Source organism: Cygnus atratus, chromosome 2 (assembly GCF_013377495.2).
Source record: "Cygnus atratus isolate AKBS03 ecotype Queensland, Australia chromosome 2, CAtr_DNAZoo_HiC_assembly, whole genome shotgun sequence".
In the NCBI taxonomy this organism is placed as follows: domain Eukaryota; kingdom Metazoa; phylum Chordata; class Aves; order Anseriformes; family Anatidae; genus Cygnus; species Cygnus atratus.
Window position 1 is genome coordinate 148,570,544 of NC_066363.1, and position 60,084 is coordinate 148,630,627.

At 46.6% G+C, this 60,084-nt stretch overlaps 2 protein-coding genes and 2 long non-coding RNA genes across 6 annotated transcripts; 1 reads left to right on the top strand and 3 right to left on the bottom strand.

Annotated features, from left to right (window-relative positions):
- Nucleotides 1–20,665: 20,665 nt before the first annotated feature.
- LOC118252680 (uncharacterized) lies at nucleotides 20,666–22,210 on the bottom strand. Its single transcript, XR_004780210.1, has 2 exons — nucleotides 22,072–22,210; nucleotides 20,666–21,289 (listed from the first exon to the last, which is right to left on the bottom strand). It is a non-coding gene; the product is annotated as an uncharacterized LOC118252680 (long non-coding RNA).
- Nucleotides 22,211–22,956: 746 nt separating this feature from the next.
- Nucleotides 22,957–27,946, bottom strand: KLHL38 (kelch like family member 38). The gene is made up of 3 exons (XM_035556201.1): nucleotides 26,597–27,946; nucleotides 25,054–25,159; nucleotides 22,957–23,358 (listed from the first exon to the last, which is right to left on the bottom strand). Exons 1-3 carry the CDS (start codon nucleotides 27,944–27,946, stop codon nucleotides 23,072–23,074), a joined length of 1,743 nt encoding a protein of 580 aa, XP_035412094.1. The 3' UTR covers nucleotides 22,957–23,071.
- A 708-nt stretch (nucleotides 27,947–28,654) lies between these two features.
- LOC118252678 (uncharacterized) lies at nucleotides 28,655–45,302 on the top strand. 3 transcript variants are annotated; one of them, XR_004780208.2, is made up of 6 exons: nucleotides 28,655–28,731; nucleotides 35,865–36,044; nucleotides 36,666–36,799; nucleotides 42,170–42,294; nucleotides 43,062–43,209; nucleotides 44,943–45,302. It is a non-coding gene; the product is annotated as an uncharacterized LOC118252678 (long non-coding RNA). The 3 variants fall into 3 exon arrangements; XR_004780209.2 differs by lacking the exons at nucleotides 36,666–36,799; nucleotides 42,170–42,294 and adding an exon at nucleotides 43,585–43,800; XR_004780207.2 differs by lacking the exons at nucleotides 36,666–36,799; nucleotides 42,170–42,294.
- On the bottom strand, nucleotides 35,751–57,402 carry ANXA13 (annexin A13). The gene is made up of 12 exons (XM_035556200.1): nucleotides 57,388–57,402; nucleotides 55,714–55,788; nucleotides 45,375–45,453; nucleotides 44,060–44,154; nucleotides 42,151–42,321; nucleotides 41,566–41,599; nucleotides 41,399–41,478; nucleotides 40,530–40,598; nucleotides 40,210–40,311; nucleotides 37,980–38,055; nucleotides 37,050–37,162; nucleotides 35,751–35,870 (listed from the first exon to the last, which is right to left on the bottom strand). Exons 1-12 carry the CDS (start codon nucleotides 57,400–57,402, stop codon nucleotides 35,751–35,753), a joined length of 1,029 nt encoding a protein of 342 aa, XP_035412093.1.
- Nucleotides 57,403–60,084: the final 2,682 nt, after the last annotated feature.

The following is a 60,084-nucleotide window of genomic DNA, read 5'->3' on the forward strand; positions in this document are numbered from 1 at the left end:
CATAGAGAACCCACAAAATTTTCTCGGGATGCTCGCCTCCACGTCTGCAGCAGGCTCCGGCCTGGGTCACTCTGTATTTCGCTTACCTAAACATGACCCCGACAGCATCAGTGGGGTGCAAGGAGCATCACTGCCTGACGGGGAGCGTGGTACCAAGCTGCCTGGGGCCGGCAGGCTCTGGTGGGTGGCCAGCGACTGACACAGCCATGGGAGCAGACTGCAAAGGGCAGCGGGACAATTTGCCATATAAAAGCTCCCGTGAGTAGGGGAGCGTTGTTATTAGAGATTTCCGATTCTGACTGTTGGTAGGATGCACAACTTTTCCTAAACACAGCCTGTCCAGCTGCATTCCTGAAGCACACATTCTTTGCCTGTGTAGCTCGACCAGAGAGTGGCCAGGAATAGCGCTGTGGCTTCGCATGGGACCTCTCCCAAACACATCTCTAACTGAACAGGGCCACTTGGCCCGTGTGCTTGAACTTGGACCAGGCAAGAAGAAGAATCGTAATTACCATTTTTTGGGTCATTTTTTACCCATCGCTATCTATTCTTTATCCTTCACATCTAAGACTTACGCTTTCAATCTTTCAGCCTCGTTTTCTGTTTCTTGAGCATCTGACGGGTGCTGTGCATGTACTGCTGCTCTCTGTGGTGCTGTGCACTGATGCTGGTGAGGAGGGACAGCAGAGCAGCCTTCTTGGGTTCGTATAGTTAAGGTCTGCTGCTGTGCAGTAGGAGGTACTGATTCCTGTCTCTGAAGCCACATAGCTGGGATTCAGCTGGCTACTTGCAGCCACGAAGAATGCTTGGCTGGGAGGGCGACTGCCTGCTTTCTGATTTTTATCGTAAGTCTTGTGATAGCTGGCTTGCTTTTTGACAGCCCCAGTTTCTGGAGCATAGTTTTGGGGTGAGAAGCTCAGCGTTTGGTTTAAACCAGAATGCACATTTGCAGCCCTGACAGTTTCAGGGAGATGCTGCAAGGTTCGTCCTGTGTGTTCACCCATGACTCAAAATGCAAAAGGCAAATGCAAAACACTCAGTGCTTTGGACAAGAAGCCAATTATATATATATATATATATGCATATATATATATATATATGTATGTTTATTTAAGACTAAACTCTGTTTTTTGAGTACTTGGCACTGGCAGTCCCGTGGGGAGATGTCCTTGTGCCAGGCCTTTTTGTTATGGAGAGGCTGCCCATGATTTTGAGATCCAGGACTGCAGGGATCTAAGTGCCCTGGCACAGGTGACAAGTTCTCCACTTTGCTCCCAGGAGGTGCTGAGCAGGGCAGAGTGCGGTGCTGGGCTGACCGGCCACCACTCCTGCCCAGCACCTTTCAGAGGGAGGAGACACGAGATCGGTTTGGCTCCTTTCCCTTGCCCTGCCTATCAATGCCCACAGGCAATTTTAATGCCAGTGCTCTTCATCTAAATCCATACAAGTAAGACATTTTTATAACCTTTTCCGTTTTTGATGACCAGCTGTGTGAAAGAGAAATGCTGTTTTCTGATCAGCCCTACTGCTGAAGACCACGGAGCCTCTGAGCTTGTCCCTTCCAGCAGATAACACGAAGACATCTCTTCAGGGCTTTGGCTTCACCCCATCAGGCTTGCTGTAGCTCCAGCAGAGGCAAAGAGTTTGTAGCTCAGCAACCACAGTTTTTAATTCTCCTTCTGTGCTTCTCTTTGCTGTGTGCAGACGTAATCACAGCGGTCAGTCCTTCCCTTCAGCTTCCCCCTTGCTGCCTTGTGATGTTTACATGGCGTGTAGTGTTCTGCAAGCTTCAGATAAACAGAAATAAAAATCAGTGTTGGTTGGCTTTATAGGAATAACCCCCGGAGTCAGCAGCCACTCACTGGTTGTAACCTTTAACTTTCTCACCAAGAAGTGACTTTATAGAGGAAACAAACAGTATCGACTTTGGGTTCCCACGTGTCACACTGTTTTCACATGAAAGCAGGAACAAACTGAAGGCAGCACGGGAATGAAGCAATAAAGCATCTGGGCTTTCTTGGCCAGGAATGGAATAAAGCGTGCCTGATTTTTCCAGGAAGCAAGAGGATTTGCAGAGAAAGTGCCAAGGAGTCACAGCAGCATCTTTGTTATTACAAGGATGGGATTTTCAGCACACACTGTGCCGAAATGATGATGGGCAGCTACTACACTTGTAGGCTCTCATAGTCTTTCTCCAGGTAGTGGGAGCCCAGCCCCTAGAAGATGCTGTAAGAAGGGAAGCAGCTCAGAGGCGGCACAAGAGCGATACTCTCCAAGGTGTTTTCCATCAGCCCAGAGCTGGTAGCTACAAGGACGAGGGACCGCGCTGGTACCTGCAACAGGACAAATGAAATCAGGAGTTGGAGTCCATTTTTCTTTGGTTGTAGTTTCCTCTTTTTCCAGTTTTAGCTGGAAAAGAGGCAGTCTTCTTCTTGTAAAACAGAAGGAAGATCTAAGCAAAATAAAACCTATCGTTATAAATATCTATTGAGTGGCTTCATCCATATTTTAAACTATATTTAAAACTGTGCAGTAAAAAATGCAACTTGCTCTGAGGGTTTTCCCATCCAAAAGGCAAGCCACCTCTCTTAATCAGGGTTAAAAACGTAACAACGCAACCTTGTGCTGAGTTGCTCATCTCAACACTTGGCAATGGGCTGAAGCATGTTTTGGAGAGTATCGCTGGGTCCTTTCCCAAAGATAGAGGCACAAGCTGTACCAATCCCTTGAAGTCACAAAAAGGCCCCTTTAGACTTTGGCAGGGATCCAGGTGCTTGGAGCTGATGGAAAAATAACGAATCCCTGCCATAGTAAAACCGAGATACGGGGCTGCGTAACTCAGCAGACTCAGCAGGATCATAATTCAGAAGCCCAAGCAGGCCACCTGCATGGCTGGGACATATATATATATATATATATATATATATATTTATGTATATATTTGGCAAGAGCTCGTGTGGATTAAGAGTCTTTGAGCTCTGCAAAAACAGTTAGGTGCTCTACTCAGCCACCACACATCCATCCTAAAGGGAAAAAACAGTTACCTGTCATCCCACTTTGGCATGTGGTAAGATATGTGAGCTGTTGTGTTAGGTCTATAGGCCAGTTCAGGAGAAAATTCTGCCCCCTGATCCAAAATGCATCACCGGGCCCAAGACAGACCCTTTCTTTGGCTTTTTGGCAGCTGAGCTGAGCTTAACAAGTCCGCGTGCACGATGAGAGCTGCAGCAACACGGTGGCTCCACGCTCTTCATGTGCACCGGCTGCAGGGTGATGCAACCTGCCTTAAACTCCTTAAACTCGGTCAAATTGCCTTGCCTTTCGCTGGGGGCAGAAGTGTGCTCAGGGAGGGCCACCTTGGCTCCGCTCGCAGGCAGGAAATTGTTAAACTTCAGCCATGCACTGGAAGGAATCTGTCGGTGAGCCTGTCCCAGCCTGGTCTTTGGATTGCAGATCGCCAGCAGCAGGACTTGCCTTTTTTTTCACAGCTAAACTCTCCAATGTGATTTCCCACCCATATCGCATCAAGAAAGTGAGTCTCCCTAAGTTTGCATTTAATTTTAAGGTTCTTCTACTCTAACACACCGCAGGTTTTTCCCAGCCTAGGTGGGACAGAGCAGCAGTATCTGAGCGTGCAAACCAGACTCTGCTGCTGCCAGAACGGCTAACGTGGCCTCTGCGGCTGCTGCTGGTGACTCTCCCACTGATATTAGCGGAGAAGGTTTTGTTCTTAAATTTGCAGCCCGTGTCCCTAAGGAATACCCTAACTTGAAGCACCGCGGTGGTTCGAACAAAGTTTCTTGCTTGGTAGTCTCCTTCCTCCAGCCCTCTTGTCAGGAGGCAGATCTGGTGGCCAAGCACGGAGCACTTCCCAGCAGATACTGTGCTATTTATTGTTGAACGCTGCGCAGGGTGTGCTGGCTTTTCAAGTGTGGCCACTGTAAGTGCACCAGCTGGAGCACGGGGGAGGGAGATGCTTCTAGGTCCAAGCTGAGCCATCAGCTATTCCATCGAATGTGAAACTGGTGCAAGAGCTCATTCATACTTCTGCTGAATGTCCAGCGAGCGCTGCGGCAAAATTAATTCCAGATAACGCAACCAAGGTTAACTTCATGGAGAAAAACTTGGAAATTTTTTTGGAAGGGGGTGTGTGTGTAAGTCCATTTAGCCATGCCCATTATGGGAAGGATGTTAGCTCTGCTGGGGGAGGATAATGACACACGGAGCCTGACTGAGGTCTTGTTGTGTGTCCATGGAAAATAATTTTTGTTTAAGGTAGTGTGCATAGCACAGGAAACCTTGAACAGGTGACAGCTGACTGAACAGACAAGTTTTTAGGTCTCTAAGCTGTAAAAACGCATGAGAAGGTAATTGCTTACCTTAAACTACCTGAGCCCAGCCTTTTCCTCCAGTTTCCAGGTGCTCACCTTGTACAAAGCAGCTATCGCTGACTATAGAAGCAGGCTGTGTGATCATACCTGGGTATAACTCTTCCAGTTAAATTAGGGCATTGTAACAGTGTACACAATATACAATCCTGGAAGCCAGAAAGTAAATTTATAACTTTTCCCATAAAACTGATTTCACAATATTTTTGGAACAGGCCTTCCTGCTGTCTTTTGAAGAAAATATTTGAGCTGGAGGGAGAAAGAGAAGGTAAATTCAACTTAAAATCTTCAGGCCCAAGATCAGCCCCCAATCTTTACTATCACCAGAGTCGGAAGCCACTTTATCTTCTGGTGTGGTTTCACTGTAGCTGCAAGCTTGTGGGAATAGCTGAAACCATGAGAACAGTTGATCCCATTTATCCCATTTCCACCCTTCCTGATGCTGGGGTTTGTGTGGGATTACACTCAGACATGTTTCTCAAGAAAAGTCAACTGGGGATATACCACTCAACTCCCTTATCTTGACGGATCTTCAAAGCCATCCCCTCCCCAGATCCCCAGCCTTATCTGGATATAAACAGAGATGCTCAGTGCATCTCCGGGACATCCTTCCTACATGTTCAGGCCGAACAATAATCAGCTGTTTCGGCAGCGGAGGTTGGTGTAAAAATGGATTTGCTGAAAGATTTGTAGGCTATGGAGAGGGGACAGAATGGAAAGAGCAGATGGAAGCGATTCTCAGAGAGGAGGGAGATGGGGGGTCAGTCATGCTCCCTGTTGATCCTCCTGTACTGGGGTGCATGGGGTCTGCAGGGGACGTTGCTAAAGACTTTAGGGTTTAGATGATGTCAGTTGTACCACAGATTGTGTGCCACTGAGTGCTGTCAGAAAGACTACGGTTCCCTCTAGAAAGAGGAACCCATTTTCTCTCCCCAGGGGCTGAGCTACGGAGAGCAGAGCATTACAGTGCTGATCTGACTAAGCTGACATAATAGGCTTCAAATAAATAAGTCGTAGGCAGGCAGTAATTGCAGGAACATGGGCTTAGTGGTGAAAACACAGATCGCCACAGGTATGCCCCGGGGGCAGAGGGCATTGTCCCTTCCTTTCCTCCTCGCCATGTAGAAGTCCGTTTTATAATTTACAGTTACAGCTTGACTGGCACTGCAGACCTGAACCAACAGATGAAGTGAAACCTGATAGCCCCTCCCTGTTATTTAGAATAATATTCCAGAAATATCCCCCTGTTCCCCAGGCATGGAAAGCACAAAGGGCAGAAGAGGACATGGCCTCCCAAATGCAATGACTCCACCTCTTTTTCCCCCAGCTGTAGCTTGGTCTTGTTCTGACTGTCCATACAATGTACAAATGTTTCTATCTTTAACTGAAGAAAGGAAAAAGAAAAAAGGGGCATCCTCTATTGGCAGGCAAGAGGGCTGTCTGCAATGTTTCCAGCAGGAAAAGGTTAAAATCAACTTTATGGCATTTTTGTTGCTCTGCTTTTCTGTCCTTTTCTATGGTTTGTCTTCACGGCCACAGAAGGTGTTCTGTGGTTCACCAGCACTAAGGACTCTCCTTATATACATTTTTCCATCTCCAGGGGGGTTTTGGTCTTTACCCATGAAATGTCTCAAAGAGTTGGCAGCATAAATGCATTAACTACAGGTTCTATAATGTTTAACACATACGTGAAAAAGTCAGCTCTGGAATTATGCCCCTTTACATCTAAACCTGTTTTTCTGACTAACTGGATATATGCACATGGATATCTCACATGGATTTAATTTACTTTGTCCTATACAGTCCAGCAGCAGCAGCCAGTCTGATAGCATTTTTTTTTCTTTTGTACCCCCTAGGAAATGCAACATGGAGCTGCTGTACAGCGTCATGGCTGGGACAAACTAACCTCATGTAAAGGACATTCAAAACAGCATAAAATGAGGCTGCACTTAAAAGCTGGTGCAACATTATTCCTGCAGTTAAACTGACACAGTGTCACTGAGACCATCGATCTGGTTTGCTGGACTACCAGAGAAGGATAAAAACTCCAACTGGCAGAAACCAGAATTTCAACCCATGATTTATTTCTCGGAGTAAATTCCAAGACTAAAGCCCAGTTCTGAGTACAGGAGCCCACCCAGTAAGTGGTTGATTCCCTCTGCTGGGAAGCGATAAAAGATGTCACTTTTACCAGTGAACCAGATGGACATCTCTTCTCAGAAAACTTAATTGTGAACATCAGAGGCATCGTGATATGTAGTGTTCATCTCCCTGGCATGTTGGACAAAAACAACCAATCCATAATAATAAGGTAATTGGCTGTAATTTATCATGTTAAGCAATCTGGCCCCAAAAGTCATCAGACAATGCATGGGAGAAGTTAGCCCCTAGCACATGCAGTCACAGCTTGTGTTAGTGCTGCAGGTGGTACCAGAACTGCCCCTGGCTCAGGCAGACTACAACATTATCCCAAGCACACAAATGTCGTGGATCCACTGAGACCAGGATTTGGGGCGTGGAGGAATCCTGCTGGTCTCCCCTTTAGTGCTCCGGCCAACTTTCTCTTTCCCCCAGATAAAATGCCCTGCAGATCTAATGGCAGAATTTGGCTCTCAGAGCTAGAAATCTTCTACTGTAGCACAAGCAGTATCCCAAAATAGAAAGAAAAATGAGAAACCAGAAATGTTTTCTTCTTTCAAAAGTTTCTGCAGGAAGCTAACACCGAGAAACCGCCGAAATGGCTCACTCCCAATTACCTCTCCTGATCTCAAATGCTCAAAAGATCTCTCGTCCTGAGGTCCAGAGGGACCTTGATCTTATGCCTGTGGCTCTATATCACTAGAAACCACCTTAAGGTAACCGAGCTCAGGATCCGGTCTTTCTGTATGAATCAGTTTTAGGGAAGCTGACAGCTACAAATCCCCGTGTTTTTGTTCTGATGAAAACAGCCTGAAGATCTAAATTTAACAGTTGATTTCACAATACTCGTTTTGGACTGTAAGTAAAACCACCCTTGAAAAATAGCATATAATAGGAAGAAATATATTCTCTGGATGCTTGAAAAGCAAACCAAAAAAGCAAACAGGACAAATTTATCCTCATTCACAGCTTAAATTGCTTCTGATGGAATAGCTTTCTGCTCTCTGCTCGGGATCTCGGGATGAATACTGTGAATAAAAACGTCAGTTATAGAAGAGATTCATAATTCCTGACCCCATTTCAGAGGGAGACACAGCACATATCTGCACAGTGTTCTGGTCAAGGGAAACAATGCCTGCAGATCAAATCTGAGATGGGAATGTGTTTTTTTTTTTTTTTCCACATTAACAAGACAGAATATTTAGCAATTTTTTTTTGAAGAGAAGACTCTTCTTCATGCACAGAGTTATTCTGATGAATTTCCCCATGTGGACAAGTAATCACTATCACTTACCCCACAGTCACATTACTACACTTTAACAGTGTGAGGAGACCATAAAGTGGATGTAAATATAATTTATACTTCGAGAATGGCGTATATCACCCCCATATTATGAGGCAATTTATTGTAAATGAGAGTGGGGCCTCTCCAGTGAAAATCTGCTCTGAAGAGTGACGAATGGCATCTTACATTTGCTGCTTCCTGACTGTATTTGAAGCAAGGTCTGCTTTCACATACGCCAACGTGGACAGAGAATGCCCTGCCTCCTGCTCCTCCTCGTGCCTTATCAGCAGCTCACCAGGCGCCACAGACACAGACGTGCAAGTTTGTTGGAGAGAATAAGATGCGCATGTGTCCTTGGAAGCACGATTTTTATTTGGGAACATCTAGGAAAAGGCTGGAATTTAGCCTGAGCCTTGGGTGCCAGCAGAGTTTGTCAGCCCAGTATTTGGGAAAAAAGTCGTCGTGCTTATAAACTGAACACAGCAGAGAAGAGACACCAAGAGAAATTGCACAGAGGCTTTTTGCAATACAGTGTGCCACGTCACAGCCCCCCAGAATAAGAGATGTGCACCCACTGTGGCTCAGGACCTGCCTTTGGCCACATCCTGATGATCCAGGGGGTGACAGAGGTGTCCCTTCTTCCTGTGCATGTTTACAACTGCATGGACACCTCAGAGGAGCTGGCTGGGAAATGGCTGTCCAGGGTATAGGTACGGCCCAGGCCACTCTCCTGGGCCTGGTCTCAACCTCCCCCATCGTGGGGTCCTCAGGGTGCCATCCAGACCCCCAGGGAGACCCTTCCCAGGTTGGTAGGACACTTAAGCCTGCAGGGAGACCAAGGCATCCTCCTCTTGCACATCCTTCAAGGAGGTCATCTCCAAACCCGCCTGTCCACTCTGGTGGTGGGTGACACCTGTGGCCCACCACCTCTATGCACATCTTCTCTCCTAGGAGAGCTCCTCCTGTGTCCCCCAGAACTGCTGCTGGCAGGAGGGCTGGCTCTGCAGCGCTTGGTGTGGCCGTGGCAGGCAGCTGGGAGCAGTCGGACGAGCGGCACTAATGGCAGAAGAATGCGACGTGCCCCCGGGCCTACGAGGCGGCCTGCGAGCAGGCTCAGCCCTGCACGGCTGGGGCATTGCTCCCTCTGCCACGTGATGGGTGAGCAGGCGGTGTGGCATGCTGCTGCTCTTCACCTGCTGTCAGGGCTTGTCTTGAGAGGTGGTGTGCCAGTGCAGAGCATGATGTGTCCTCAGGTGTCCCGCTGGAAAGTCCATCAGGCTCTGCCTGGGTTATCAGCTCCGCTCCTTGACCACCCCTAGCTCCTTGGGAGAGGAAGGGCTTGCTAAACTTCACCAGGAGGAGCTGAAATGGGGCTGGGAGTTTGCCCTGTGGTCATGTCTGTGCGGCAGTCCCACCCCATGTAGCTGTGCTCCCTCCTGCCTCCTTACATCCCACTTCTGCCTCAGGTAGAAGCCTGCTCGGCAGGTCCCAAATGGTAATGAAATCACCTCTTTGCATATTGGCCCTCAGCCTCACCAGTCACCTGGACCTCTGGGAAATTTGGGGCTTGACTCTGCTTTGCCATATTCACACTTACCTAAGACAAGAAGACCTTTCTCGCTTGGGTCCTGGTTCTTTCCAGGGGACAAATACTCCCCGCTACAATAGACTTGGCATCTGCCTTGGAAAACCTGTGGGCTCTGGTCTGAGCTTCAGCCACTGGTAGCCCCAAGCTGCCTCTGTAAGACCTGGGAATCTTGAGAAATTTGCCTACTCCTTGTGCTAAAACTAGAGTTAAATTCTTCAGAACAGTTCGAGGTGAGGCTGTTAATGAAAATTAAAAAACATCACATGTCATGAGAGATCTCTCATGGTACTAGAAGTGCTTTTGTTGACAAAAGCCAGCTCATCTGATGGAGTTAGTCCGTTTAACCTCAGTTTAGCATCAACGAGGCTTTGTTGATTTGCACATGCAGAGGATTTGGCCTCAGCACCCAGTCCATATCATTTTATAGCAGATAATGAATGCAGAATGTCATGCTTGCTTTCCCTGCTCTTCTCTGAAGCTGCAATGCTACTGACCTGAAAACATTTTCCCACTATTAAACTTTCAATCAGGACACGAGTCCTTTTTAAGATGATGAACAACACACGCTGCCTTCTCTCTGTGTGGGAACAGCTTTACTGTACCAAGAGGAGGTGTGATCTTGACTTTATGTCGCTAGAAGGAAGGCGGGATAGTGATTTCTTGTGGCACTGACTCATACATGGTACGTTTGCACTCCTTTTCACATCTTCCTCCTGATCCTGTTTTAGGCTGCATTTCCATTACTCCTCCACCCTGGGGGAGGAATCCTCAGCCAACATAGCTCTAACCCGGAAACCACAGAGGATGAAAAGACCTTTCATAGCAGTAATGATGCCACGTTCCTCTCCTCTGCAGCTGCATTTTGAAAACAAAAGACTAGGAGGCAAAGTCGCCACCCACAAGCAGAACTTGCAGCTCTGCAGCCATCGGGGACTGGTGCAAATGGGCCTAATGCAGATGCCAGAGAACATAATTCCTATTGACGCAAGGGAACAACAAGAACCAAAGCTATAACCTAATCTAGGGTGAGAACAATGTCCATTTTTTGTATATTTAGCAAGGATAGGCTCGGGCCATGCACTGAGAATTTAGCTTTGCCCTAAAATCTTCGCATATTTGCAATCAGTTGTTTGGGTCAATCTATTGTAAAGGCTGGGGAATGTCTGCAAAATATGTGGTGGATGCACTTTGACCTGGTTGCACCTTGATAGACACCCGTGCCTAGGTACATATTCCACCTGTATTAAATATTCCACCTCCTCGTCAAAAAGATATAAAGACTCGTGGAAACACATGCAGTAGCTAGGTGTTATTTCAAACAAAGTGTAAAAGAACAGGTAGAAGTCGACGGACTGATGACTTCTTTTTATGACAGTGTTTTGCTAGGCCAGATTTACCTGTGCGCCTCAGGGCTAAGTGCTCCTTGGGTCTTGCTTTTCCAGCACAGATAGCACTTTTGAACTGGCAAAGGGTGGGTGATTGACATCAGACAGAAGGCCTGATTTCATCAAGGCTTTGGTATGCCGCTTGCTGGAAAATCTATTCTGATAAGTGCCATCCAGTGTTATTAAACATGGCACTGAAAGATAAACTAAGTCCCTGCCAAGGAACTGCCGTTGTGGACTTGTTTGCTCTCTGCTCGTACAGACAGGCCTGATGTTAGTCATTGATGGGAAAAGGTCAGTGGGACTAGGAAGGGCCTGGCTGCATCTGGCCTTAGCTGCTGAAAGCCCCAGCTGCATAGCAGCAGTGTAACTAAGTAAGCCTGGTATGTAAAAATCCCTCTCTTCCTTCTCTTGGACAGACTCAAGAGCACAAACTGGAAGTAAAATATGACCCAGAGCTGTGTGGTATTTCATGTGCACTTGATGTCTCAGTGCCCGTGTGAGGGGCGGGATGGTGCAGAATCAAGTTGGTGTCCACAAGATGCCTCGGAGCTCCTGACACCCCTTTCCTTTACCTAAAGCTGTCTGAAATGTCTATGGAAAACCTCTCTTAGCATTCCTAGGGACTGTGTTTCAGACCTTGTGCTATTTGTTTTCTTCTTCACCTGCTAGGAGTTCACTCCCATAGCTGCCTAGTGCTTGATAATCTCCTCTGGACTGCAGTGCTCTGCTTGGGTTTCTGTCACTGCCTCTGCGTGACTTGTCCTCTGCTGGCCAGGAGCTTGCAGGGTCATGTGGGACACCCGCGCTGGGATGGAAACACAGGGATGGGTCATTTCTTCTGAGTCGAGCAGGCTCACAGCTGCACCACCCAAAAATAAGGGCATCATTTCAAACAGCATTGGCACTCCCGAATGTGTTTGTCTTCTCCAATGTGCTGGGTAGGGAAGAGATATTTTCCCCCCGGCATGGAAAGGAAACAGGAGAACTGAGACACCAACGCCCACATCTACAAAGGTATTTAAGCACTCGCTGGGATCTGGGCACCATGGCCAAATGGTTTGTTGATAGTCACACAGTCTGGGACAGCAGGTGCCTAAACCCATGTTTCCAAAGTCCTAAGCTCCAGCCCTTATCGCAGGATTGGGTTTCTCCAAAACTCCTTGCAGGACCAATCCTAGGAAAGGGCTGATGTTGCTGGTGCCAGTTCCTCTGGTTACTTTTCCCGGTGCCCCATGTCCCCAGGCACTGACCCACCTCATGCCGCGCGGGCTCCTTGGAAGGGGAGCGCTGAGCGCCCCGTGGTGCCCCGCTCCGCTTGTCCCTTGTGGGTGCCGTGGGGAACCACCTGTTGCTGTAAATCTGGTGGCGTTTCCTCATCTCCTCCGCATCCCCTTTCAACTGCTGTAACTACATCTGCGTGACCCGTTCTCTCCTGCTATGCAGAAACTTGGGCAGTCACACGGGGACATGTGGGGTCGCTTGTACTCTCCTGACCTCATAAATATAGCATGGTCAGTTTATTCCCAGAAAGTATGGTTTACATATGGTTTTCCTTTCGTTATTTTGGATGTAGCAACCCGTCAGCTAGAAGGGCTCTGCTTGCTCCCTTAAGCAACAGCAAGTCAGTACCTGACCTGTTTAGAAAAACATAAAGGAAACAACAGGGATCTGGAGAAATCTTCTGATGCAAGATGCTCGCTGAACTGCATGTGACCCTGTGAAGAGACACATTAGCTTAAAATATTACTACATGTTATTTAGTGAAGATAAAAGAATATTAGAGAAAATATACAAGGTTTGAGGTCAAAGATCCCGGGGTAGTCCATTTCCCATTGAAATCGAATGGCCAAAATGAAGAGGTCAGCAAAAGTTTGCTTGGATTTGGACTGAGAGAAAACAAGGGAAGCTCTTTGCTCACTCCAGGGAGTGCTGTTATCAAGAAGATCTCAGCATAACAGACCGAGGCCAGGATTTTCATACGGAGTTAATTGGTTTGCTTGCCTCTCTTGAAACACGCTGAGCAGAGCTGCTTTTGGGAAGGTGTGAGAAGCCACGGAGCACCCCAGAGATCCACGCTGCTCCTGGAAATCTTAACCAGCACCCTGAGTCTGATTTGCTGCATTTCACCCATCTGCTGTCACATCAAACTCCGGGAGATAAATGATGAATTTTTGACGTGGGCAAACGTGGACGAAGTGAATGCTGTTGAACCTTTTCAGTGCCCTCTGGGGCATCCCCACTCAGTGTCCCTTTTTGCGCCAAGACAGGCACGTAGAGCCCAAAGTACGGAGATGCCTCATGCTGGTTTTAAGATTTCAGGATGCGCTGAGCTTACCAAGGCAGGTGGTGAGACCTTGGGAGCGGTGCTTGGAAGACAAGGTTGAAGGACTCCTGCAGTTCACAAATGCTACTTTGGAACTGGAGAGTCAAGTACTGCCAGTTCCTAGAATCAGCTTAAAGTTAATAGAGCGATGGCAGGTGCCCAAACATCCTCGCAATCCACCATTTGCAGGCAGATTTCATCACAGAACAGACAAAATAAAATGGTTTTTAAAAACAACACATCCTGCAGGTCTCTGCCCTTGCCACTGACGATATGAAATGAAAACTACCAAAAAAGAAAGGGGGGAGAGATGAATTCTTATAAATAATGTAATTGGATAACCTTGAAAGTGTCAAGAATGTGTGAGACTTTGATGCATTTTTATCCTTTTAAAATAAAACAGATGCTGAGGGGAGGTTATAGGAAGGCGTCTCAGGAAGGCTGGTGCAAAACATTGAAAGAACTGATTTTTTTTTTTTTTCAAGAAAAAAGCAAAGATCTGGTCCTGTGTACGTGGATGTAGTAGTGTATGCTATGGAAATATGGTGTTTTGGCATGACCTGCAATTGCAGACTTGGAAATGAAACAGGTTTATGGAGTGCTCCATACACGTTACTCTGTATTTTTAAAAAAGGTTTCAGATGACCTCAAAGGGAAGGTTTTCATATCCAGGTATCTGGTGGGAGACTTTTGGTTTCCTTGAGAGACTGCCTCCAGGCAGGAAAGCCCCTGCTTAAGTAACACTGTTCCTACTGCCGAGGCATGGTCCCCCTGCAGATGCTGCACGTGTTCGTGTCCTTTCCATACGGCCCGTTCTTCTCCTGGAGGGTCTGTAACTCCATGCTCAATCCATTCCTGATTTCTGTGGAAAGCAGTGTACTAAAATGCATTGTAATGAAAGGAGGTGGGGTCTAACTTCAGCCCTGCTATTTAGAAAAGCTTTTTTTTTAACATTGGTGGTCTTTAAAGGAGCATTACATTTTTTTTTTTTTTATTTTTGACAGTCTCACTCAAAATCAGACCTCTATTCATTTTATGACTCTTTGCCTTTATCCAGCAGATTATCAGTTCGTTTTAGTTCATCATTATGCTCGTGTAAGAGCACAGCACTCTTTCTGCAGGTGTGATTACTTCCTAAACAGCAAATAGCTGCAGTGGGACTGTACAGCAGATGCCTTTGGCAGTTTACAAGAGATGGCATTTTTCAGGCTCTATGGATTCCTTTGCAATGCCTCTGTGGGGTTGGTAGCATCCTTATTTTAATCTCATGGCAACAGAGACACGAAAGAAGTAACGTATTTTGTCCATGATCACTCAGCAAGTCCCATTCCTTCTCACTTGACTGATGATGCCACCTAACTCTGCTGCTGATGTACACTGACAAATTAAATCTCACATCCACTAGTAGTGATAATAGGAGTAAAATATAAAATAGATTAAGAAATGGATGTCAGGGGAGTCCCACTGGTGTACCAGACACTGGGATTAATGTTTGTCTCCAAAGGGATGCTTTGTACTGTCCTGAAAGCATAATCTAATCCCGTGGGTGGATAAAAAGCAAGAAAGTGAGAATAATGCTCTCGAGTTTCTGGCTCCTTTGTCTCCATCCCTGTCTTGGGCAAACCTCCTCCGCTCTGTGAGCAGTTAACTGAGTACAGATCTCAGTATTCTCCTCCCTATGGTTTATTATGAATTTATTAAGAAGAAAAATCCAATCCCTTCAGCGATGAAAATTACCCTCATTTGCCTATAAATAGGCTTAACCTCTTAAACTGTTTCAGATGCTGCTGATTCACCAATCTGATCTAGATCTTCAGATGTTCTCTGCTCCTACGGCTCCAGGGCAAGTGACTCACGCTGTCTGCAAGTGCATATCCCGCTGAGCCTGGCAGCGTGATTCTGCTGGCCGTGTCTGCAGATTTCTGGTGAAACCTGGGCGAGGGATTTTCTCCTGATCGAGGTGAGCTCGCCAACATCCTGCAGCCCCAAGTGCTCTGTTGTATTTACATGAAAATGCACGTATTCGCACTAGTCCAGCCACAGATCAGCAGAGGAAAAACGTGTCCTAGAACCAAGGAAATATGATAAAGGCAAAACCCTATGGATTCGTGTAATCACTTCCCCAGCTGCGTTTCCCTTCCCTGCCTGACAAGCCTAGGAACATCTATCTGCACTACCTGTCACCTTACCTTTGAATTTGCCTTGGAAATATGAAAGGGAAATGTCAAAGTTATTTCCGGACAACCTAAATGGCTTTTATAGTTTGTTCCTGGAAATCAGAGAGCCCTGGGCTGGCTGAGCGTTCCTCACTCACTGTAAGATGTGTTTTTAAAAGCAGAAAAGATTTACATTCCCATTTTTTTTTCCCAGTTCCAGGAATTGTCCCAACCCTTTCTTGGGGAGGGGGAAAATCTAGATGTCGAAAAGCAGCAAAAAATCTCTTATCCTAGGTGTGTTTTAGGGTAGCCGTGTCCTTCCAGCTGTGGGTCACCTGGGGAGAGAGGAGGTTGGTGTTAGCTGATGTCTGGCTGCCCCACATGCTGTGCTTCCCTGCGCTCCTGGCTCTTGTCTGATCCCGTTTTTGTGCTCATCTGTGGGAAGAGCTCTAGCTCAGGGAGCCACTGGGAAGAGCTGAGTTTTGGCTTCAGTGTACTTTGGTTATCCAGGTTAAGGTGTAAGGTGTTGCTCTTGCCTAATGCATGAGCTGGATGCTCTCAAACTCCAGCTGATGATGCTCTGAGGATCAACTGTGTCCTCTGCTCTGAGTCTATTGCAAGATCTTTGGGGTAAGAACCAGTGTATTTTACGTTGCCATCACAAAAAAAATGGACTCTCAGCTTGAATTAACTGTGATTAACTGTACACGTCATGTTTCCGGCCTTTAAAAACATAAGATCAAGCTTGGAAGGGCGAACACGCTTTTGGCTTCTCTGTCAGTTGCATTTCACTCTGCAAGCACCCCTTCTTTCACTGGGCGTTTTTCTCCTGAGAAAACTTCCAGAGCCCTGTATGACTGGAGAAGCAACAGACAACAGACTCCTTTTACTGGCATTTGTTTGAAGTTACAATGAGCAAAAAGACAACTCTTGTAGGCCCTAAACAGGGCATCTCAGCTAGAAGCCTTCAGCTAGCATCTCTCAAGCCCAAGGATTGCTATATTACAAAAAGGACGAATGCTCCTTTAAAAATATAGTGTCTTGAAGAACATTTGTACGGCCTCTCTGTTTTCGTAGAATCGTTTAGGTTGGACAAGACCTTCAAGATCATCAAGTCCAACCATCCACCTGACCTACCGAGCCCCAGCACTAAACCATGTCCTGGTTCAAGGCTTGAGCTGGTGCCCAGTTAAGCTGCTGGGATTCTTCTCCTTAGGATGCCCTGCCCACGTGTGTACTCCTTGCACGAGCATGTGTTTGTTCATGCTGTGGGTGGGGAAATGTGGGATCCCATTAATGGTTAATCCAGCTGCAAGATCCTCTGAAGGGATGACCCAAGGTCTGAAGCGTGGCCTGAAGCCCACAGCTGGAGGCCCCATAGACACAGCCTGGGTGACAAAGAGACCTTCCAGCCTTTTGCCCAGGATGAACCCCGGGGAAAACACCTGGCAATGGCAGCAGCAGGAGTTGTCCTCTGCCATCGGCATCCTACCTGTGAACCTGAGCGCGCAGCAGCGGCGTCTCCTCCAGCGGCTCAGCACTTTGCGTGTCTCTGCCAGGTGGCAGTGGGCAATGGCCACTCATGCCCTGACCCCCTGGGCTGGCTTCCCGTGTCACAATTGCTAATGCTCCTCGTGCCAAAGGCAGAATTTTCCTGACAGGGCCACGCTCTGCAGTGTTGAGGCTGTCTCTAAGAGTAAGAGCCCTACCCGGGGAACAGATAAACAGAACAATGTTTGAGCCTCTGGTACTCTTTAATGTCATTTGGGGGGAAATATATGTGTCATAACAACATAAAGCAGGCGTATTTCCTTTGCTTTCGATCCACCTAGTGCCAGGGTCCACGTCATTTCAGCATCAAAACAGATCCAGCAAGTGCATGGTGACTTTGACTCACCCCGGAGCTGCCCATTTTGCCCCCTTGGTACATATTTGCCTCTTGCCTTCCAGCCGCTTTCCTCGCCCCTGTCAGCTGATGTCACATCTGCTGTGGTTAACATCTTCATTTTCATTGGAAACCCCTGGGAACCGGGCCCTTATTTCCACATACCATGCACATCAAAACGGTTTAATCAACCCTATTGATTCCAGAGCTGGCTGTTAAGCTGGATAAAACCGCGCGCTTTCCCAGCACCGAGGGTTCATGGCCAAGCTGCACATTGCAGAAGCCTCCACACAGTTTGCTCGCCGCTCCTCTGCACTGGACATGTTCCCCTGCTGTCCCCCTGCTCCTGCAGTAAGGTATCAGGACTCAGCACGAAGGCTCAGGTTGGTTTCAGCTGTTTTTCCGGACCAGGAGCATCCCATCAGCTTGAAAACACCTTTAAAAGGAGTTGAGTCCTCAGTGTTGTTCCCTGCTGTCCTGGGCGGTCGTTGCCACCTCAGGGCACCTGCAGAGCACATCTGCTACGAATTTTGGCCTAAGAAGGTGCCCAAGAGCAGGGAGAAACCTCAGCAAGGAGCCAAGACCTGGACAAAATTGGTCCTTAAGGCTGTGGTTGAGCTGAGGAAAGCAACGTGCCTCTGCTTTGACCCAGTGTGTCTGCTTTAGGGAGGTGTGGTGGAACATGGCTTATTCATCAGGTCCGAGAAATAAGCTGAAGAAGACTAGATATGGGAAGATGGGATATAAGAGGATGGGTTACAGATATCTTCCTGAACAGGTGAAGAAGTGGAGCAGATTCTGCCCCCTTTCCCCACCTCCAGCAGTACTTTACCCCATCGCTCGCCCCCGGCAGCTGTGGGGATGCCTTGCATTGGCAAGCACCACGAGGTATGCACCTCGAGGCCCAGGACCGCTCGAGACGTGCTGCTCCTTCCTTTTCTTGGAAACGGGTCTTGCAACACGAAAGCAGTGCAGGCAAACAAAGAGGCACCCAGCAAAGTGACAAGCGGCAGCTGGAGCACGTGAGTGCCTCGCGGAGTGACAGGGCAGTCGGGCTCCTCGCTGCTCTGCTGCTGTTTTGGAAATCTCAACAAACAGATGAGGCCGGATCAATCTCAGTGCCCTGGCACCAGCCCTGAGCAGTCCTGCTGACTTCGGTGGCAACCTGAGATACCTGTTCCCCCCAATGCACCATGCTTCGTTTGCACCCTGGGCAAGCTAGCCCGAGATAGCTGCTGAAAACATCATTAGTTGCCCGCTAATTAGCGGGTCTCAGCTCCTTTGCTGGTGCAAGCTTGCACCTAGGAATTTGTGCTCATTTGTGCCATGGAGAATAAAGCTGTTTAATTTCTGTGGGGAGCTTTCAAGCAGCTGGAAAAAAAAAAAAGTATGGATGTTTATATTTTGAAACAGGGATTGTTTTTGCCACTGTCAATTATTAATGGCTCTCAGGTCAGGCTAAGGAACAATGCCAGGGATAAGTTACCCTGTAGGCTGCTCAGATATGCTCTACCCAATTGTTTCCTTCTCGGCTACAGGACTCACCTCGCAGTGAACTCCTCGACGGTTGGAAAAAAGGACTGGCGAGGGGCTGAACTCGGTGTGCCCGTTTATTTATGCAGCAACAGCTTTCCTACTTTGTCAGGTGTGTTTAATCAAAAAGAAGCAGGAAATGCATTATAATTATAAACATTTATTAGTGCGCAAGAAAAAGGCTGCCCTTGGAAAGGATCGTGTTGTTTGAGAAATGGTTACAGTGAGAAAACACAGGCTTAACCTACGAGGCTCTTGGCTAAGATCAAAGCAGAGCTGCCTACCGCCGCAAGCTGTCTGTGCGGCGGGGTTCAGCGTTGAGAGCGCAGCAAGGGAAGTGGAAGAAAGCAAATGCTATCATCTCCTTTCTTCCTTTATTTTTTTTTTCCTGAAACTTTTCCCCTAGTCTAAAAAATGACTCAAAGGCTAAATATTTGCTATAAAAATTAATAGAATTAGCGAAGAATCCAGCTGAGAACACAATAATTAGGGCCTGGTCCAAAGCCTGTGGAGAAATTCATTGTTTTCAGCAGGATCTGGCCCGGGGCCCCAGTGAGCCAAAGCAGAGATGAAGTTAAGGCACAGTGCTGGGAGAGCCTGCATCTCCCGCAGTCTTTCCATGCGACCTTGCCCAAACTTGCACACGTTGCTCAGTCCTGAGGCCGGAGAATGACTGAACCCAAGCTTGCAATCTGGCAAAAAGCAAATATCCTGCTGGGCTGCGAGGCCGGGCGGGCGGTAGGTAGGATGCAGGAGGGCTTCACTGTTCTGCTCAGCACCGCCAGGCTGAGCCAGGGCGCTGCGCTTAAATTAAAAGAAGCAAAACAAAACAAAACAAAAAGACAAGCTGGAAATTGTCCAGGGGAGAGCAACAGAAATGATCAGAGGTCTACAAAGATGACTTACGAGGAAGGATTGAAAGGGCTGGGTTTGTTTAGTCTACAGAACTTGAAACGCTAATAAACTTTAAAGATGTAAAAAAGTATATGATACTACAAAGGGTAATCAATTGCCCACCATCTGGGTGGGGATAGCTGAATGTACAGCAAAGAAGATTCAGGATAGCTACTATTAAAAGCTAAGAGGTTAATAAAACTCTCCAATATGTTAGGGAGGGAGCAGAGACTCTGTCATGGGAGATTTTCAATGCGTTAGATATGTACCTGCCACGAGGGACTGGGAACTCGCTGTCCCAGAGAGCAGCCCGCTTTCAACCTCTTCACCCTACAGTTTCCATGATCTGGAGACTGTCTTGGGACACCCGGGCATGAGACCTTAGAGGTGCTGAGCCTTCGCAGCCCTGCCTGATTTGGAAAAAGGCAACAGCTGTTCAGCCCTTCCGAAAGCTGACCCCCAAATCAAGGATCCTTTCTGAAAACCTTTTTTATTTTATCAAATAGCTGCTTCCACATGGGGACGTGGTCATATTTATGAAGCACCTTGCTTGTCTCCCGTGGTGGTTTCCCATCTAAGTGAGCACTCAAATGTTGAAATGTTAGGACAATGAGACCTCTGGAAAAGCATGTGGTGGCTCAGAGTGTGTTCAGGGTACTGGTGGCCCTGCAGACCCTGTTCAGGGAAGTCCCCTTCTGACTTCTGAAGGAGCCCTTCTGAAGGAAGGGTTGCCATGTCTGACCTGTTAGAAGAGCTTTCACCCATTGCACCACTGGGCACAGCAACTGCAAGGGTACGAGGTATCGCTCTAGGTGGACCAGGAGGTGGCCAGAACCTGACCAGAGAGGTTCACCCTTCCCTTCTCCCCATGGTGCTGGCCCCGAGGCTGGATGGCCCTGCCCTGCAGCTGCTGGTGCTGCTGCCCCTCTGGCTCCAGGGGGCTGAGACCCAGCGAGCCAGCGGCTGCCTGCCCTCGCCTAGATGCCTGCCTCCGTAACGCTCAGCGTGGTGCTCTCCTTTCAACCCTTCCCACAAAGGCCTCGGTCAGAGTTTGCACCAAAGCCAATCAAGCACAGGACAGAAGGCTATCAGAAACCACGCTTTTTATTTACTGCCCAGGGAACACAAATTCATTGAGTTACGGATGTGAGGAGAGGACCCTGTGAAGGGAAGGAGCAGGGTTTACAGCTGGAGCAGAGCTGGCCACAGCCCTTCGCAGCACAGGGGACGTGGGGGTGACGGGAGGCTCCCTGAGGGCTGGGGGAACGACGCTGTGCTCAACGCTGCTGCGACTGCGCCTCCTCATTGCACTCCTGTTTCCTGCCCAGCTTCAGCTGTGCAAGGCACTGTTTTGCCCCTGCATGTACACCGAGAAAATTGGTGGTTATACGATACGGGAATTAAACAAAAATGGCCTGCTTCCAAGCGAAAGCCAACGGCTGTGGCAATGGTTTGCAAACATGGGGTTATGACCCCAAGTCGGCTTTTTTTTCTTGGTTCTGGGTACAGTCACGAGCCTGGCAGGAATCCGTGTCAGCTAAAATGTGTGGCAGCGACTGGCGTCTCCCGGAGTCTTGGAGCTGAGTGGGGTCACAACAGGAAGGGCTTTGGGAAGGCGGTACTGAGGGGTTAGGAATAAACATCTCCCCTGGGCAGGCTTTCCATAATTGGCCATGACAAGGCTTCTTTCTCCAGGGAGCTGGAGCTGGCCTGTGAGGAAGCAGAATGAATCATTGCTCTGGTCCAATTTGGCAAGTGCTGTGATTTAGCCCTGCTTTTCACGGGAGGAGATGATGATATAGACTGAAAGGCAGGAGAACCCTAGCCAAAGACTTCCGAGCTGGGGGATGAGTTTGGGTTCCCACTCATTTTTTGCAGGTTTACTCAGATCCTTAGAAGGAAACCCTGGCAAAAACTGCTGGTACAAAAACAATTCCCTCTATCAACAATGTAGAGGGAACAATGGGGACTCCTCAATGCAAAGCTCGTACAAACAATTATAACCATTTTATTTTGCATTGTTAAAACAGCAGTGGATATCCAAGTCCTCCTTCCAGCCCCCTGCTTCGTTAACTATTTCTGTTAACCTCCTGCTCCTGGATACAGATTTACAGGAGGCGATCACAGTGGCTGGAGTTGGTGTCCTGCAACATGGTGATGACCACATGGTTGTGCAGCCTCCTGTGAAGAGGAGGGTAGAGTGTGGTTTCCTCAAGCCACCTTATGCCCTCGAAAAAGTCCTGCTTTCTTCCCAGTACAAGGAAAACAGGGTGTAGTTTATTCTGTTCCTTTTCTAGATGTTGGTCACCAACGCAACCTTAAAAGCTCCTTGCTATTTCAACAGTCTTACCAAGCCTGCTAACCTGATGGTAGTTCACAGCCTGTTCAGTATCTGATGATTAATCCCCTCCCATTAAAAATATGCAGTTAGTGGCAGAACCCCACAAAAATACTGGCGGAGCCAGAGTTGATTTGCCAAGTGGCAGACTTACATTTGCTCTTCTTGGAAAGCTGGTTTCCTGTCACTGGCATTTTCTCATCACTGCCTTCCAGTGGTTTGGAGAGAGGAGAAAGGGAAAAAAAAGAGCTCCTCCCAAATACCGCTGCTCTTTTACATCCCCTCCCTCCATGTGCTCCCTCTGTTATTCCAGATTTCAGGAATGACATCACCTGAAGAGCTTCCCAACCAACCCCACTGCTATCCCCAGTGCAAAGGGAGAAGCAAGCTTCCAGAAAAACAAGAGTTCTCCAAAAAGAAAACACAGACAATCTTTATTTCCATTATCCCTTCTCCTGCTCCTTTGGAGAGCAGGCAACGAAACATAAATCTTCACTGCACCATGAAACAGAGGTAGCTCGAGAAAACAGAATATGCATCTTGCAATATGAGCATTCAGATCAAAGCATCAGCCTTTTTCTAATTTCTAATTTGATGTCATTAAAATTCTATGTCTTACGAGATGATTACTGTAGCTAATGCAGATAGATGCTACTGGGCTGGCTACACAACCAGGGCTTGGGGCTTCCTTTTCCAAACGCTCCTGCCACTGGACGTGGAAAGCTTGGCCAGCACTGAGCAGCAAAGGGCCATGCCATGCAGCAGAGTATGCTAACATAAATGCAGGTTACCCAGATCTCACTTTCTCTGGAGGTATCGGCACTCCTATTCACCTTCCATTTCAAAGTCTTCACAAGACCAAATCCTGCTCTGGGCTCTTACCCAGTATTTTTTGGTTTTCTGCTGAGCTGCTGGGTAAGGTCTCGGGGCTGGACTTCAGCAGCACCACATGCAATGCTGGTCAGATGACTATGGTATAAGCATGAAGCTTGTGACCTTTGTGGCAGAGCATTTGGGGAACGACCAGCCCCACTGGTACCTTCAAGAACAGGAGTTTGTGAGACTCCATGAGGATTCCCCACGTGCTCTGTGCAGAGCAGGGCGGGTCCTTTCAGGAAAACACCAGGAATGTCCTGGGATGTACCAAAAGTCATTTAGAGAAGGTTAGAACAGGGGACACACTGGAGTGTAAGGCACCCATGGTCAAAGAGTTTGTGTGGCAGTTTTCCCTTCGTTGTCCATGTGTCCGTCTCTGGGTCATAGCAGTCCAAGGAATCCGAGTCTTCGATGATGTTGTCCACAGTGAGACACCGTCCTCCTGTGACATACAGCTTGTTCTTGATGACAGTGGCCCCGTGATGCATTCGCCTGTCCTTCATGTCTGCACATTTAACAAACTTGTTGCCTTTTGTATCATAAGCAATTATTCTCCGGGTGTACCCTAAATGCAAAACCAGAGGTGGAAGAGACAGATGGGAATTAGGGTTTATGTCTCAGTTTATACTGGTACATAATTTGGCAGAATTAAGATATCTAAGCCGGGAAGTGATGATGTGTCACAAGACTGCCTGCCTGTCTATCTTCCCTTCTTGTTTGTCCTCACCCTGTCTCCTATCACCTTGGCAGCTAAGGCTTGATGAGCACAACAAAACCTTTCAGATCAGGCCTCTCAAATACAGCTGGAGCTTGCAGTTTTCCGCGTGCACCTTCAGAAGTCACAAAGTAATTCTTGTTACCCAAAAGGCTCCTAGAGCCTCACTCGGAAATACAGAAACCAATGATGTGGGAAGCCAGAAAGGACAGAGAGAGTGACAATGCCTGGTTGGGTTGGAGTTAGCTCTGTATACAACGGAACTAGGTACTTGACAGTGCAGTCCCACCACTGCTCGCTCCACACCCTTGCCCTCTGTGCCATTTCTGTGCTGGCCACTATGCCAGCAGCCCAATGGATGGGGTGGTTTAACCTCACATCGCTGAGAGGTAAAGACTGGTGCAGGATCCACTGTTACCCAGCAGCAGCTTGTAGTTTGTCTGTGTATCCCTGGAGATAATCAGGACTGCTCATGGCAAGCAATCTGCTTTGGGCCATGCTGCGCAGGCCTTGAAGCCACTTTCCCTAACCCGAAACCATCACTTGGTCGGTATAGGCCCTTCAGATAAAAGTATTTGAAGATAAAAGAGTTGAAAATACTGTATTTTGGGCACTTTGGTCTGAGTTCAGGCTAATTTGCCACACAGGATCTTGATAGTCTGGGACCTTTTGACCCATCTCTCCCCTACTCTCATTGCATAGGGTAGCAGCGGCCTTGTGCAGGGGAAACATACTGCATTCAGGCCCTGTGTGATTTGGGTTCACTCCTCTGCTCTGCTAAAGCTTCCCTATGTGTCATTCTCCCCTAAATAATCTAAGACATGCTTCCTCTTGCCAGCCTGTGGTCAGGGAAGCTGCATGAAGGACTATGAAGTGCCAAAGTACCAAGATCCGATCTGTCCAAGTGCCATGGGCTGAGGCTGGTCTCTGAGTTGAATAAGACACTAAGAAGTTTCTCCTTTCCAGGTGTTTCATGCCCATCTCGGGGCATTGCACCATTACCCTCAGGAGGAGCCCTGTAGCCTCCCCACTCCAACAAGCCATCCTTGGCCTTGTGGTAACTGTGCTCTCCGCCCTTCCAAGAAGAGCTGTCATGGAGGGCCAGGCTGTGAGTCAGCAGGGGAGGAGCAGGGCCCCATGGCTTTTTGTTTCTTCCTTTCTCTGTAGAGAAGTAACTTGCACTGGCTGTCCCCCAGTTTTCCCCACTGAGATTTTGCTACCCAGAGTGAGAAGGTGTACTCTGGAGAGCTCGTCCCCACTGCCACAGCCTTGAGACCCCATGAGAGGCGCGTATGGATCGTGGGCATATTCCTCCTCTCCCTCCCAAGCTCCACAAGCTGTTACGGGGAGCACAGCCCACACAGGGTGTTTGCCCCCACAACGTGATATCCATGCTTGGCATCAACACTTCTCACTGCCAGCATGGCTGGCTGCAGCTCTGACCATCCCTGGCCGGAGCAGGGGGCATCCTGAGCAGGAAAGGTGAGAAATCTTGCAGGATCTGGGCATGGGCTGGCAGCAGGGAGGGTGAAACAGAGCCCTTACCTCCTACGATGATAATCTGGTCTCCAATCACAGCAGCTGGTGCACAGACATTCTTCACCACTCTGGTCTCCATCCGAAACCATGTATTCCTGGAGACGTGGTAAACCTGACAAATAAATAAAGATACACACAGCTGTTTATGTTGTTTTTTGACCGGCAATTGTAATTACAGAGGAACTTATGGTTTTTATTTTGTCTTAATGAATACAATCCACTGGCTCAAACTGCTGGAAATTTGAGAATTTACCCATTCTTTTTTTTCTAGTACATCCCCTTGGAAAGCATTCTAGTTCTCCAGGCTTGTCCGCTCAGGAGATGCTAGCACACACACTAAGGCAGAGTTTCTGTCATAAGCAAGCTTCTCCAGTGTAAGTCTTCTTCTGGCCATCAAATTGCTGTAACTCCTGGCTAATACTCTCCCGAAATGCAGGTTGCTTCCTTTCATTATCTAATTATTCTGTGTAGTCCTGCCTTAGCTTTCCCCACTTCCTGGGCAAACCAACCACAACTTCACCTAGCTCTGCTGGCGGCCCCCCGTGTTTGCCCTGCAGCTGTATTTGCGTTGGTGGCTGGTATGTGATCAGATTAGCAAAGAGACTTGCTGATAGGACTTAGAATGATATCTAAGTCATCAGTTTATGTGAGAAAAAGAGCCGCTGCCAGATGATGATCACTCAGTCATCTGTACGTGGGTGACACCAACTTCTATGTCATGCCATATAGCGATGAATATAGCAAATATTTGCAGGACATCTCCCCACATTGAAAAACATATTTCCTTTCCCCTGATAATTAAGTAGAGTTATCATCGTAAATAAGTATTGCTCGTGTGCTGGTTGCCATCTTGGCTGATAATGATGCTTCTTAGTTAAATTACCTAAACCACTGAAAAACACTCAAGGAGAAAGTAACATTGCGTCGCTAAAGCTTCAGATCAGATAAGGAAGGATTTCATGTCTTTTTTCCTCCTAATATACTTTAACCACTGAAAGCAGGCAGAGATCCAGCAACATGTGGCAGGACCCACACTTTTAACACAACTGTTTATGTGAAATAACTGTCAGTTTAAGCTCTGGCCTTTTGATGAGTGAGAGTCTAATTGCTCTAATGATCTCAAACTGGCATCTTTGCTGTCATTGCGGGGGAGCAGGTGCGCAGCTGAGACCCCGGCTCAGCTGCATGCTGGCCAAACAGCAAGCACTGATTTTGGTGAGATGGAGATAGGCATGGAGGTCGGTTGTAGCCTGCTGTAGCGTTACCCACAGGAACTTCCAGGACCTCTGTGGGAAGCAACTCGCCTGCACAGTGCTGGCACCTGAGGAAGGGTCTCAGGGCTTGTGCCTGAAAAACATTCAAGGGGGAGAATGAAAGAATTGCAACTCTTCTCACAAACAAGACTTCCCTGAAGCAGTGTGTCAACTCATCTTGCCTGTTGCTGCAACTCACAATAAAGTTTTTTTGAGCGTTTGATTCCCTCATCAAGGTGATGAACCACTGAATACTTTAGATGAAACTGCCTCTGACAAGCAAGACTGACTGTTACCTGGATAAGCCGAACGGGGTTTTGCATAATGTCTTCTCCCCCAAAGAGGTAAACCCTCTGGTCTTTAGCAGCAACAGCAGGGTGAAGGACAGCAACAGGCATGTTTGCCATGCTCTCGCAGGTGTTGTAGATGCTGTCATATCTTTCCACGGAATTCAGGATTTCTTGGTTTTCACCAATTCCGCCAAATGATAAAATATAATTTTTATATGCCAAGCTTCTGTGGGAGTAACGTGGAACTAACATGGGCTCAACCAACCTCCACTGATTGAGTTTGAGGGAGTAAATGTAAATATTATCACTGACTGGGCTTTTCTTATTGCTAACAGGCATCCCTCCAAGCACATAAATATTGCTGTGTAAGCTCACTGCAGAGGGTTTGTAGAGGCGCACGGGAAGTTTGGCCAGGCTTAGCCATTGGTTGGTCTTGTCATCATAGAGCAGGACATCCCTTGTGGTCTGCTTGTTGTCCTTCCTGCCACCAATGATGATGAGGAACTCTTGGTTGGAGTACCTGCGAGGAACATGCACCATGGGCTTGATGTCGGGTGCATTGGTGCTGTACAAGGAAAACATCTGTCTCCAGGCCGATTCGAGAATGCTCCTGCAAGTGGGTGAAGACTGAACAAGGGAGTCATTGGCGATGAAATGGAAAAGGAAAGTTGGGTGGACGTACTGAAGCCGGACCTTCTTGAACAAGTCTTGGATGTATCCTTGTCTTGCCTGGAGGTCATGCCGGATCCAGACCATCAGTGTCTCAAAGACCTGCTCCTCCTCCCCGCAGAGGTCATCGTCCCCAAGGTAATCAAGGAGCTCCAAAGGACAGAGGTCCTTCAGGTCCTCAGAAGAGGCCACCTCAGGAAAGCATTTCAAAGCCATAGCCTTGGCTTTCTTATTCAGGCTTTGGCAGTTCAAGATTTTTGACAGTCTGATCATGCTCAGACAGTTGTCAGGAGTCAGCTTGTCTTGGAGGTAGGCAGAGCAGGCCTCAAACAGCTTAGCATACTGCAGCATGGACGCCGTCTCCAAGAGGCACAAGACATTCTCGGCAGATATGAGAATCTCCCCTGTGTAAACGTAAAGGATAATCTGGTCCAAAATCTCAGCATCAATGCCCTTCAGGATGACTTTAGCCTGGTGACTCTCTTTGAAGTTGTTACAGAACATTGCCTTGAAGTACGGGCTGCTGGAAGCCAGCACATTTCGGTGGCAGGGGACTTCAAAGCCTCCAGAGCAGAGAGTAACATCAGTCAGCATCCCGCTCTGCCGCAGAGCATTCAGCTGCCTCAGCAGTTCGGAGGAGAAGTCCTGGTCTTTGAAGAGGAACTCCTCAGCAGATCCCTCCTCCATAGCAAAGTAAGAGAGATGAATTCTGGACTTGGCAGAAAAAACAAACTCTTAGCAGCTTTTATTGAAATATCCAGCTTTGAGGGAACAAATCAGGACTTTGATGTTGCTTTAAATATTCGTTTGCTGTTATGCATAAAAATGGAACATGGGTTAGGCACAGTGGGAAAATAATAAAGAGGCTAAAAGGTCATTAAGACCCTTTAAAAATTTTATAAATTTGTCAGATAGGTTGCAACTCTGGGGTCAGCATCGCCTGCGTCCCTGGCAAGAAGCAAAAGCACTGAAGTTATCTTGCTGATTTGGGATGAAAGCTGAACTGCTGAAGCAACTGGGTTGTTCATTTTAATCACATTGAATAAATGTGCTTAGACATTTATTCACTGTTTTAAAGTATTAGCAGTTTAGTAACTTGCGCCTCTTTCGCCTAGAGTTAGTCATTCCCAAAGAATGTAAATCTGGCAGAGCTGAACTCTGCAGCAGGGCAAACTAAACCCTAGAGACTGGGAATCTGCATTAAAACAGTTATTTGTTAACTCTGCTTAGCTGTGTTTTTTTTTTCATGTTAATCAGACACACAATGACTAAATTAACTGCCAGGCAGAACAATTTGATGAGTATTTCATGACTAACTGCTCAATCTGCAGTGAAATCGTACGGTAGAAACATTTACCTTCTGTTGTCCTTCCCTGCATGCACTTACTCTCTGTCGCTTATTCTCTGCTGAGATTTTCCATAGCTAGAGCCTGGATAAAAACTATAAACCCACAGGACGTTTCTTTCAGTAGGTAAGTGATTCATAGAGGGTGATTTCTGGACGTGTTTATTCTGAAGTCACTTTTGCCGCTTTCGGGAGCTTTGTGCAGGAGCGCAAGGCGGTGGGGCATTGTATACATTCCAGGGCTAAGAATAGGCACATATGGGCTTCTCACTGTTATCACATGTGACGCCGCCGTTGCCTTTTGCAATGACCTGGCCGGTACTGAGCATGCCCAAGTGGTGTTTTTCTGGCAAATGTTTACATATAATAAATAGACACGGAGAGGAAAGTTCACTTATAAAAGTCCTGGCTGTCCGTTTGGAAACAGCAACAGGACCCTGTCCTAAAGTGCCTGGGAACTCGAGAAGCCTGTAAACAGTCTGCAATGCCTTGCGCTAGGTGATGCACTGTCACGTATTTTCATGGAGAAAGAAGGGCCTCCAGGGCTCCTGGTGTGGCAGATCGTGTCTCCACCTTATGGACAGGCCTGGGGAGCACCTGCCCGTTGTGGTCTGAGCTGGTGGGTGGGTGGGAGATGTTGGTGGACAGGGACTCCATACCCAGGGCCCCTAGTGTGGGCAGGGAGAAACAGAGATAGAAGTTCTCTCTTGGAGCAATTTATGCCCCTTGATACTTCATACAGAAAATAACAGGTTGTGGCTTTTTCTGTGAGGACTTCAGCTCTCTGAAACCCTTAGCAAAGAAACATTGCAGGTGCCTTGATGAAGGTGAGCGTTGTGGGTGGGAAAAGTGGATCAGTTTGTTGAAGTGAGGGCAGCAAGCTAGAAAATCACCTGAGGTGGCCAGTCCCAGGGTGGCACATGGCTCCCCACTGCAGACACCTCGTTTGGGCCTTTAACTGCAGATGTCTGCAAGTGAACGAAGTGTCTGAGCTCCCCTTGCAGCTCCTGTGGCCTGGTCAATACAGCCTCAGAGTTATCCAGGTGACCAACAAGCACCACCTGTGTTTGGGTGGGTGAATCGTCCTCCAGGCACCTCTGACTAAATCTCCACAGGCTGTAGGTGCTCAGCTGCCTTGGTCATGTGTAGGTGTCTGTTTGACACTACCACACAGGTATCTGCGATGATGAGCCTAAATCCATTCCCAGGGCTTGGATCAGTTGAGCACTTCATGCCACCAGAGGATCCTCCACATCCCCGACTGGCCCCACAGAAGGGCCAGGATCTCCAGCAGGTCCTGTGTAATGTGTCCCATCTCTGTGCCGATATTCTGGGCATTTCAGGAAAAACGGCATTGGCTGCCCCGTGGGTGACTGATGCGGGCCCCTTGTCAACGCTGCAGTTCCTGCCTTTGTTTTGGGATGGGACTGGATCCAAAACACCGCTCCTAAGCGCTGCAGCTAGAGGGAAATACAAGGTTAAAGCACGACTTCTTCTCATGTTCTCAAAGCCAAGGCTCACTGGTGAGTCATGTCTGCGTCTGGTCACCACGAGGCAGATAAACGAAAATCACTGGGAGCCGCTGTGCCCTCGTGTCAACCCCCGTGTGGTGTTAGCCTCTGCAGCCCTCCGTGCACTCCTGCCTCCACACCATGTCCCAGCAGAGACCGTGGGGATGGGGGCAGCCCTGTTCTCTAAAAACAGCAGCTTTGCATGACAGGCTGTGCCATATGTGGCCTTTCCCAGGGACTTCGTCACCCGGCCTAGCAACATGGTAACATGCCTGAAGGCCAGCCGAGCCCTGAAGGCTCGGCCCCATGTCAGGGACGGGCTGGAGTAGGCCTGGCGTACCTTCCTGGAGGCTGTGGCATCTCCCCTCCCTGCACAGCCTGCGTCCATGCCCGGCCAAGTGAGGCGAGGGAGGCGAAGGGAATGAGCACAGGGCTTGTCTTGATGGGTCACTGTCAGGGTGCACATGGCAACGTGCAGCCGCTTCCCTCTCCTCGACCAGGGCACGGGCTGGAGGACAGCGCTGGGGAGAACGCGCCCTCCCCTCCATCGCTGCCTCACCAGCTGGCCAGGATCTCGCTGTAAATATTTAGAGTGGCATTAAGAACCCGAAGGAGAATTTCTCTCTCCTCGTCCAGAGAACATTAGCTACCCAAACAAAACGCCCTCTCGCTTTCTTTCTTGCTCTGTATGTATACGCTCTTGTCGCGGCCCGTTTTGATGATTGATGTAGCTTTATGTCTCTGTCTGGCTTGGACTCTTTGCTGCCTGTTTAGTTCTTTCTCTTGTTGGCAGTGGCTGTGGATTATTTTTTTAACCCTTAAAGAAACAAATGACACTCTCTGACTTCACTGATGACACTGCTTTATGGGGTCGGGGAAGGGTAGGTGGCATGTTCTGCTTTAGATACTGATAAATTTGGCATTTATTTAGAAGATCCCAGGCTTGAAGGTTTTGTACAGTTATGCAAACTCCTGCTAGCACAGAGTACAGTGTGTGCTGTTTGAAAAGCTTATTGCTCTCGGTGTGTGTATGTGTGTGTGCCGCTCCCTGCTCCATCCCCACACAGGTCCCTGCCAATTTGGGGCCGAGACTCCCAAGCAATGAAGCTCCCACTGCCTGCTCTCTTCTTTCCTTCCCAGAGCTTATGGTTTCAGACACATCTCCAACCAAATGGAGATGCTTAGCTAGGATTTCCTTTGTAAATAAACTAGAAATCATTTTTTTCATGGTACATTTTAGAACAGCATGCCCCGTATGGCCCCTATTGCTGTAGCATACGTTAGAATTTAATGCTTTTTCCCTCATGACCGCTGGTAAGAGAAGGCAGAGCTGTTTCTTCTGTGGGGCAGTGTAACTTGTCTGACAAAGTCTGCTCCTGAGTGAATCCTTGAGGCAGGTTCCCTAGGTTAGCATGCTAGTCATCGAGCCAGCCTCACAAAGGCTTAAGTGGTCTTTTTTTTTAGGATGATGGGATATTGTGCTAACCATGCAGTGGGATATTGCATAGATAATGGTGACTGGTCTGAACACTGTGTGCAGATGGGAAGTGGGTTTGTTGGCAGGTTATGTCACCTAATGGCACCATGTGACTTGATGCTGCAGGTCCCCCATGCTCCCAAGGAAGGCTGGAGCCATTGGGGTTGTTAAAAACAGCGACTCTCTGCAGCCTCCAGCTTATGAAATCCTTCAGTTGTCAGTTTCTAGGACACAGAAATGTCTACAAAGGAACAAGCACTCTGCTGCAATGCTGTATACTCACACTGTTCCTTCTGCTCTGAAGTGTTTAGGAGTGCTCAGTTTTGGGATTAGGGTGGTTGAATCTTTGATCTGACCCAGAGTAGCTCTTCTTATGTTCTAGTTTAATGGGATGATGAAACGCCTATTATGCACTACTCTGCACTAAGCAGCAGAGTGGAAAAACGCTGTAATCTAATCAGCCAGCAGACAGGTGCACGGAGAGGATTGGTGATGTCAGACAACTTCTAAAACTCATACGCTGATCCTATTACAATTCAGGTGAAAATGAACAAATACGGATAAGGAGAAAGGCAGAGAGTCCACTGAGCTTATTCAGTGGTATGTGCACCACCTTGATGACTACCAGACACAAAGAACTGGGATAGTTCTCTGCCCCTTGTCCAAAATTTGCACTCTAAATAGGCAGGGCAAGAGAAGAAAATATTCCTTATTATGGTCTTTATAAGACAGGGAGATGTAACAAAACCCAGGATTATCATTCCTCGTCATAAAAAGAGAAAATTACAGGGATCACAATTAATCAGATGCCATGAGCATGGGGAGATGCCCCAGGCAGTGGCTGCAGCCGGCCGTGGTTCCAGCATCCAGCCCAGGCTGGGAGAGCGGCCAGCACTGCCTGGGATGCCGCCTGCACTGGCATGGAGCTTGGTCAGTGGGTACCTGACACCATTTTGTATCTTACAAGCTGGAGGGGAGAGAAATATGTGAGCAGAAAGGAAGGCTAATGATATGGGGAATTAGTAGATATATGTATCACATATTTATTACATATAAACATGTGTAATTAATATCTATAGTGAAAAAAAGAGCAAAGATATGTCTATACTAGCAAATTAGTATCAAGAGATAGCATGGATAGGGACCCTTTACTCAACACATACGTCTTAACCAGCTGATAGCACCAGGAGACCTAACTCCATACATGATGTCTGGGCCAGATCCATGAAGGAAATGTTTCCTCGAGGCCAGCACTGGGTTTTGGAGTCACCCCGATACTCCTCATTGAAGCATCCTCCCCGAGCCCTGTCCAAGTCCAGCCTGAGCTGAGTGTGGATTTACTATTTGGCTTACTGAATTGGGAAAACAGACATTTGATCCTATCTTCTAGCTCCCTGGTTAACATCTTAGGTTCACCGAAGGCAACAAAACTCCCCATGCCAGCAAACAGCAGAGAAGATGTTGAAAAGTAAACAGAATCCAAACTGAATACAGGGAATTGGTGGAGAATCATATGTGACAATGAGATGAAGTCCTTTGTGTTACTTCAGGCAACAGGAATACAATGGCAATTCCATGTGGCACTGCCAGGTATGGTCTCCTGCTCACAAACACCCTAATTCTCCTAGAGTCGTTGGAAGATGTGGGTTGGAGAGACCCTGGAAGCTCACCTAGCAGGGCTACCCTCTACGTTAGATAAGGTTGCTCAGGGATTCCGGTTGAATTTTGGAAGCTTTGAAAGATGGAAAATTCACAACCTCTCTGGGCACCCTCTCTGGGCACCTGGTCTTCTTCCTCTTTTGTAAGCCCAGATACCTTTATGATCCTTCTCTCTCATTTCTCTTTGACTACTGCATTACTCATTTTCTGTTTAGCTGCTCAGTAAACATGATTTTACCAGGTGCCCTACCGCTACTGCTGTCATTCACGTTGGTGTGATACTTGGTCCTGATCTAAGGCTTAGTTTAAGACCCGATTAAATCTGGATTCAGTTCTGATCTTGTGGGCTGGGTGATGGACTGTATCTGTAGATACTGGTCTTGGAATTTGAACTTGGATTTTGAACCCGTGACCTAAACTTTTGTCAGAGGCATGGGAACAAGTTTTACAGCTTTGGAGACTCAGAGCAACTTCACAAGTGTCACAGCCATCACTGCATGTATTGTGTACAGATAGACAGATAGATGAACATAGTGTGTAATTCAGTGATGACTTTGCCCCGGTATGTGTGGGTGTGAAGATGCGTGGGCTCCTGGCTTGGTTTCAGGCCAATCTCTAATTAAAGAGTGAGAGATTAAGATGAAAGCAATTGTACTCTTCCTTCTTTAGTCAGAATGACCTACTAGCATTAATTAAAACAATCTGCAGGCAAAAATAAATTTGGCTGCCAAAATTATGCACTTCACATTAAATAAGTACATAGCTTGGTTTAAAGGGTGCTGAACTCCTAGAGGTTTCACAGAAACCAATCATATAGCTTTGGGCACTCTTGCTTGAATATTTCAAAACAAATCCTTTGCCTAAACCAGCTCCTTCATGTGCATTTCAGACAACCATGTCTTTTTGTTCCAACTACATCATTTGAGAATGGGTACCTGCCAGCTTATCTTGGACAGAACACACGGTGTGACCTGGAAAGGATAAAATATCACCAGCAACACTGGACACCTAAGTAGATTATTCATGTATCCTTTCTATAGTCTCTGATTACAATAGCCCCATGGCAACAGCAAGAAGGAGACAGACAGATCCTGCTCTGCTTCACTCTTTCTGGGTCTGAAAATTAAAGACTTTGATAAAGTCAAATCCAGCATCATATGGTTCATTTCAGGTTTGGTATCTGCCTCTGATATTTTTAGGTTACTGAAATGTTGTCAAAGGAGGATCAGACCTCTAAAATGCGGGGACATCCTGTTACACCTGTGTGATACACAAATCCTACAAGCTCTCCATCTTTCCCATTGTCCATTTATTTTGCCCTGTCTTTACGGACTATAAGTAGATGTCCAGATACTACCACTGTGACGTTGATACAAGCAGGGAAAAACAGGTCCCATTCTTCAAAAATGCTATTTTCAATGGAAATTAGATGTCAAAGTACCTCTGAGAATTTAGGTCTGAAAGATCTTTCCCCTGACAGTGTAGTGCATGCAGAAGAGGGAAGGGGCCAAACATGAAAAAGAGCTCACAAGTCCATCTCCTTGACCCAGATTCTCTTCTCTCAGTTCTTATTTGTCAGGCCCTCTCATGTTACCATTTCTCTACATCTTCTATCATATGATTATAAGATTTTAGGGTAATTCAGGGTGGAAGGGACCTCAGGTGGTTTCTCATCTGACCCTCTGCTCAAAGCAGGGTCAGCCATGAGATCAGACCATGTTGTTCTGTCATGGTTTTACCCAGTTGGGTCTTGGAAACCTCCAAGGACAGAGACTGTGCAACTGTCCTGAGGTCCATGTCTAGCTCTGTAGGAACAACGTTTTCCTGACGGACAGATCCACCTCATGAAGTCCTGTCTCTTCCCCAGCCATTCTCCTGTGCCATATCTCAGGAGGTGGTGCTAACGTGGACTGCAATTCCTTATCTCCTTCATGGTATAACGTAGGAGGTGACGATGCTGAGGCAGGAACTCACAGACAGGGAAATCACTCCAACCTTCCTTTTTGATAGCGGGATTTTTCTCAGGCTTGACTTAAATCATTAATTCACAGCCCACAGGTTGTTTAAAGAGCTGTAATAATAGGTTGAAAAGAAATTTCTATCCATTCTCTCTTGGCAGGACTGTCATGGCATGACATGGCACCCTTCAAATTGGGGGAAAAAAGCAGGGAAAGATCAAGGATAATCTTTGGAAATAAATAAAGGCAGTAAGTCTACCCAGAAGAAATCATGACAAAATAAAGATTCCTCCACATATGCAGACACAAAGAGGCCAATTTAGATTTAGTTTTTTAACGTGTCTTTATTGCTTAAGGACATTTGGCGAGATAGCCATAACATAAACCTCACGTCCAGCTTTACTTGGCAACATGTTTCCCAGCTGGAAAGAAAATAAATTGGATTTTTTTTCTTTGTGCTAATGCCACATTTTTTGGATGCTATTTTGGAAACTAATCAAGAGGTGGCTGCTCAGCATGCTTCTTCTTTCTTGATGGCTTTTTAGTGCAAAATAGCCAGCAGCAACTTTCTGAAATCTCCAGAGGTATCAGAACGGACAGCTTCAGTTAACGACTTCTTGTACATTTGCTGGAACTTCCCCTTTATTTCTGGCAGGTCGGTCTGAGGAGACACCAAGAGTTTCTGTAGAAGACTGGGACGTGCTTTGTGCAATGTGCCCTGTTTCTACGAGGGACCCCGGGGTCTGATCCAAGGTCCACTGCTGCCAGTGGAAGGAGAAGGGGAGAAAGCAGGAGGTCCAAAAACCTTGGACCCAGCTTAATAGTGGGACTTGAGGTAAGCCCATGTCAGATGGTGTGTGGTGAGGGGTACGGGCCTGTGTGGAGAGCCATGCTGGGGTGGCTGGGGGCATCTTTGCCTGGTGCTCAGCAGTGTTGTGTGGGCACAGTGTTGGTGCCAGGCAAGCACACAGATCACTGCATGCTCCTGAGGCCACTCTGGTGGCAAGAAGGAGTATCACTTCCAGAAGTATGTTTAAAAGACAGTTTTGTTCCACCCACCACGGTAATTTTCTGGTTACTGCGTGGGGAGAATGAAATGCCTTGTCTTGAGCTTTCCTCTGAAAAGGTACCCATGGCACGGTCCTGATCTTTATCACTGGTTTTGAAACATTCTCATAGTTAAACCACATCTTAACAAAGAGACTACACTGGCGACTAATTTCTCACACTATTGATCATTTAAATGTAGGTTCTCCTTGTCCATGTGAACAACTTCTCTGTGTCAAGACTGGAACAGCCCTGAGGTTATACAATCTCAACAGTTTATATGGAAGGAAGAGTTAAAGACTGTGTTTATGATCTCAAATGCCTTGTGCAGTTTTGTGCTTTTTAAAATTACAATTATCTCCTTTGGCTCTTAATTTTTCTTCCCTCCTTCCCATCTGCTTTTTCCCAGCTGGAATCCAAGAGAATTGGTGACATATGTTTATTAGAAACTGTCAATTTGGGAACTGCTGCTTTATCATTACTTAACTAGGAATTTACACATCTTCTTGGGACCAGACTTCCCCATGGACCAATTTTATTTAGGTACAGTTGACTCCACTTGAAATTTCCTGTATGCTTTCTGTTTTTTTTTTTTTTTTTTTCCAAAACAGAATTAGATGCAATACCAAAATTAGAGTTGCCTAGGTACAAAAGCAGAGTGTGACCTCTGGTGTCATTGGTCTGGAAGGGGTTGGCTGAGCACACGATCTACCAGGGCTCACTGTACCCTCTAAGTCTGTGTTTCTCCCAGAGCTGATGGTATTACAGTATTGCAGGTCGCAGGGTGTCCTACCTCGGCCCTGGTCACAAGGACGCGAATTAAGGTCTCTTCGTCAGTCCCAGCTCCCTTCATTGACTTGTGCAGAAGTGTAGCAAAGTAACCTGGGCAGTCTTTGGCGCAGCTGACTAGAAAAGAGTAAGAAACTTCATTACACTTGCACATTTACACTTTGTCATACATCTTCAATGAGAAGGAAACGAATAAGAAAGAAGGAAAACTCTTTAGGGTTTATGATCCTGCAGACATATGAGCTGGTTGGGCTCTTGTTCTGTAACTGGCCCCTAACAGTATGTAAGGAGAAGGTTTGGGGTCTGAATGGGGGAATACATTTCTCCACAGGGAAAGCATATTACTCAGTGAAATGATCTGCATTGAATATGCTGCCATTCCACTGTGAAAATGAAATGGATGAGCCTGAGCATTTGCCTATCTGGAGATCTCCTTGCCCATCTCTTCTCGGGGTACTTGCTCACTCCACAGCTCAGAGGGGGAAGATTTGGGAGAGCCCAGATCCACACAGATAAAATCAATACCGGTAAGCCTACTAAAGCCAGGGTACATGTGTAAATAAATACTGGTGACAGTCACTCCCAGTGTCAAATGGCTGTCAGGGACCCTGTATGTTTTGGTGGTAGCCTGATAGCACAGCGCTAATGGTGCCCAGGCATCAGCTGGAAGTTATCAGCAGACACAGCCTCAGGGGCAGCTCGGAGCTGGTCACCCTGTTTCAGAGGGCAAAAAAAATAGCCTTGTGGAGAGGAGCTTTTATTTCTAAAACTAAGGGCTCCAAATCATTACTGAAACCTGGTTCTTCTTTTCCTAGCAGGTAAGTAAGCTTCAGTTGAAGGCTATCTCAATAGCTGTCACCTACATACAGAACCCCAAGAATGAGGGCAAGATGGGGGAAAGAACTAAAAATGAAAGCTCTCAACACTTTTTTACCAAGAGTGAGGTAAGCCTTCTCCAGATCTCCAGATGTTTCACTTTTAATGGATTCTTCTATGTCTTTCCCACACACCTAGAGGGACAACAAAAAGTAGCCATCAGAGCTGCTGTCTGCACAAGCCGTCCCACTGCCATAAAACCAGCATCAGCTTTAGGACACAATGGCAAAAGGCCAGTTCAGATCCTTTTGAGACTTTCCAAGGGAGCAATTCAAGGGTAAGTGAAGATCCTTTCTGGTGTAAGTGCTCACATATCCGCTGGCACCAAGAAAAGAGGGACTACAAGGTCCGTTAAGGCACAACAGTTAGATAACCTAAATCAAGCAAGTTGTACTGATACCCGAGGGCTTCTAGGACAAACAAGTTGTGGCTTCTTCTTGAGCAACCCCAAGCAAAGGAGAAATTCTCTGAGTTCCCTCTAACCCCTTTATCAAGCTCTGGATGGCTTCCACACAAAGAAGATAAATTTTGGAACTTTACCAGCTCTATGAAGTTTTGTTACTTATTGTCTTTGGCTGCTCAGGGAAAGCTTACAAGCACTGCAGTTGTTCCCTAGTTTTTGTATTACTCTGTAGGAAAGGGGAAAAACAGACTGCTACTTCAAAACAGAGTTCATCCTGACCTTTGTGGATTTTGCAAACCTCAAAGCCTTTTACTTTGCTCTGTTTTGCTGTTAGGATGGTCCTGCATGGCTCAAAACTCAAGTGGACTTTAGATCAGGCCTAGGAGACCGCAGGTACAAAGCAGCAGTAGGTATCTTGTGAGGTTCTGCAAGTGCCAGCCTGGTGTAGACCCGGCCCTACTTATCTTAACCAAACGTGGAGAAGGACTCAAGTTCTTGTCTTGGCCCCCTTCTCCTTCAAATGCATCCAGGCAGGATGTGGTGGCTTGGTTTGGGCAACCTGATCTGCTTGGCTTTATGAATCCAAAAGCCAAGGTAGCTTGGAACCCCTGGGGTTTGCAGTACTATGAAGAACTACCAGTTAGCGACTGTTGCTGTTCTTCTGCCAGCAGCAAACCAAAAGTTGGATTAAGCTGCCAACATTTTTCCAGCTAAGGGTTCCTTATTGTGCTGACACTGAAATATGGCCATGACTGAAGTTTTTTCCATCTCCAGTGCTTAGGGTTACGGTTTTCTGATGAACTCAGTCATCCTACGAAGTTCAGGACTGTGAGCCAGAGGCTGGAGGTGGGGCCCTCTCCTGAGAATAAATGTCACTGCCGAGCTTCCACCTTTCTGCCAGGAGAAGGACCTTGGATCTCCCATTGCTTGGACTTTCACAGGTCAATTCCAGGCAAAAGGCATCAGCGGAGGTAGGCTCCAGGCCCAGCCATGAGGAAAATGTCCCTGATGGGTGACACCAGGAGAAGCAGCAGACAGATGGGATCCTGCTACCTTAGTTTGCCTTTTGCTCGGAGATAGAGGAGAGCACAGCAAAGTCCTTGCACCAGCTGTCTGCTCAGGGAGGGCAGAGAGGAAGAGGCTAGAGGTGTGCCTCTGCCCTGGCAGAAGGGCTGAGGATGAGTGCAATGGGGAGGTTGGAAGAGGCACTCCCAGAGACATCAAGGTCTCAGGAGTAGGCCAGGGACTGACCTGGCACACACTCACCCATCTGTGTGCCTTCCCCACTGCCCCCAAAAGGTCAGGCCACTACAGATAAATGGGACAGCCACCACCCAGCCACCACGGCTGTCTCAACCATGTGTCCTGTGGTCTTCAGCAGAGGCACCATGACGTGGTGTGGTGGCAATCAATGGTCTGGTGGGGTATGTTGGTTTGGAAGGGGAAGGTTAAACAGTCAACATGAACGTGTGAAGCAGTGGGACCATGATGAGAGACCCTGCCAGGCTCTGCTTTGGAGGAGAAGTAAAGATCAGAGAGGCAAAGTTCTGCTTCAGGGCAGGAGTTTATGAACATATCTCTTTGCTGGTCCTGCTGCAGGAGTGGGGATACCCACTGTCATGCAGTTGTGGAAAGGAAAGGGCATCACAATCTTTATTTGGTTGGATGTTGTGTGGGCTATGAAAGGGAGTGGGTTCTTCAGTGGCAGAAGCCACAGCTTTTATCCCCGATTTCTTTAAGATCGGGATCCAGTCATATAGAAATATTTTCTGAGATTCATTTAAAAATGGCAAATAAAGGATCACCTGCCCTACATGTTGTCATAGGGTCTGCAAACTACACGTGTGGCCCTGTGCAACCCACATCACAGAAGGGAATAACTCACCTTTTCATAGGCTTGAAAGGTTGCTCTCAGCTGACTGTAGCTTCTCTTTGCTAAGACCACATTGAAAGCCAGCTCCTCTGTTCCCCAGCGGCCTTCTCCTGCCTTAAAGATTGCGTGTCATTTTTTGAAGCACTTGTTTATTCACAGTAGAGACAAAAAGTCAGCTACAGCCCTTGATTCACCACGCTCCAGCCCGTGCACCCCTCACTGCGGCTCTGTACACTGCCCTTGCCTCCGTGCTCGGTGCATTTTGTTGCCTCCCGGGCAGCACATTGCTGAGCAGCACAGCACAACGGGGGGTTTTCTGCAGTTTCACTTACTTTATACAGATCTGTGGCATCTTGCTCAGCGAGCTCTGTGTTGACCTGTTGGTTCTCATCTCGGGTTGCCTACAGAAGAGGACATTACAGCAGGAAAAAAGACCAAGTGCTGGCTACAGTTTGTATTGGGAAGGAGAATGGTAATTTCGAAGCCCTCACAGGTATTCTTGTTATAGTTTTGCTGCCATCTGCTGACAGTCGCCAAGTAATGGGCCACTGTGGCGGCACAGGATCCAACGGTCCAAGTTTACGCCAGACTTGAGAGGTGAAGCCTGAATATTCATCGAGGCAGGGTTTATCTCACAGTTTTATTTGCTCTGTGTTAAGGCCCTAATGACATTGCACATCTGATGCCTCAGGAGCAGGACGGGGATCTCAAGCTTTAGACCATGATCTGGAGATGCTCCTGGATGGCCGCATGGCCCAGAAAGAGCTGGGCAAGTTGGAGCTAACGTGGGCTTTGGTGTTCAGCCTTGAGTCAAAAAAAATCTATGGATAACATGCATTTGCCTCTCCTGAAAATATACCAATGCTTTCCAGACTGGTGTATTTAGTGATGTGACTGCTGGGTCTTTAAAGCTCCTTCTATGTACCAAATCTTTTCATTTCTGCTGTCTTCAAAGAAATCAGAATTTAAAAGCTCACTTCTGAGTTTATATAAACTTATTTGATATATTAAGGAGTTGCAAATGTAAAGGCTCTTATCCTGAAGAATGCTTTTGAGAATGCCTTTTGCTTATTATAATTACTTCATTATTATATTGTTTATTACAGTCACCTTATTCTAAATAGCAGCTGATCCTTATCATGATAGAGAAAAGGATATCGCTCTCCCAAGCAGGTGCTTAATAGCAAGTTCCCAGCCTTACCTCCAGCACAGTGACCAGTATCTTCCTCAGGGAGCCACTTGTGTCACTTTTCACATCAGACTCTAGATCCTGATCAAAGACTGTGGAGGAAAAGAAATAAAGTCTGAGAGGGTTCACTCGGGAATGGAGGCTTTAAATGAAGGTGTTTGAAATGGAACACTACTCACGCCGCTTGTACGCCTCCTTTATGTTTATGATTTCCTAGGGGAATAAAAAGCCATAAATCAATAGGCAAACAAACATACAAAGCAGCATGTACCAGTACCATGTCTCTGTTGCTTGAGGCGCTGCAGGTGTGGAGCTGGGAGAGGGCGTGGTGGGAGGCACGAGGAGCCCAACTTCTCCTCAATGCCACCTTGGTGGCCACTTGCCACCATTAACAGCCCAGGACAGCATTTGGAGCAGTGCCTGGCTGGTTTTGCTTGCATTTAGGAACAAGCTAAAGGGATTTTTGAAGAAGACCGTGTTCTTGTAAGTGGTGGGAGCCAAGGCCAGAGCCATGCAGAGAGCTCTGACAGCTGCCTCCAGATAGGTTCCTGGGGACTTCTGCGTCCCCAGTGCTGCCCTTTGCCTCCACAGAAGATGTGTGGTGGATGTGTAGGGTTGAGGAAGGAATCTGAATTGCACTGCTCTTACTCTTGTCAGAGTTTTGGCCCTGGTGTGACAACCTTCAGGCTGCAGCGGACACAGGCCCGCTCTTTGCCCTGCTACCTAAGGCACACCACATGTAAAATCTATCTGGGTGTCCCAACCTTGTTGTTTCGCGTGCAGAGAATCTCAATCAGCAGCGACTCGTCCGTCCCAGCACCCTTCATCGCCTTCCGAAGCTCCCGTGCCTCGTACTCGCAGGGAAGGTCCAGCAGAGCCAGCACAGCCTTCTCGAAATTGCCACTCAGGTCTCCCTTCAGCACCTCTTCCAAATCCTGCGAGGGTGGGTGGAGGGGTTAGTGCAAAAGCTGAGGTGGGATTAGAAGATTTATTTGGTTGGTTCAGGGAATTTCATGATTTCAAAGCTTTTTGTGTACCAAAAGTGCCAAAAACATGAAAAATCCATGAAATACATAGGCTTTTTTTTTATATTAAATTTTCTATTTTTTTTTGTTTCATATTGAAAGAAATTTTTCTCCCATCTTCAAGTATTAGCCACTCATTTAAGTTTGAACTCTTCCTTGCTTAAATACATGTAAACTAGTGTTTTTAAAAGCTCAGCAGGAGAGATTTATCTGAAACACAATGCAGAAACCTTTGAAAGAGGTGCAACAGAAGGGATCAAGTTTTTTTCAAGTTCTCTTCCACTTTTGGTTAGAATTGACTTCCTGGGAAAAGCAAAAAAATTCTATGAAGTGCTTTGATTTCAAGCCATCAGATTTTTTTCCAACAAAAAGCAAACAAGCAACAAAAAAACCCACAGAAAGCAATAAAAACCCTCTTTCTGATATGATCTACTTAATTCAAAAATTAAGGTGACCCTGGAGAAGACCTGGCTAGTGTGTACGTGTTGGCCAAGCACTCACGCTGAGAATGTCTATCGATGACTTATTTTAAGCCCTATCTGTGGCTGACGTTTCCTGCAGTACAGGAAGCATTTGACAACTTCAGAACAACAATAAAGAAGGACGGCTTTAAATCTTTTGTTCCTAAGCATGCTCTTACACAATTGCAGATGAACACACGATCTCCAGAGGCTGACACCAGTGCTGGAGCCGGTCCCAGGAGCACCCCGTGGACCTCACTTCCCCCAGGAGCATGAGAGGGCAGCGGTACCTACAGCTCTGCTGCTCCTCTCCCAGCTATCCAGGCTGCCCAGGCAGGTGGGAAGGCTTGTTGTGTGCTCGTTTCACTGGGATGTCCCCTGGAATTTGCCCATTTCTAATGCCTATTTTTATTAATCCTCATTATAGAGCTAACTCAGCGGGGTGTATGCACCCAAAACCATGCTTGCTGTCTGGTTTACATATGAAAGGCTTTCTGGTCCTGCACTGCCTGTCTTATTATCATTGATTAATGACTAAAGTACAAGCAAACCTTAAGAAAATACCAATTTAATAATAAGCTCTGCAGGATTCAGCTGTTTACCTAAATAATACATTGGAAGATTTTATTTTTCTTACATACGAAATGACCGAGGCAGTCCACGCGTCCTCCTCCAGAAACCAAGCTCTCTATGAGATTTCTCTGTTTTGCAGTGTGCAGTCGATCTCAGCATGAGCATAAATCAATACTAAACCTACTCAACTACTCAACAAAAATATAATGATGTAAGATCAAGTGGTTCCTCTGAATATGCACCTGAGCGGGATTTGGAACTGAAGTTAGCTGCATTTGTCTGAAAGCCTTGGTTTCAGGCTTCCTTTTTCGAGATGCACTGAAGATGAACACAAGCTGGAATATTTTTAATTTTGGTAATGACTTATTTTCTAGCTGTCCCAACTTTGACTAAATTGCTCTGATCTGGTTAGGGCTGATTTCAAAAAGACTCTGAGGCCTAATGTTATTAAGATAATCAGTATTTTGGGAGAAAAAAGAAAATGCTGGATCAGAAACTAACTAGTGACCTCCTTAAATCTACTGGACCCCTGATATTTGAAAAGGAGATCAATGTAGGCTACATTTCCCACAGGCATGCTGTCTGAAAAAAAGAGGCTATTAATTTTGAAATACCTTGCCATACAGAGCATTGTACTTCTGTTTTATTTGTTGTCTCTGCTCCGCTGTTCGGCTTGACAAGACTTCGATAATTTTTTTTTCATCAGTTCCTGAAAAAGAAGGTTGGGCATAGGCTGCATTTAATCATGAATCCAACGCAGAGGAAAGAAAACAGGACTGAGTGCTTTTGTCTCTAAAGAGAAACAAATCGATGTGCATACATCTACTGGTGCCAGCTCTAGGATTTGTAAAAGCACATGAGATTCTTCTGATGAAACTTGTATCTATAGTTGGCTATAATGTTCAAAACATAAAATAGAAGTTCACTGCCTCGTGCTGCTTATACGTTATAGGGAATTTGGGTCTTCTGTTTCAGATCAGACACTGTCCTAAAACCAGGGCACTGTCACACTACTGAACATGGGCTGATATCCAAGTTTTTGGTGGCAGTGGCTGTTAGAAAAGTCCCTGCTCCTGTTTCTACCCCTTCCTGTGGTGCTTCCCAGCTGCAGCAATGGTCTGGGGACAAGTGGTCAGGGTAGGAGAGGATGTGTTCAAATCAGCTTTATTAACCCACAGCCTGAACTATGGCTGTACAAAACAGGTTGTGCTTTGCGCTCAGTGGTGTCAGAAAGAGGAGTGGGAATCAGCCTTCGTGGTCTGAACCTCTCTGCTGATGCTGTTTTGTTTGGCAAAAATAAGTGGGAGGATGCAGCCACTGGGAAGTCCAGGTGATGGGCACCGCAGGGACTGCATCTCCAGGGAGCCTGTGGGGGAACCAACCGCACAACACCCTGACACGAGAAACTCCTGGGGCAGCTTCGAGCTGAAACCTATGCAAGGATGGAAGTGTCTTGCTAAAGGCAATGACCTTGTTCTTGTGCTTTTCTTGCCCTAGGCCAATATAAACAGATGTTTGCACTGAATGAAGCTGCTGGAAGGCATTAGTCAATGTTCTGGAGGTGGTTGTGTTTTTGACTGGTCCCTGAAGATCTGGGAGAGGACATACACCCATGCCCTTTATCTGGCCTCACTGGCTTGACCCCATGACTGCCATATCAGCCTTGACAGCTTCATGGCCCTATTGTAATCCTAATGTTTACCCTAATCCTCTGCAGCCGTGCAGTGAACACACCAGATCTTACCAGTCTTTGAGGAACAAGCTGTCTTCCCTTCCCATTTATCTTAATCCTATTAAACTCCATGGGTGTGCATGTGCTTTGAGTCAGTGACAGAAAGAATAAAGATTCACTGAAAATGGTTTAAACAATTGTTTTTGTGTATGTATATGCTGTTTATAATCTTGAATAGAAACCAAGAGCTTTCTTACCTGCTCCTTTGCAGGCGCTGTGTATTTTCTTGGCATCTCGGTCTGCATCAAAACCGTGATGGTGGCGTTTTTCAGTTGACTAGGAAAACAGAGAGACAACAGATACACGAAAAATGATTTTGCAGAAATTCAGGCCAGGTTCTCACCTGATCTTTAGTCACATCATCTAATCTGTAAATACCACGTTGGGCTTTTCTGAAATGCTGTATCTATCACGAGGCCCCAAGGACTGGAGCAAAACCAGCTGTCCCCACGTGACACGTGATGCCGATCCCATGTAACTTTGCTCTGCCAGTTCAGGCTTGTTCAAATAATTTGAATGTAATAACTGTATACTGGACAACTTTGTGCCAGATCAAATATGATTTGCCTGCAACGCTTTAACAACAGGCCAATATAAACGACTTATCTGATGCGGGCAGAACCGTGCCCTTCCTCTGCAGGACGTTTGTGAGGGCTGAGAGCTGCCAGTCCCAATCAGCTGAACACAAACTGGTCCTGTAAGCCTTTCCTGCATCGATGCGCTCATGCAAATGAGATAACTGGAGATATATAACAGCAGAAAGATGGCACTATTTATTTTTTTTGGTCAGTATTGTACATATGGTTACCTTGAGCTAGATCTATCAGGGATAATAACTCAAAGTCCACAGCCACAGCAGCAGTTTACAGCCTGACATATCAATGTAAACAGAAAACCACGCTAATTCCTACTAATCTGATAAGCTGTGAATCAGAGGGGCTGCAGTGCTGGCACATCTTCTACTCGGCTGTTTCTCAGACAAGGGCAGAGGTATCTGCGAGCAGGAGGTCAGTGACATTTTCATCCCCCGTAGTATCATGAATCAGATCATTTAAATGCCTGGGAGCTAAAATAACACTGAAAAATAGCTCCTAGGTTCCTAAATCAATTTGAACTATTTGCACACCGTCTGCCCTGGGGGTTTAAGCATGCATTACGAGTGCTTTGGTATTTCCATTCAAATAGCAGCAGGTGGATCCGGCAGCTTGCTTTGCAGGGCTGCCAGCCACCAACTCTCCGCTGCTGCTGCTGAAGGGTAGGCACCCAAAGACACGGCACTGGGCTCTCCGTTAGGGCTAGCTGAGGGTTATGACACCCCGGGGCATGGCACAGGGCTCCTCAGCCCTTCCAAAAATGCCACCCATCCGACCAAACAGCAGAAGAGCCTCCATGGCTGAGCAGCCTCCTCGTCCTAGGGGAGAGCACAGGCCAGAGGTTACTCCTGAAGAACACTGCAGACGGCATCGCTCTGCTGGTCTGGAGACAGTCTAGCCATGTGGATTTTGGCCATGCTCTGCCACGCACAGGTATAACCTAGAAGCCTGTTTGGTGGTGTGCTAGGAAAGTTTCGCACTGTGCCCTGGTGGGAGAGCTGCAGCTCTGGAATAAGGAGTCCTCTATCTAAAGACAAAGGGTCTTATCTCAAGGATAAACCCCCAGTCCCTGTGCTTCTTTACCTTTGTAATAGACCAAAGACAATTTCAGCACCTTGGCTTTTCTAGCAGTTAATGGCTAGGGTACAATTTACTGCTAATGGCAGCTGCTGTTCGGCAGCCATCTCGCTCAGATTACCTTAATTGAAAGCTATTTTTACAACAGCAATTAGTGAGGTACAACAACAACAACGTAAAAAGTTCTCTCTGTCTTGTGGCACCTTCGTAACACCTTCGTTGCCACTTCATTGTCACAGAGGTCCCTAGTGAAGCTGTATCCTGCTGTATGCTCTGGGCACACACACGCTTGTTTAAACCTTTCGAGCAAGGTGGAAATAGATGCATGTAAATCGTATTTTCTAGGGAGAGATTTTATTTAACAGATTTCCAATTTCTCAAGAACTTTTCCAAGAAAATGTAAGGGAAAACCACAAAGTTAGAAAACAGGTGTAGGGACCCCTGTCTGTCCAAAGTGAATCGCTTGAACGCTTTCCTATTTTTCTACTGTGACGGGGTGTTGTGCTTCTTTGATGGGATCATGTACAAGAGAGGTTGTTTTGCACAGTGTGCTTGGAAATTCAGCTCTAGTTTCTTTCTCCTTTTCTGATGGATACGTTACACCCTCATTTTCCTTCCCCTCTTGGTAACAGGCAGGTTCACCAGAATAAAATTCACCTTTGTTCTCTGCAAGCCCAGAACAAACAACGGTGGCTAACCAGCCTCGGGGATAAGCTTGGGGGACCAGAACAACAGCATCCTACATCCCAACTGGAATCCATGCTGGATATACAGCCCTGGGAGGCAAATGCCACACGCGCAATGGGTCTCTTTGCTGGTCGGGTGCTCCTCACCCCGTGGTAGGTTCAATGAGCATCGCACGCAGCATCCAGGGGGACGCTCTGCTGCCCGCTCGATCGAGCATGCCCCGCAGAGAGGCCCCATCAGAGGTGCACCCGGTCCCGCTAAGCCACCCCAGCACCTTGGGAGCGTGCTTTGCTACCTTATGCCTCGATGGCTGTTGGGCTGGACTCAGATTTTAGTGAGTCCCTAACCCCTCCATGCCACTTGCCATCGTAGCTGCTGGGTCTGCGTGTAGCACAGGTGCTCCAGGTAGGAGAGTGGTAGCACCAGCTACTGAAATAACATCACGGATTTATGAGGATTCATAAAGACATAAAGAAAAATAGTTCTTCTCAAGGGAAGAGAAGGAAGGCTGGCTTCTCAATGACGGTCAGGATACGCTTGTCTTAAAGCAGCACAGGAATCTATCGAGTCAGCTGTGCTGAAGCCTCCATCTTCAAATAAATCCCTGTAAAACATTAACTGATGAGTCTGGGGGATGCCGTTCATATAGTGCCGTGAGTAACACCAGCATCAAAGCTGTGTAGATAAAAAATCTGATACGCTGGATAGGTAACTGTCAAGGCCAACTCCTGAGTCACCCGGAAAGCTCTGCTTAAAATTCACTGTCTGACGGTCCCAGCCTTGATCTTGCCCACTGACATGGCCCACTGACTTTTTTATTTTTATTTTTTTGAACAGTATTCCTTAGCTTAAACAGTTTTTGCCTCACTTGTATATATATTTAGACAACAACCATTTTCCCTTGCAGCTTCAGCTAGCAGATTTATTTCCATTAAACTGGACAGATTATCACTCGTCTAAAACTAACACTTTTAACTTGTAAAGCACACCGAGTAGTTTTTCCTGCTGTAACTTACACTTTAAGTAGGTGGAAGATGAATTTATAACTGAGGGTGGTTGACGATGTTTAGAGAAGCATTTGGAGACTTTTCTGTGATTTGTCAGCATGTGGAGGAGCTCTCATGGAGCACAAATAAACAGCTTAGCAAAAAGTTCAGCAAAAGCAAGGGGGGAAACAGGGGAAAAATAAGATCTGGTGGATTCAAGGCATCAGCTATTAGAATTGGAGAGGTGTAGCAATACATTGTGAAGATGTCAGAAGACAAAAGCTAGTAGCTTCCTTATATATGCTGCTAGCCTGTCAGAAGACAAAAGCAGCAGAAACACCGCGCTGAGCATGCCAGGTAGCTTCCTGTATTGCAAAAGAGAGACAAAGTACTCCACCTGAAAATAGCTGATAATACAGCTCAGCAACCGCAGGTATTTTTCCACCCCCACCCCCTGAAGCAGATGCATGACCGTGCTGGAGAACGGAGGTTTGGGGGTGGTCATATCAAACCAACAGAAGGGTGGCTGCACGGGGTGCTGCTGGCCACGCTCGTCTGCTGCAGCCCCAACACGGATCGATGCCGGTGGCGTGCACGGATAAATGCAGACACAAGACCCTACGGGTGAATCGCAGGAAGAGCCAAAAGGAGCACGGCCGCTGATCCGAGCGGTCAAGGTGCAGATTTAACAGCTGTGGGCAGAGCTCTGATATGGGCCAGGCTGACCCAGGGATGTTGGGTCTTCATTTTTGCCATGTCCATTTCTGTGATTTATTCGGTGGATGTCTTATTTCAAGCTTATCTTTGGTTGCTGCGATTCATTTTTCTTTGGAAAATAGAAATAAAAAGGTAAAATGGCAGCCCGCAGCAAGGGCAGGCTGACCCAGCCCTGCTCTTTACAGCACTGAGTGTTGTCTGGAATAAAATTTAGGGCAGTCTTCAGTTGTTTGGTGCCATTAGAGATGCCCTTGGGTCAGCTGCCTGCTGCCAGTAGGAAGTGCATGGTCTCCTGTGTGACCTGCATCTTCCAGCCTGGTGCGGATATCTCATGAGTCTGAGGGCATCTGCAGCGGTTACTGGAGATGGGCACAGAATCAAGCCCCAATTATTCTACCCCTTTTGTTATCCTTCACATACAATTAATTATGATCACAAAAATGTGTTGGAGAAAACCAAGATTTGAATAAGAAGGACAGAAACCAGTTCCACATGCAACAATCCGAGCTTGCCGCCCAACACCCTGCTTTCCCCCAGATTCACGTCTCCTGCCTTCGGTCTGGTTTCAGCGCCTGTCCTGAAACTGGACACGCATCAGTCTTTTGCTTATGGAGTTTCTAATGCAGTTTCTCTCTTCTTTTAATTTCACAGCACCTAATAGTTTTGACACTAATACCCTGCCGGTAAATTCAGCTAAAACATTTCCAGTGGGTACACATATTTTTAGCCAGGTGTCCCAGTTTTGGCTGGAATACAGCTGATTTTCTTCCTAGCACCCTATATGGTGCTGCGTTTCGGATTTGTGACCAAAGCAGTGTTGTCAACACCCTGATGCATTAGCTGTTACAGAGCAGTGCTCACACAGCCTCATGGACTTCCAGCTCCTCGTGCTGCCCTGCCAGCGAGGGGCTGGGGGTGCCCCAGGAGCTGGAGGGGACACAGCCAGGACAGCTGGCCCCAAATGACCAAAGGGACATCCCACACCACGGGGCATCGTGCTCAGCAGTAAGACTGGGGGGAATTCACCTGGGGTTGCCATTGCTGGGCATCAGTCAGCTGGTGGTAGATGCTTTTTGCATCACTTCTTTCTCTTTGTGCGTGTTCTCCTTTACTTATTAAACTGCTTTTAACTTGTCCCATGCATTTTCTGGCTTTCACCCCTCCAATTCTCTCCCTCATCCCACTAGGGGTGAGCGAGTGGCTGCGTGGGGCTGAGCTGCCCGCCAGGCTAACCCCCAGCACCGGGTATCACGCATTCAGGCACCGCGGCATCCTGCACCCTGCTTCTTGAGGAAGCCAGAACCAAATGGTTTGTAATGTCCAAAAGGCAGGCACAGGAGTACCAGAAAAACAAACTGACAAGCCAAAATAATTGGAAACCCATCACAAATCACAAACTGGAATGTGCTGAGATTTCTCAGCTCTCCCCGTGCACCGCCACTGATCCACCAGCCCCAAGACCTTCGGGGAGCCTCACCTCCAGCCAACAAAGCAGTTCCCCTCCAGCTCAGCACTGAGAGAGCTGTCGGGACTGCTCTGGGGAGAGCTGCTCTTGCAGTGGGTAAGTTAGCAGTGGGTAAGTTAGCTGACATCTCAAGGTCCCTTCTGATCCCATGCTCCATTAATTTCTGTTTTCCTCTTTTGTGTGGAGAGGAAAACGTATTATCTCTGTCTACAAGGAGTGCCCCAAACCATCTAGTCACCTTGTTAGCACGATGGCAGGGCTGGGGTGTTTATCTCATCAGTTAAATTATATCTAATATTTTACGACCACGGAAGACAGCTTTTGGCAAATCACCACCTACGTGATTAATTTTTTATCAACGCATACATACTTAAGATTAATTATTTATCCTTGCAGAAGCCTTTAATGAGCTGTAACGCAACTGGAATCCGAGGTTAACTAGACTGGCATACTGGAGAGAGAGAAAAAAAAGATACTTTGTCTTAGAACTTGTGGTTTTAGCCCTCCACTACATCACGCATTACCAGGATAACCACCTGTGAACAGAACCAACTCTTATCTGAAGGGATAGTCGTAGTGACAAACAGCCCAATTCTCATCGCTCATTTCCAAGCACTTCCTTGTGTTAAGAAGAACACACAAGAACAAACGTGGGAGAAGGCTGCTGTGTTTTGGTCCTGATTTACTTCGAAAGACAGACTGAAAACACGCTGCTATGTTTGTGTTTCATCAACGGTCTGCTTTACTAGAACAGACATTTGCAGTCACAAATATTTTTTCACCTCACTGTCATGCTACCTTAGGCCCCTCGGAATTTGCATCAATTTTTGGATCACAGCAGAAGCTATGAGCATAACAGGAACAGCCACAGCCTCCCACCACTATACAAGGTATATTCCTTTTCTATAATGATGTTGCCTTATTTTAAACCTTTGCACTCCTACTAGCAAATATATTTTCCTGCTTTTGTCGGCCAAAAATACAGTTGGGACTGGAGTGAACATCAGCACAGGGAGGAGGAAAAGCCTGGCAGATATTCCTGGGGCACGAAAGGGTGAGTTGGTCAGAGAGCTCCAGACCATCAGTCAGAAGGGGCAGAAACCCCATTTCATTTCAGTGCATGGGCACTTCCGTAAGACAAACCTCCACATATTAGAACTGCTCAATACAGAGGAGAAACAAAAGAAACACAGATCAGTTACTAGAAGTCAAGGTCATCCCTCATCTAACCGGGAAAGGCTGTTCACGGGTGAGGATATTTAGTCATTACTGGACAATGGGTTCCCGATCTCGTTATTCTTCTACCAGCATAAGATGTTCTTCTGCAAGCTCTTCTTCAGTAAAATTAAAATAGTTGGGCTCCAATATTCAGGTAGGAATTTTTGTGAACTGTACAGGTTTTAACACAGAGGTCAGAGTAGATGGTAGGCAATATTTGAAAACAAACAGAAGCCAACAGCTGTGGCATGTTGGCAATAGGGCAGTATCAACAAGCGCCAGGGTTTGTGCTGTGGTAATAAAAAGGTGGGGTTGATAAACATCTGTAATCAGAGGAAAGGCTCGGTCCTGTTGTTCAAGGACTGCTGCTCTTGCTCCTCGTTTTGGACGTTTCTGTGCTGTAGTGCTGGCCAACGGGATCGGTTCTTGGGGAACATGAGGAGGTCAAGCACAGGGAGGGACCAGCTTAGACCAACTAGATGTATGTCAACGGAGAAGCCCTACCTTAAGGACTATGCGTGTCCTTTTGACTGCGAGCTTTCTTCCTCTGCTGTTTTGCAAAACATACCTGGCATTTTTGTTTGTTTGAGCAATTTTCTCAGCCAACCACAACGTGGAGCTGGAAAATTGCCACCTGCGTCCTTGGCTGCGCGGAGAAGCGCACCAGCCTACCTGCACGCCATGCGCCATCTGCCAGGCAGGCTGCCGCTCTCCAAAATCCCTACGGCTGTTTTAGGCTTACCAGCTGTTTGACAGCAGCACACGCCTAGGCTAGCTTCGTGCTGCTAGTTCGCTGCTATTAGCAAGAAAACAGTTTCTGTATGAAGTGTATACTGGGCAATGCATGCAAGTCATGTAGGCTGGACTTCCTTACTCAACAGACTTGCAGTGACTCAGTGACTCCTTCCAAATCACCTTATTTCCTACACCTGAGACTAAAACTACAGTGATAAGAAGATCCTACTAGAATTAGTTGCATTTGTTTTTTTTTTTCCTGTTATAAACAAGTGGCATCAGTGACGCTAATTGCTCTGACGGCTATTTAAACTGCAAAGTTAAAACAAGCTCTCTCCTACAATGTCTCTCCTGTTTCTATGAAGCTTTTAATATATCATCTCAAAAGGGCTTATGGCTAATTTTTAACAACTTAATATCTTCATACTCATCGCCATGATAGATGAGTCCATAGTTAAGAGAAAAAAAATATGTTTTGGTGGGTATCTCTCATGGCAGAATTTTGCATTGTCTGGTTTGAGTGTGTCCAAACTCTTTTGGGTCTGGTGGAAATCCTTAAAGCAGATTACTTTTGAAATCAGAGTTAGTTATCAGGGTACTTTTTCAGCTGAGGTCCCAAATCTCTGACTTGCATACTCATACAGAGATAGCTCAAGTGCTCTTATGTCTCATTAAAACTTTTGCACTCTTCTCATTACCTCAGCTGAGACTTGTGATGAGTTCTGGTAAATTGATAGAACTGAAGTTAATTCTTCCATATGCCAGCAGAAAGGCTAACAACACTTAAATATACCAATGCAGGGCTGAAAGACATGGGCACGGTCTTTGGGAATGTCACACTGACTCATCTGTACATTCTAAATCCAAATTATTTAAAAGGAGAAGAACTGGAAGGAGGCAGCATCCCATCACGGAAGACCAAGAACTGCATGCCTCTTCCCTCGGTCCCTAATGCTTCACTGTTTTTAAAACACTTCTCTGCAAGATGCATTATGGAAAACCATGTATATATTCATAGGTACATACACGGGCTGTTACTATGCAGGCATTGCGTGTTGAGTGTCTGACAAACCACCGGTGCTGGCCGAACTTGGAGGTTTCTGTGTCTAACTCCCTTCCACCTCACAGGGTGGAGGAAGTCTCAGGATGCTCCTAGGTCAGCTGAATCACCCAGGGCAGCAGCAGCCGGTCCATTACTTCAGTCAGTCCTCATAGCTAACAATACAGGCAGAGTAATTTCTCTCGATAGTAATGACAGACCTTGGTAGAACATACAAAAAAATGTGTATGCCTAGAAAAGTGTTAAGAGTCCAGATATTTTGAATTTTTGTATGTTTTAACAAGACTAATCGCCCTCTGATACCTCAGATAGTTTGGTTTTGTTTGAATGTTTTTCCATAAATGAATAATTAATTTTTCATGGGTTTATGCTTGGTAACACCTACATCAGCTGCACTCACAGCACAGCATCAGACCTAAAAGAAACAGCAAATGTCCTGGGTAAATGGGGACCGTGGAAATGAAAAGAATCAGCCGTGGTTCTTCCCCAGTGCTGTGTGGTTGAACAAGAAGGTATTTCTGTCTTCTGCTGCCTGTGGGCTTAGGGCCAGGGTCTGAACAAGAATCTATTGTCACTGAATACTGGTCTGCCAGGGGAAGTAACAAATAGCTACTGTTGAGCTTTGTGATGAGACGATCAAATCATGCTGCAGTAACACTTGTACTAATGAGACATTTCTATCCTTGTAAGCAACACAAAAGCCCTTGTGATATTTGTGAGCTTGTCCTTGAGAGGATCCATCGGGCAGATGTGCTCTTAAGGTTATACTTACTTTTTTACCTTCCAGTTCTCAAACCAACTGGCCCACAGCAACCTGCTGCGTCCTTCTTACGTTACAGAGTCCTGCCTTGCAGAAGGTTTGGGCCGCTTTACAATGAGAAGGTGAAACTCAAGGGACTCCCAAAGAATCTCAAAAAAATGGTAAATTAACAACAAAGCACTTGTCCATCCTCAATTCAAGTCACAAACATCACACAGAACAACAGAATAATGCATATAGGATCTTGGATTCTTCAGATACAGAAGGTTAAAAATCAGTTAAACAATTTCACAAAAGACAAAATCCATCAAAGTTTTCAAGCCATCGTATCATGAAAACCATTGCTGCTATTCCCAAAGTGTCCCCAAAGCACCTTGCTTACAGCAGAGCCGCTACCCAGATTTTCAGGTGCATTGATTCTACTTGTGGTGATTTTGAAGAAGAGCAGAAGTGCAGGTAAGCTTGAAGATGCAAGACTGCACATGGAGAAAATAATTAGAGACTTTAAATCTCTAGGGATGAGCAGTCAGGAACTTTGGCTGGTTGTAGAAAGAGGGACTGGACCCAGTTCAGACAGCAAAAAGTGGGTGGAAATGTGCAGGTTTGGAGCTCTAACGTTGCATCAGGTGCAGCTCTTAAAAAAGAGCTCAGATTCGAACAGAAAGCTACTCCTTAGACTGGTTGGAAATTTTTTGTTGAAAGCATATTTTTCAGTAAAATTTGTTACTTCTGTTCAAATGAACATGCTTAGGAACATATTCATTTTGATGAAAGCTTCATTTTGAATATGATGAATTCTGATGTAGCTGAAAATTCTCATTTTAACTTCCAAGTGGTTACCTTTTCTTTCCTATGTACATTGTTCCTGTGAACAATGCTTAGTGTTCAGTGAAAATTTCATTTAATAATAACACTTTTTTTGAAGTTTTAAACCTAAATCCATCTAACCAAAACAAAATACCTCAGTTGACATGGGTGATTCATTTTCTATTTCTCTCAGTAAAATTTGGGCCAGCTAAAGAAATTTCACTTCTGAAATTTCAAAGCAGACAAAATTTTGGAATGATGCAATATTCAACTGATTGAAACAACCCAGCGTTATTCAGCTTTACTAGTGCCAATCTACGAAAGAGAAGTCGCCTTTGTGCACTGCAGTGCCTCCCAAAGCCACCATAAACCACTGCAACGTGCTGTAACACCACAGTGCCCCTTTCATCCTTCAGAAAAAGAGTGCTTACTGGCTTGTCTGCTGACAAACTGGTAGTCCCTACGGTTGGTTTCCGTACATCCTCTGGGAGGTTGTAAGACTTGCTCTGGAGGTTTAAAAAACACAATACATAAGACGCTCGTGAACCTGTGGTTGCAAAATATGAGATTAGGAGAAAGAACAAGCTACAGCTGAACACCTCTGTTAAGAACTGAGTCGTTCCAGGCTGTTCCAGAAGTGGTTCTGTGATGCAGGTTCAGGCACTTGTCCAAGACTACCTGTAATTTTTGTGGGGACAAACACAGAATGATGATGATAAGGGAGCTACAATTCCCGGGTGAGAAATGGGCTGAATAACTGGATTCTCATTCAACAAGGTCTCACACCTCTTCCCGCTGAAGCCCACAGCACTACTTCAGCATACTGCATGTCCATCCAGGTCACCTAGTCCAGCATGGAGCTCATACAACCGCGAAGCCTGCCTGAGAGGCAGTGCTGTGGTCTCTCACCACAGATAGACCTCAACTGGCTACGTTAAATTTAAATTAAATACACTTGTTCTACACTGCTTTCAATGCCAGCATCCAGTGCAAGGCCCTCCAGGGTCAGGACCCTCAGCAGATGCCTGCTGACAGCCCTGTGGTACATAGGGTGAGGAGATGGGACCATCTACACTTTCAGAGAGAGACAGCAAGCTCCTTGGCTTAGCAGCTGGAGCTCTGCACAAAACGTACGGGCTCTCTTGCTTGGTCTGGCAGAGAAAAAGTCCCGAAGAGCTGGTCCAAAAGCAGCAGATTCTCTGCATCTCTCAGGGCCTCGCTGAAACCGAATTGAAAAAATAGTGGCGTAATAAAATAATGCAAATCCTAGAGCAACTATCGTAACGTTAACCCCTGTCAGCAAACAGGCTGTCTTCTATTGATACATACTGCTGAGAGCTGGCAATCAAGAAGATTGACGCACAGCTGAATAAATATTGTCATGCATCCATGAGTTCTAAAAGTGAAGGTAAAAACCCCCAACTTCATCAGTGAAAGCTACCTCATTTTCAGAAGCACTGATCATTCACAGCTACCACCCAAACTTGTGACAGTCAGGCTGTTCTGAGGTCAAATATCTTTACACACACTTAGATATTTATTATTAAGCACTGAAACGTTGGCCAAAATCGTCCCAGTCAAAACTTACACGGCAATTCAATGTAGCAAACTCTGACACCTGAATTTTGACCAGATCCATCTGCAAGCACCGCACTTTGAGATTACTCCCATCCCTCCTATTCAGTGAGAAACTTGGCTGAATTTTGCAAGTGTTGGCCTCTGGAACAGGAAGATTTTCACAGATCTTTAGGGAATTATTTTTGTTCCAACATAAATTTGCTAATCTAACTAAAATTAGTTGTCCCGTGGCAACCTATGCATCATTTCTTTTTCTCAAAATTAAAGCGCTGCCCTTTTTAGCTATGCCATTAAGTGTTAAAACATGCAGAACCTGTGTGCTACAGTAATAGTTTTATAATTCATGTAATCCAATGAAGTGGATGTTACTAGCTGTATACATACAAATTGCCCACCCACACTTAAAATAGACTTTCAGTTTAAAACATCATTTGCAGCTGTATTCATGTCAGCTGAAGAGAAAATAGACAAAAATAAAAGCACAAAATTGTTGCATTCCTGACAATCCAAATTAAATAGCTACTTACATGCGAGCTGCCCATTTTTGCTTAGCCTGGGTGTGGAAGATTGAATTCTTCTGCTCTTCGATAAAACAAGCATTCAGATGGAACTGTCAACTCTTACGAGAGCTGCTAGGTCCTACCCTGCCTGGGGTTAATCAGTAACTTCTGACATATTCCAATTTCAGCCATTTCAAGGTGGGGTATATTCCATCATTACACGGTGGCTTTATCATCCCTGCAATTTAATAGCACATCCTGTTGGGTCATGGAGATGGCTGTTTTTTTTTTTCCTGGGAAAATCAGGATTTCGTAATATAAACTTATATGCACTCTTTCATCTAATTTTCATTACAATGATTTAAAACATGTAACTGCGGTAGTGTCTAACATGCACTTTCAAATATTTTAGAAGGCAGGATACCTCCTTTGAAGCGTTTATACTGGTTCTTATAGGACTCGGTGGTATTTAATATGTCATTGGGGACCCTCAGCTCCCACAAAATATTTCAAACAGCATCTTGCTGCTTGTACGGGGTTTAGATGGCAAGGCTTTGGTAGCAGGGAGAGGGGGCTCTGTAAGGGATGGCCTCTGTAAGAAGAGACCAGCAGTTGTCCCTGAACTGGACAGAGCCAGTTCCAGGTGGCTTTGAGATGATGGCCAGAGCTGGGCCAGTCGGTGAAGCTGGTGGCATCTCTGTGACATGTATTTAAGAAAGGGTAAAAAACCAGTGCACAGCAGCTGTGTGAGAGAGAAGCAGCCCTGCAGCCCCCGTGGTGAGTGCAGCGGGAGGGCAGGAGGTGCTCCAGGCACGCAGCAGCAGTTCCCCTGCAGCCTGTGGAGAGGCCCCTGGTGGAGCAGGCTGTCCCCCTGCAGCCCATGGGTCCCACACGGAGCAGATCTCCACGCTGCAGCCCGTGGAGGAGCCCCCGGTGGAGCAGGTGGATGTGGCCTGGAGGAGGCTGCGGCCCATGGAGAGCCCCTGCAGGAGCAGGCCCCGGGCCGGAGCTGCAGCCCGTGGAGAGGAGCCCACGCAGGAGCAGGGGGTGTGGGGGGAGCTGCCGCCCGTGGGGGACCCGTGCTGGAGCAGTTTGCTCCTGGGGGATGGACCCTGTGGGACAGAGCCGTGTGGGAGCAGTTGTTGAAGAGCTGCAGCCCATGGGAAGGTTAACCCACCACAATGCCTTGGACCGAGGCATTAGGACAGCCAGAGAAAACTAAGAGAAGGAAACACGTACACTTGCATTTATAGCAGTTCACTTGATTAGCTAACCAGTAAGCAAAAGGAAATCACTGTGTTACCAGAATGCAATAATAATTCTAGTCTTGGGAATATTTGTCACTTATTTAATACTTGTGTGCGTATTCTCAATACACCGGTGTGTGTTTTAAATAGTTTCACAGAGAGAACTTTCCTGCAAAGACCTCAACTAACCTTCTAACACTCTTTAAAATAAATCAGTTTTGATTATGGTGTTCTAAAATAAGATGTAAAAATCAAATGTGAGTATGAAGAATTTTCTCTAGAATTCAATGCTTTTTGGTGACATACTGTCTCAAAGACATCTTCGGTATGTTTACTGAGCTGGGAACTATTCATTTCTTACATAGCACTTTCAGGAATAAAGCTGACCCAACCGACAACAAAGGAAATAAAGAAGTTGGAGAGAAAACAACTGCAGGGTTTCGATGGAGTCTGCTAGGCTGGAAGACACTCAAAAGCTCCAACGCAGGCTGGTAAACCTACTGCTTCTGTCGGTTGTAAGTGAAGTATAGCAGCCCGGCAGGTGAAATAGAGAGCAACTCATTAAGGATTTAAAACAAACAATAGATTGAGTCATACTATATCATGCTATGCATGCACATGGTCTATTTGAACATGCAAATAGGGTTTCAGTAGGAAAACTACGTGTTACTCCCAGAGATCGATATTATTGACTTCAGTTATGTCCTGGGAATTTAAAAGTTTGCAAAATTAACAAAAATAAAGAAGGATCGAGTGGTACTTCTGAGCCTTGTAAATAACAGGACTGCCTCCCTGCCAGAGACCCGGACATCGTACTCCTGTGGGTGACAGCCCAGGCAATAAAATAGGGGCATCTCTTGTTACCTAGTGAATGGAGTCTGCCTCCACCTGTTTCCTCCTTCTTTTGCCAGCAGGATGGAAAACCAAGGGAGGAGTATTACACCATGGCAAGATCAAGCGGGCTGGATGCAGGGCATGAAAAAGCACTCAGGGCTTATCAAAATGGTGTCTATTAACAGCCATTCTCTGAAAGGCAGAGCACAGCGAAATGAAACAGGTGAAAAGATGAAAGAGATGAAACATTATCCCATGTAAGAATCACCATACATGACAGCACGCAAACGTTGACTGGTATTGCTGCTACTCTGGAGATTGTAACCAGAGAGTGGTTAAAGCTGATGGGTCTTAAATGAGGCTAAATGGAAGAGGCCATTAAAGTCTTTAATCTAGTGAAGGAAGTGAAATAATAAAGGACCAAGGTGGTCACGGATAAGAACTAAGTGAAGCTGAGCTTTGCAGTGAAGATGGCTTGTGCCTTTTGCAGAGGGTATTTGTGGTGTCAGTCTGCCCACCTGGCTGGGCAATGGGAAGGTGTCTCATTTGTCTGTGAGAAGAGGACGATTTTTCCACTGGAGTGACAGGCACCTGGATTTCTGAGCAACAGAGAAACACCGCTTGTGGATGACACCAGAGTCAA

Excerpts from the sequence above, each read along its gene's own strand:
- KLHL38 (XM_035556201.1), bottom strand. The coding sequence starts at position 27,946 with ATGGAGGAGGGATCTGCTGAGGAGTTCCTCTTCAAAGACCAGGACTTC. Across the intron at positions 25,160-26,596 it reads ACCCCGTTCGGCTTATCCAG|GTTTACCACGTCTCCAGGAA; the intron begins GTAACAGTCAGT and ends TTTATTTGTCAG. Across the intron at positions 23,359-25,053 it reads CCAGATTATCATCGTAGGAG|GGTACACCCGGAGAATAATT; the intron begins GTAAGGGCTCTG and ends TTTTGCATTTAG.
- ANXA13 (XM_035556200.1), bottom strand. Across the intron at positions 44,155-45,374 it reads CAGCGCCTGCAAAGGAGCAG|GAACTGATGAAAAAAAAATT; the intron begins GTAAGAAAGCTC and ends CTTCTTTTTCAG. Across the intron at positions 37,163-37,979 it reads GAAGGCTTACCTCACTCTTG|TCAGCTGCGCCAAAGACTGC; the intron begins GTAAAAAAGTGT and ends ACTCTTTTCTAG.